The 57,129-nt window shown below is 37.6% G+C and overlaps 3 protein-coding genes and 1 pseudogene across 4 annotated transcripts; 2 read left to right on the forward strand and 2 right to left on the reverse strand.

The window, feature by feature from the left end:
* Window positions 1-13,084: 13,084 nt before the first annotated feature.
* Window positions 13,085-19,286, forward strand: LOC143551035 (protein transport protein SEC23 E-like). Its single transcript, XM_077041566.1, has 12 exons — window positions 13,085-13,855; window positions 13,936-14,109; window positions 14,718-14,879; window positions 15,883-16,025; window positions 16,102-16,177; window positions 16,258-16,427; window positions 16,518-16,599; window positions 17,436-17,513; window positions 17,583-17,744; window positions 17,826-18,089; window positions 18,180-18,284; window positions 18,893-19,286. Exons 1-12 carry the CDS (start codon window positions 13,103-13,105, stop codon window positions 19,034-19,036), a joined length of 2,313 nt encoding a protein of 770 aa, XP_076897681.1. The 5' UTR covers window positions 13,085-13,102; the 3' UTR covers window positions 19,037-19,286.
* Window positions 19,287-20,438: 1,152 nt separating this feature from the next.
* On the reverse strand, window positions 20,439-21,621 carry LOC143551009 (ubiquitin C-terminal hydrolase 12-like). The gene is made up of 3 exons (XM_077041549.1): window positions 21,340-21,621; window positions 21,078-21,247; window positions 20,439-20,908 (listed from the first exon to the last, which is right to left on the reverse strand). The coding sequence occupies exons 1-3, from the start codon at window positions 21,492-21,494 to the stop codon at window positions 20,634-20,636; spliced, it is 600 nt and encodes a 199-aa protein (XP_076897664.1). The 5' UTR covers window positions 21,495-21,621; the 3' UTR covers window positions 20,439-20,633.
* Window positions 21,622-24,403: 2,782 nt separating this feature from the next.
* On the reverse strand, window positions 24,404-26,496 carry LOC143551010 (pentatricopeptide repeat-containing protein At4g14190, chloroplastic-like). The gene is made up of 2 exons (XM_077041551.1): window positions 26,129-26,496; window positions 24,404-25,826 (listed from the first exon to the last, which is right to left on the reverse strand). The coding sequence occupies exons 1-2, from the start codon at window positions 26,474-26,476 to the stop codon at window positions 24,705-24,707; spliced, it is 1,470 nt and encodes a 489-aa protein (XP_076897666.1). The 5' UTR covers window positions 26,477-26,496; the 3' UTR covers window positions 24,404-24,704.
* Window positions 26,497-28,217: 1,721 nt separating this feature from the next.
* LOC143551036 (receptor-like kinase TMK4) lies at window positions 28,218-30,476 on the forward strand (annotated as a pseudogene). Its single transcript, XR_013138431.1, has 2 exons — window positions 28,218-29,703; window positions 29,777-30,476. The product of XR_013138431.1 is annotated as a receptor-like kinase TMK4 (transcript).
* The last annotated feature ends 26,653 nt before the right edge of the window (window positions 30,477-57,129 follow it).

The raw sequence follows: 57,129 nt of genomic DNA on the forward strand, positions 1-57,129 counted from the left end.
GTGTTGGTCGATGTTGTTCGGTCAATATCAGTTAAGTATGTCACACCCCGTCCTTCGGTGGTGGGACGTCTGGAGATGCGAAATCTGTTGATATCAATTTCTTATGGTTGCGAAAAAAGATTGACAACTTTAATACAAATGAGTGAATGACTAATATCATAACTTAGTCAACCACGTACGGATTTTAGATTGACAACTTTAATACAAATGAGTGAATGACTAATATCATAACTTAGTCAACCACGTACGGATTTTATGTTTAAAATCAACACAACCAGAAGATACATGTCTTAATATCATCAAAATCTAAATATGGATTCAAAACAATAAGGCTTTTGTGTCTTGAAATTTCATGCTTGAACATCTTGACTTATATTTACCTTAAGCTTTGAGTTCACAACAAATCTAACGGTCACGTGAGAGACATGCTTAAAAGAATATGTCAGCGAAAGGTTGGTGAATACAATTAACAAACACAGTTTAATGAAACAACGAGACAAACATATATCTTGAACATAAGCATTCAACTGGCTAGTAAGTTTTTCGCCCATGTTTTCACTAAGTGTACACACCAGTTCCCTAAACCTTTTTTCATATGCCTACAACCAAAAGTTTCTCGACTATTTAAATCGAATATATACATCAAGAGTATTGGGTTCATAAAGCGTTTAAACATGTATGTATCTTAGTATTTAAAATAGTTAACGCGTATTCACCTAATCAAGTCTGGAGAGTTTCAACCAAGTTTCCTGTCTTGTTTTTAAGGGTTGCCCAAGGATTCTTGGACCTATAATCAAGTTTTGGGTGGTTAAGGTTTCTAGATCCTAACAGAGATAAAATTCAAGCTTGAACTTTAGACTCTATAAACTCATTTATCAAATCATACATGTTCAAACTTTAAGGACGATACGAGCCACTTGCGGGCAACACACCCGTAGGGAATAAATCAATTTTGTTGATTTGAGCTTAAAATATGAAGTCTAAGCTTATTTGTAACTTATCAAAACAAGTTTATTTCTAACTTATCAGAGCGTTTTGTAAGGCCATTCGACTCTAAAAGCCTTTGTAATTCGGTGTCAAATTTGACATACACGGTTTCGTGTGACTATTTTTGGTAAAGTGTCGTGTTTGAGTTTTAACATCGAATTTGGACAAGAAAAGTTACCTACACTTGTTTATATACCACTTATTGACAACTGAAAATTTTCCTAGTCTACACTACCTAACACACATGAATAAGTTGATCTTATGGTATAAAACTTTAATCAAAGCAAAACTAAAGCATAAAGAAGTCTAAATTAAGGTATTACCAAAAAAGATGCTCTAGTCTTGAACAAATACAATGATGAAAGCTTCGAATCAGCATGAGACTTCAAATACAAAGTTTCCGTACTTTTTTGTCATATAAACAAAGCTTCACCATTCGTGGATTTGACCGAGTTTGACTACTTGCAACAAGACTCGTATACACACTCGTATGCACATATGTACTTTTGTGTAGGGTGTTACATGGTACGGTAACGATACCAAAAATACTGAAATAAAAAATTAGGAAAAACACAAATCATATACAATATCGATTGTGGCTGTAGGGTACATGTTTAAAAATGGTAGTCAGAAACCACCAAAAAGTATCGAAACCGACATGTACTGAAGTCGAAAACCATACAATTAAATACTAATACCGGTAGCGATGATATTCAATCGGTATGTATTTGGTATGGTACGACTAATTAGTACCAAATGCTTTTCCTTACATGGAAATACTAATCACTGGCCACCACTTTCACTCAACCATCTTTTAATTTTTCAGATACAAATTATAAACAATTTTACGTCAATCACCTATCGTCATTGAGGTTTCTAATTGTGTGATTATCTTTCACCTAAGTTACCAATCAAAACACGTGCGGTGCAACAAATGTTAGTGATAAATGTTATTAAAATTGTTAATGAACAAAAGTTTTTTTTTTTAACTACAAACGCTTGAGATCCCTTGAAGGTTATTTTTGGCAAACTTTTTCCTCTAGATAAATTTGAACCTCCGCCAACAGAGCCGTCCTCGAGAATTCTTAAAAATTCGAGGGCTATAGACAAATGAAAAATTGGACCCTGAAAATTAAAAAAAAAACAATAACTTGTATATAAAAATTCAATATTACAACGATAATTATGATAACAATTAACAAAATTATTGTAACAATGGTTAAATTTGTAAACTTAAAACAATTCGTGAGTCTCTTTTAAGTAAACTAGCAAGCAAGAAGAATATCGACCCCAATTTTAGTGGCATGTTCTTCATGTTGATTGTTGAACAACAAATAAAATTAAAAAGGAAAAAAACTTTTAGATGAAACGCTTCCTGTTAAGCAACAAATAAAATAAAATAAAAACTATCAGATGCAATAATTGAACCCGAACAACCTATTTGAAGGAAATGCGTCTTACCAGTTGCATCAATTTACATTGTTTAACATGGATTGGTTTGTTTATATATTATTTAATAAATGCGTAATAATAATTATGGGCCCAAAAGATGTTGGACCTTGGACCGTTCCCTCTCTGCCCACCCCATGGGCCGACCTTGCCCACCACCAAATGAAGGAAACTCTTAGGGAAAACCTCATTGACCGACCACCCCACCTGCAGGGTTGCTCAAAAAGCCCGTGGCTCGTAGCCCGCTCGATAAAAACTCGAATAAAACTAGCTAAAAAATTTTGATTTGAAGCAACCTGACAAGAGGTTGACTCAAGTCATAGCTTGTTGGCTCGATCTTAGGCTCGTTTAACTTCAAGCTTGAGCTCAAGTCCAACCGAGCTGTCTTGTATAGAAATCTTCCCCAGAGCACAAACCTCTACACTCAGAGAACAAGAGAAAATAACGTCCGTACCGCCCGACACAACAAAAAGAGGAAGCTTGGTATTTGGCAGTCAAGGGTAAACTTTGAAACCTCATCCAGCTCTCGCCCACTCCTAGGCGGAAGGGACAACACGCAGTCGTCGACCCGGAATCCCAGATGGACGCCACTCACCAAAAGCGTCACCGAGATATTTGCCACCGAGAGCCAATAATCCGACAGCGTCAAAACGCTGATCAGAGCAAATCCTGTGACTTTCACGGGACAAAAGGCCACACCACGGAGGAATGCACATCCTTGAAGGATGTCGTCGAAACATTCGTCAAAGATGGGAAACTCACACACCTCGTGGCGTCAATCAAGAACGGAGGGAGGAAAGACAATCGGTACAAGGGCAATGGACGGAAGCCCGTCGACATCAGCATTCACATGGTTCACGGCAACGTCAGAGAAAGGAAACGACGAACAACAGAGCCAAGTGCATGGAAGGAAGCAGAAGTGCGCTTCCCGCGTATGCCAGGGGGACCCAACAAAGAAGGCCCCATAGTCATCAAAAGCCAGCTGGGGCACTACATTACCTCCCGCACCCTCGCTGATAATGGCGCTTCATCAACGGTCATGTATAGGCAGTTCTTCGACAAGCTAGACGATGAAGACAAAGAACGCTTAGAAACAGTTTACGCCTCGATGGAAGGGTTTGACGGCAGCACAAACACCCCCTTGGGAATCCTATCTTTCCCCGTCACTCTCACGGACGGGAAGTACTCCCGCACAGAAGACGTGGACTTCGTTGTAATGAGGAAGCCACACCACACATACGACATTCTCTTCGGGAGAGATGGGATGGCAAGATTTAATGCCGTGGTGTCTTCGGTCCATGGTATGATGGGATGGCCAACAGTTGGGGGTGTTGCTATGATCACGGGCATTCCCCAGGTATGCATCGCATCTGTCTCATCTAAACCCAAACCAAAAATGGCTAAACCAACCACCTCTGAGCCAGAAGAATGGGCCTTCAATGGCAAATACCCTGACCAGGCTGTTACCTTTGGCCCAACGATCACTAATCCCACACGCACCTTACTCAAACGCTTGTTGCAAAAAAACGCCGACATCTTTGCGTGGACACCAGCTGACATGACTGGTGTACCTCGAAGTAAGGCTGAGCATAAGCTCAAGTGTGACCCCGCATTTGCGCCGGTCATACAAAAGCGTCGCGTAATGGGTGCTGAGCAGGCTAACGCGTGTAGAACCCAAGTCAAGGAACTCCTTGACGCAGGCATCGTACGCGTTAGTAAATATCAAACATGGGTTGCAAATCCCGTTATGGTACCAAAATCCAACAAACAATGGCGCATGTGCATAGATTTTAAAGACCTAAACAAAGCATGTCCCAAGGATTGTTACCCGTTACCCGAAATTGACCTTAAAGTAGATTCATTAGCACCGTTTCGCCTTAAATGCTTCCTTGATGCGTATAAAGGGTACCATCAAATCCACATGGCTGTTGACGATCAGGATAAAACCGCATTTCGGACGCCCGATGGCACATTTTGTTACCAAATGATGCCATTCGGACTAAAGAATGCCGGATCCACATACCAACGCCTGATAGACAAAGAGTTTCATGCCCAAATCAGGAGGAACTTGGAGGTTTACATGGATGACTTGGTCATCAAAAGCCTCGAGCCAGAGGCGATGTTGAAAGATATCGAAGAAACTTTCAACACGCTCAGAAAGATAAACATGAAGCTCAACCCGAGCAAGTGTTCCTTTGGGATGGAAGATGGGAAGTTCTTAGGAGTCATCGTTACCAAGGATGGCTTCAGAGCGAAACCAGAAAAGGTTGAAGCCATTATGAAAATGGAATCACCTACTACCATCAAACAGGCTCAGACACTGAATGGACGACTAGTCGCACTTAACCGCTTTTTGGCAAACCATGCGGATCGGTCGTTCCCATTCGTGTCAACATTGAGAAATTATTTGAAGAAAACGCACTTCCGCTGGACACCAGAAGTGGAAGCAGCCTTTCAAGAGATTCGGTCACGCTTGGTCGAACTCCCAACACTCACAGCACCAGAAGTGGGGGAGGAATTAATTCTCTACCTTTCCGCCACAGACAGAGCAACTAGGGCAGTCTTACTAGTAGAACGAAAGGGCATCCAGATGCCCATCTACTATGTAAGCCGCGTCTTAACAGACGTTGAAACCCGGTACTCCACCCTGGAAAAATTAGTCTTAGCGCCTGTACAGGCTTCACGCAGGCTAAGACGGTATTTCCAAGGCTACCCAATCACCATTCTCACCAACTTCAAACTTGCAAACGTTCTAGGCAAACCCGAGTTGTCAGGGCGCCTAGCCAAATGGGCAATTGAGTTGGGAGAATACGCGATAAAGTACAAGCCAAGACCAGCCATAAAAGGCCAGGTCTTGGCCGACTTTATTGCAGAAGTCCCCGCTTCGTGGGAAAAAGAGTGCCAGGAAGAGGCTCAACCCTCTCCAGCACAAGACATTAACGATGTCTGGCGACTCTACACTGATGGAGCAGCCAACAACGAAGGTTCAGGCGCAGGGTTGAAACTAACTAACCCAGCAGGCCAAGAATACACTTACGCTATTCGGCTGGATTTCCCAAGTACGAATAACGAAGCGGAGTACGAAGCATTCTTAGCCGGATTAAGAATTGCGCGTAAGATGGGGGTGAAAAACTTGGAAGCCCACGTGGATTCCATGCTAGTAGCCAACCAGATTAACGGGACGTACACGGCCGTGAACGACACAATGGCCCTGTACCTCGCACAAGCAAAAACCCTTATGCGCGATTTCAACGATTGTAAAGTTGTGCACATCAAGTGAAGCGAAAACAAATTTGTGGATACGTTAAGCAAGCTTGCATCGTTAGCCTTCACCCACTTGGGAAAGGACATCCGCGTTGAACTTCTTGGAGCACCATCTGTCCCGCACAAGGAAATCTGTGTCATCCAAACCGGCACGGAACATGGATGACACCAATCATAAATTACCTTGCAACGGGTGTACTACCATAGTCAAAGACACAGGCAAGAAAGATACGTTGTAAATCACTGAACTATCAACTTGTTGATGACATACTTTACAGGCGTAATTTTCTCGGCCCACTCCTCAGATGCGTCGACGACCAAGATGCCGACTACCTCTTAAAGGAAGTACACGAAGGCATCTGTGGAGTACACGCAGGTCCACGCGCAGTTGTAGCTAAGCTAAACAACGCGGGATACTTTTGGCCGGGGATGCACACAGATGCGCTGGCCTACATCAAAAAATGTAGGTCCTGCCAGCTCTACGCACCCAACACGCATCGCCCGAAGAACGAACTCGTTCCAGTCACTTCTTCATGGCCATTCCAGAAGTGGGCCATCGATGTGACAGGCCCATTTCCCACAGCAGCAGGGAACGTTCAGTTCCTAGTGGTAGCCATCGACTACTTCACCAAGTGGATAGAAGCAAAACCCCTAGCCAAACAACCGCAAAACATATCAAAAAATTTATTTGGGAATTTATTATTTGTCGTTTTGGACTTCTACAGAATTTGGTGAGCGATAACGGCACCAACTTTGCTGACCAGAAGCTACAAAAGTGGCTGAAAGAGCTTCAAATCACCCACACCTTTACCTCAGTGGCACACCCGCAGGGTAATGGTGAGGTGGAAGAGCAAACAAGAGCATCGTCGACGGCATAAAGAAAAGACTCTTGGAGCATAGATCCGGCTGGGTGGACGAAGTTCCACATGTCCTTTGGGCAAACAGAACGATGAAAAAAGCAAGCACAGGCGAAACCCCGTTCAGCCTCACCTATGGCACTGAAGCCATGGTTCTAATCGAGATTGGTCTACCCTCACCAAGAGTCATAACTCAACCAGAAGACAATGATGCGGAAAGACGGTTAGACCTTATGCTAACCGACGAGCGCAGAGACTTAGCCGCAGCGCGTGAAGAGAACTACAAGCGACAAATGCAAAAGTACTACAACACGTGGGTGAAACTCTGCAACTTCAATGTCGGAGACACATACTGCGTAACAACGAGGCTTCGAACCAGGAGCGCCCAGGAAAGCTGACCCCGGTCTGGGAAGGGCCATACATTATTAAAGAAGTTCTGGGAAAGGGCGCATACCGGCTCGAAAGGCTCGAAGGCACCCCCATCCCAAGAACATGGAATGGAGCTCAATTATGCAGATGCTACATGTAGATCAATTCCAAACTTGTAACGAACAGGCCGAGAGCCACTTCTAATGGAAATGATTCTCCTTATCACATTGATGTTGATAGCCTTACCTTTATACTTATGAACTGACCACACTGATATGCCGGTATTCACCGCATAAATAAGTGAGGGAGGAAGTAAGTCGTTGCGTGTGGAAAGCGGCACAACCCGCATAAACACAAAAACAGTAAAAATTTCTAAGGGGAAGATGAGGAAAACCTTCATGCAGATCAGATATAGATGAAGTTTGGTCATCCTACTAAGTGAAAGTGACGGTCCTAGCCGCACAATCATGATAGAGGAAACAAAACATTAACCTATTATCTGACACGCGTCGAAAGGTTAACTTATTCAAAACACTTAGAAAATTGCTAAGTTAAACTAAAATATGCATGAGCAAATCATATAATGTTTACAAGGCAAGGCATTAACAAAACATTTATATTCACGATGAAAGCTGTTCAAACATTACAAAATGGCTAGGTATCTACCCGCCTACAAAAAGTACAAATCTATCCTAACGGCTTGGAGGAATCAAGATTCAGGCTTCGGGACCACTCCCTCCAAACCCACTTGAACCCGTACCATCAGTTGGCTGCGATTGTTCAAGGAAAGCTTTGAGAACAGCTAGACCGTCATCAGCAGCAGCAACTTCATTAACCTTCTCCACAACCGGATGAGAGAAAGCAGCATACTGGTTCACAGCTTGGTCATAGGCAGCCTCAGTATCAACATCGTGTAAAGGAAATTTGGAAGGCGAGATGCCTTTCTCTGCAAATTCTAGGCCAAGTAAGAAACCGGCTTTCTCTCCATCCTCATGAGAAGCGTTGAGGGCTGCGCTCATGGCATCATCATAGGATGTGTTCGCGAAAATCCGATGCACAACCTACATAAAAAAAAACCTTTTCTAAGTATAAAAAGCAAAAATAGCAAAAAGCAAAGAATAATGGAGCTATGCATACCTGCGACAACGCTTCTCGTAGAAGTCAATCCTTATTGGACAGAGCCTCTTGAAGGGTAGCGTGAGCTTGATCGCGTGCGCGTTCGGCCTCATTCTTGTTTAAGTTGGCAAGCAACACTTCCTTGGCAGCAGCCTCCTCAACGCTTTTAAGCTTGCGCTCAGTACGATCAAGCACACCCTTCTGATCCAAGAGCTCCTGTAGCTTCTTGGCGTCCTCCAAAGCCAAAGCCTCATGAGCCTGCTGAAGCTTCTCTAGTTTGGCTTTCAGCTCTTCATTCTCAGCGCGTAGAGGCTCAGCAACAGCTTCAGCTTTTGTAGCCCTTTCAGTAGCATTACGCGCAGTTTCCTTAGCCAACCTAAGCTGTTCATTAACAACTTGGGCAGCCTTGGAACGGGCCTCATGCCTAGCTTGGATTTCGGCCTCAAGATCCTTGAAGGCCTTCTCTTTCTCAGCAGCGGTGGCGGCAAGCTTCTTGTTCTCTTCCTTCATCGATCGCACCTGAGCCCCCTCCAAGCTACATGCAATCCTTAACTTATCGTTTTCACGACAAAGTAATTCGACACGCGGCTGCATCCGGGCGAGTAGAATTCGGAGCTCGGTGGACAACCGGCCTTCCTGGTAACTAACCATGGCTTCCCCCAATGCACCACTTAGAGCGGCATGGCGCGCCCAGTCGACGCAGTCTGCAGCCGTCCTGAGAGTGGTTCCTCGGCGGATATTCCACCTTGGAGCATAAACCTCATTGGAATCCGAAACTGCGAAAACAGAAAACAGTTAGGAAAAAATGACAAGAATGGATAACAGGCCAAAGTAACCCCACGCACCTGTAGGGTCGATAACAGGCCGATAGCCGCTAAACCCATCACCCGAACCTAAAGGATATCCATCCAAGAGGTCAAGGAGATGGGAAGGAGGCAAAGATCGGACCCCCTCATCAACAGAGGTAAGTCTAGAGGTCCCAACTCTAAACATACCTGAAGAACCGGCCAAGGACGAAGTAGTCGTTGAAGCCGAACGTGACACTGTAGAAGCCACTGAGGTAGAGACCATCGGAGATGAACTCATTTGAGATGAACTCATAACCATGGTAGCCGCTGCAGATGAGCTCACAGAAAAAGTCACCGCCGGTCCGGTGAATGATGTAGTAAATATGGCACTGACGGCCGGCGAAGAAGTTGAACTGCTCAACGCAGCAATGAAAGTGGACGCCATCGTCGGCACAGTAGCCATGACAGACGACGTCATTACCGGAACAGTTGCTTCAACAGTAGAAGCAACTGAAACCAGTACCAGAAACAGGCGCAGCCGCCTGGGTCATCGCCTCGGATAGGTTGACCAAACCTATCGTCGTGGATCCCGAACCACTTCCTCCCGCACCACTCTCTTCAAAAACAGATAAGTCCACTTCTGGATAAAAGAAAAACCTTAAGATGTCAAAAACAAAGGCGGAAGGAAATGCGGAAAAGGTACAAAAAAAAATACACTTACTGATTTTCTTGATCTTGAAAGCCCTGATAAGCGGAGATGGACCCGATGAAGATGACCTCTTCACGCCAGTTACCTTCGCAATGCTTGGCGACTTGGAAGTGACAGTTGTCTCAACCTCTGAGACAATAGTCTCGTCACCACCACCAAGGTTCCTCGCCGCCTCCTCACTCTCAGTCTCGGAATCAGACTGATCCCCCAAGTCAACGAAGGGAGCAACCTTCGTTTTGCCCTTCATGCCAGCCGCCTTCTTTTTCCTTACAATAAAAGGCCCATCTGCGGATCCCTCATCAAAGGTTGACAAGATCAGAGGAATTCCAGCAGAAGTTTGAGCATGAAGAGGACGAGGATTTAAGAACTCATTACCTGGCCGAGTGGCGCTTAAAATCTCATGGCCTGGCGGGTAGACTTCTACGAATCTATCCGCAGTTTTCTCCAAAACGGGCAACTCGTTCTCATCAAGATCACGAGTACCCAACCGCGCGGGACCACCAGTCTCCCGCGGGTGCAACAACGACTGTAAGTCGTTCCCCTCTGAAATAAAAATAATAACAATGTTAGAAGGACAACCCTAAACAAACACAAAAGACGGGGCATACCTTAAGGAATATAGTTCAAACCGTATTCAAGAACGATGGGTATTTGCGGCGTCCCAGACCCGACATCCTTCCACACGCGGCTCATCCCAAGCATGACCATCCCAGACTCCGCGAAGCGATAAACAGGAGTCCGAATCTGGGAAATCTTGATGAACCACTCCGTCTCCTGGTAACTGGAAGCCGGAAGATTAGGGAGTGCCCTCTCATTCTTGAACGTCATCGCAATGGGAACGACGCGAGCGAAAATGTAGAAAAACTCACGCTTCCAAGAGCGGAGACTACGCTCGGTAGTGCAGATCTTCAAACCCTTGATCCGAGTGACAAGGGTATACCAACCCTGGACACACCTCCAGGTATAGAAGGTCATCAGGCGGTCGACTCGAGGCTCGATATCCAAAATACGGCACACCCATTCGAAATGGCGAACTTTAGCAATTGCCATTAGGTGCACCTCTGTCAAATGAACACAGTGTTTCTCTAAAACACGGTATACGAACTTCGTTAATGGGAATCTTAGATTCCCATATATGAAGAACGAAGCGTAAACCCTTATCTTGCCCTTAGGGGCGTCGTATACCGTCTGGTCGGCCTCCGGGAACTCTGGCTCATAGGGCTCCAGCATGAACTTTTTGACGATGTAATGGTATACATCGACAGAAAGAGTACACTGACACTCGCCAGCTGTACTCTTATCGTCCTTATCGGACGTGGACATCGGGTTCTCGGGGTAAACGTCGGACTCCTCGACGTTAACCTCTGGGTCATGAGAAGAAGACATTTTTTAATGTTGAGCAAAGAAAGCGGTTTCAGGAGAATGCCCGCTGGAAAAGATGAGTATTCGCCGGAAATCGCTTAAAAGGAAAAGGAGAGTGAAGTGAAGATAATGGACGAAATACACCCTCTCCCCCTTATATACTCATCGCAATGAATGCGATGAATTTAATGCGGATGAGAGAGAAAGCGTAGGCGCAATGACACGGCGACACGTGTGGATAAAGCAAGCTGGCAACAGGTGTCGGAATGGCGCGTGTCATGAAACTCGCGACCACGCGCCTGAAAAAGTGTCCTGATTGACCACATGCTGTCACGTCGTCATAACTTCCTGCACATCATGAAACCGTCAGAAGACGCCAACGTCCCTTCAACCGTTTGGACTATCCTTATCCTTTCACCAACTCTCCGAATTTCAAAAAGATTCAAAAAGATTCAAAAATAAGAGGGAATATACCCCCTTACCTTGGAAAGCAAGAAAACATAAGACAAGTGCGGGTACAGTGTCAAGGCGAAACCCTTCACATACTTAGCACTTGCAGGGAATTGAAACCAAGAAGATCGATCTTATGGGTCATGCTTGTGGAAAGAGAAATAACACCACCGCATGGCGGGAACGTTGAGAACTAGATAGTTTGAAGCTTCAAGGTGGAATTGGTTGTTTAACATAACTGATCACTATGTCTAAAACTACCAAAACCTCATGGAGAATCTACACAAGTGAAACTCAACGCTCCCGACTTGCGAAGAGGTTACACACTTACCCACATCATACCCAAAGATCAGGCAGAAAAGTCGGGAATTTTCTGCAAGTGACATTAGAAAAACTGCGGGAAGAATCCCCACGGAGAACCTTAAAAAACGAAAACCCCCTTTTCAAAACCCCTTGCTTAAAGTCCAAAAGTTCCCCTCATTAACAATTCATGAGAAGAACAATGGACTGGGGGGACTTGAAGAGGTAGGTTCCCGCAAAGCCCAGTTGGACCCGCAAGACTCACCTTGAAGAGGTACGTCTGCGCAAAGACCAACTGGATCCGCAGGAACCACCATGCTCAGAGAGATGAAGACCTTACACGCAGTAAGCCAGCTGTCCCCGCAGGAAAGCCTCCCTTGGTACAGTACCCTGCCTGTTCCCGTAGCTGTGGGTACAAGCCAAGAAGGAAGGTTACCCGCACTAACAGTAAGGCTACACGCACAAGGCACTAACTCTTATACTTCAGCAATGTCACCTGAAGAAGGAATGAGCAGGGCGGGAATATTCCCTCCCAAAAGAGCCAGTCCGTACGCTTCTAGAAGATCTTTTGTACTATACCTACCAAGGTATGGACAAATGGACAAGATCTGACAAAAGCAATCCATGAACCAATCACAGGGTGACAGCTCACTGACAATAGTACGAGGAGGAGCACGCTCCAGTACAAAATGTCACTATCAGCCGCTGCCTACCCACCAACTCCCATCATGGCACGAACGTAGCCCATAGTTGGTGAAAAAGGAATATTATATACAGCTGGCCGTACTTGCTTGGAAACCTACCTTCGGCTATAAATACTCCAACACCTTGGAACGGTATCATCATCTTCTCTCTAGCTATTTCTCTCTATATACACTTATATTCAGAGCCACCTAGTCTGATTCTCACGCCGGAGGGTGGTCACAAGGAGGAACCCCCATTCTCAGTGACGAGCTTACGGTGTCTGTTTTGCAGGTTGAGAAGAATAACCATCTTTGCCGGACCTAACCCTCGTGGGAAACATCTACTTAACCCTAAGATTATCCTTAATCTGTCGGGGTCACTTAGTGTTTCTTCACCTACCCACCAGAGTAGATATGGCTTTAATGAACAAAGATTATTAAGTAGAAATTAAATCAAATCAAATTAAATAGTAAATAAAATACTATCAATTAAACAGAAAAACTAATAATCAACACCCAAATCCCTCACTTGTGTCTAGCTATAAAAATCAGGAAGACTTGGGTTATTCAGTGGAGACCCAATTTTAATTGCCACTTTTATCGCTTATCACTTTGTGTTATACTGACAATGAAAGATTTAAGTTAGTAGTCGGAGGATCGTCGGTTCGGACTCATTCGCCTATACAAAGAAAAGAAACATTTACAACAGTCTTCCCTGCTGCATCATCCCCCAATTTTGACTCCCAAAACCCTAACTCCGATCTGACCATGTCAACCACCATCGATCCCGAAGGCATCGACGGCATCCGCATGCCATGGAACGCTTGGCCCCGTACCAAAGTGGAAGCCAGCAAGTGTGTCATCCCACTCGCCACTTCAATCTCTCCGATCCGACCACACCCACTCATCCCGACCAACCCTTACTCCCCCTTACGTTGTAAAACATGTTCTTCAGTCCTCAACTCCTTCTGCCGTGTCGACTTCCAAGCCTTAATCTGGATCTGCCCGTTCTGCTTCCAACGTAACCACTTCCCACCACATTATCACGGCATCTCCGAAACCAACTTGCCCGCCGAACTCTACCCGAATTACACCACAATTGAATATGCTATTAATAATATTAATAATGGTAATAGTAATGGTAATTATGGTATGGGTTTGGGTAATTCGGTGTATGTGTTTGTGATTGATACGTGTATGATCGAAGAGGAATTGGGGTATGCGAAGTCGGCGTTGCAGCAGGCGCTTGAGTTTTTACCGGAGAGCGCGTTGGTGGGGTTTGTGTCGTTTGGAACGCAGGTGCAGGTGCATGAGTTAGGGTACGCGGATATGTCGAAGGTTTACGTGTTTCGTGGGTTGAAGGAGGTGAGTAAAGACCAGGTTTTGGATCAGTTGGGGTTAGCGGGTGGAAGGAGAGCTGGTTTGCCGGGACAGGGGTTTCAGAACGGTGTGGGGGTGACGAATTCAGGGGTTTCGAGGTTTTTGTTGCCGGCTTCGGAAGGGGCGTATGTTATTCATTCGGTAAGTTTAGTTATGAGATTGGTTTGGTTTTAGAATATGAAGTTTAAATAATTTGATGATTGTTTGAAGTGATGTTTTAGCTTTTGGAGGAGTTGGGGACGGATCAGTGGCCCGTTGCGCCTGGGAATCGGTCGTTAAGGTGTACAGGTGTGGCGTTGAGTGTTGCAGCGGGTTTGATTGGGGCGTGCTTGCCTGGAACGGGTGCTCGGATAGTGGCATTGGTGGGTGGTCCCTGCACTGAAGGCCTGGGTTCGGTAAGTGCATTATGCAGCTTTTTACGTATGTATGTAACTAGATTGATAGTATATAGTTAGTATATTTTCCCTATATGTTATATGAGCAACGGTTCATTTACAGATGAAAAACAATAAAATTGGTAGTTTACAATCTTGATTGGATGAAACGCCTTAAAATTTTGATTCTTTATAAGCTCTTGTTTAAATTAGTTGATTAATTAGTGAACTTTGTAGCTATAAACATATGTAATCCATTATAGTTTTGGTGTTTGACGGTCTTGTATTATCATTATTATTTTTCCTTGTTAATGAGCATATGAATATATAGACATATAGTTAACATATCTTATAATGTGGCATTTTGTTGCCACTAATTCTTGTGATATGGTTAGTTGCTAAACATCTTTGAAAGGATAATTAGGGCACTTGACGGGATGAAATGCCTTTAAATTTTGTTTTCTTGTATGCCCTTGTGTGATTTGGTTGATCAAACTAGTAAACTTCGTAACTATAAACACATGTAATTGGTGATGGTTTTGGTGTTTGATGGTTATGATGATCATATCTTATCATTATTTATATTTCCACTTTTGAGAAAATTTGCAAATTTTGTTACTTTTTGGCAGATTGTATCCAAAGATTTATCGGACCCGGTTCGTTCACATAAAGATTTAGACAAGGATGCAGCACCATTTTTTAGGAAGGCGGTTCAGTTTTACGAGGAACTTGCAAAGCAGTTGGTCAACCAAGGTCATGTGTTGGACCTTTTTGCTTCTGCCCTTGACCAGGTACAAACAATACATAATATGTTGACTCTTTTTTTGTAGATCGGCATGTATTAGTGGTTTTATTTCTTCCAAGTCAACCATATATCATGATTTCTGAAACTGTCAGTTTTTTGTTTAGGTCAATATCTCTTTAAGTAAGATGCATTTATTCTATTGTTGTTCTTTCTCATTTTGGAACTCATTATGAGCTATAGATAAATTATAATAAAAATCAGCTGTAATAAAGCTGGTAATTGGATGTGCTTATGCTGTTTGTAGTTGTAATAAACATATAATTATTTTTGAGTGTTTTGACATATTTTGATGATTTGAGGAATACATAAAATGACCAAAATGGACAATCTTTTGAACAAAAGGGTAGACTAAATGTTACATGATAATCATCTCCTGGAAATTAGGTTGCAGAATTGGTAAACATTAGGGTGTAAACGAGCTGATCCCAACCCAAGCTCGTCTAGGTTTGAGCTTGGCTTCTTTAACTTAGTCGAGCTCGAGCTCAAGCTCTATTTCTGAAGCTCTAGCTCAATTTGTGAGAAGGTTTTTGAGCTCAAGCTTGGCTCGTTTATTATTTATTAGTTTTTTATATACATTTATAATTATTTTTTTTATCTGTATGTAGTTGATCTATGTTATTTAGCTATATTTGTCATAATTTTATATATAATAATAGTTAATATAAAATTATATTTTAATATATTAAATAAAAGTTATAATAAATGATAGACTGGTTTAGGCTCGTGAGCCAGCTCGGGCTTGTTTATTAAACGGGCTTATTTTTTGTTTATTAAACGGGCTTATATTTAGGCTCGGGCTCGAGCTCATTTATGCTTGGCTAGATCTGAGCTAAAATCAAGCCAACCTCAAGTAGCTAATGAGTGGATTGGCTCATTTATAGTTTACAATCTTAGTAAATATAGTCTTTTAGCTGGTATGCAGCTGATTTTCAAAAATGTTTATTCGCCTCCTAAATATCAGTTTACTAATTTAGTTTTTGTATTATTAGGTTGGGGTTGCAGAGATGAAGGTGGCCATTGAACGAACCGGTGGTCTTGTTGTTTTAGCCGAAAGTTTTGGTCACTCCGTTTTTAAAGATTCGTTCAGACGTGTTTTTGAAAAAGGCGAAGAATCTCTTGGCCTTGCTCATAAGTATAATAATGCTCAATGAATAACAGTTACATTCTTTTTATTGTTTAGAAACTGATTACTAATTTCGTATCATCAGTGGCACTCTCGAAATCAACTGTTCAAAGGATATTAAAATTCAGGGGATAATTGGACCTTGTACATCCTTGGAAAAGGTCGCTTACTAAATCTTAACTGGAATTGAAGTTTTATATTGATCAAAATAATTAATTTATTATCTAAAATGCTATTTCAGAAAGGACCTGCTGTTGCCAGCACAGTAATTGGTCAGGGGAATACAACCGCTTGGAAATTATGTGGACTGGATAAAGATACTTGCTTGACTGTTTTCTTCGATGTTTCTTCAAGCGACAAAGATCCTTCTGGCAATGTAAATCCACAGTTGTATATACAATTTGTTACAAGGTAAATAAGAGACTAAATGTGTGTTTTTCTTTTTAAGTTACATAACCAATTTATGTAACTGAACTTTGCGGGTTATGTATTTTGGTGCAGTTACCAGACCGCTGTTGGGCAATCTAAATTAAGAGTTACTACTGTTACTAGAAGATGGGTAGATACTGCTGTTGTTTCAGAGGTAAACTAGTAAAATCATTTTTCTATGTCTTGCTTTGAATTTTTTTTACTGTAAACCTGTTATAATTAGGGGTGTAAACGAGTCGAGCCTGAGCTTGTTTAAGCTTGAGCTCGGCTTGTTTAACTTACGAGAGTTTGACTCAGCTCACTTCAAGCTCTATCTCTAAAGCTCCAGCTTGGCTTGTGGGTAGTATGTTCAAGCTCGAGCTCCGCTCCTGAGTAGTTTATCTAGCTCGAGCATGGCTTGTTTCGAGCTCTATTTCTCAAGTTTGAGCTCGGCTTGTTAGTAGTCGTTTAAGCTTGAGTTTGTTTCAATTTCGAGAGCTTGAGCTCAGCTTGTTTCGAGCCTATTTCTAAAACTCCAGCTCGCCTCATGAGTATTCTATCAGGCTCGAGCTCAGATTGTTTATTATTTATTTATTACTTTTTGTACCCAAACAGTTATTTATATAGATATTTATGATTATAGTTTTTATGCATAACAAATTATATTAAGTAGTTAATTTTATCATAATTTTATATGATAATATTTTTTTTTGTAAACATATATATTTAGTATATTAAATAAAAGTTATATATATATAATAGGATTGTCTAGGCCCGTGAGCCATCTCGAGCTCACTTAGTGAAGTTCGGTCGTTTATTAAACAAGCTTATTTTTGAGCCTGAGCTTGATTAAGCTCGGCTCGATTCGAGCTATTTGCAAGAGTAGCTCATGAGTGGCTTGGCTCGTTTACACTCCTAGTTAAGATGTAACTTATTATACAAGTCTGCTACTTTGCTTAATAATGTATTGTTTTTGAGAACGACATAAATTTTGGACGTTGTATCTCGCAGGATTTAATACAAGGTTTTGATCAAGAAACTGCCACTGTAGTAATGGCTAGATTAGCCTCTTATAAGATGGAGATGGAGGTACAAATTCACCAATTAATTGCTTCATTTCTTATATTTGTGACTGATGGAAATTATTAATATTTCCAGGACACATTTGATGCTACAAGATGGTTAGACAGGAACCTCATTCGTCTATGTTCTAAATTTGGTGACTACCGAAAAGACGACCCATCCTCATTTTCGTTAAATCCTTGTTTCTCATTGTTCCCTCAGTTTATGTTCAATCTTCGGAGATCACAATTTGTGCAGGTAAACTTAAACTTTTTTATGAGTCTTTAATCTTGATTAAAGTTTTTACCCTTCCCATTATTATGTTTGTTTTTGTGGCAGGTGTTTAATAACAGTCCAGATGAAACTGCTTATTTTCGCATGATGCTAAACCGAGAGAGTATAACAAATGCTACAGTTATGATACAACCGTCATTAATATCATATTCGTTTAACGATCTTGCATCACCGGCATTGCTTGATGTGGCATCCATTTCACCTGATAAAATCCTTTTATTGGATTCATATTTTAGTATAGTTATTTTTCATGGTATGACTATAGCTCAATGGAGGAACTTAGGGTACCAGAATCAGCCTGAACATCAAGTATGTTATTTTTTTTTACTTAATTGCTAATTCGTTAATCATTCTTGAGATAACCCTTTAATATGTTGACCTTTTTATTTCTGTTAATAGGCGTTTGCACAGTTATTGCAAGCTCCACATGATGATGCTGAACTCATAATACGCGATCGGTTTCCTGTCCCAAGATTAGTGGTGTGCGATCAACATGGTTCTCAGGTTATAATTCTGTTTTTTTTTTATTTTTTATATTAATTTAAAATGTGCATCTTATGATGCGAACATCTTTTTTTTTACTCCAAGTAACCTATTTGTTGGTCGATTTGGGTCCTTTTTTTAATAATAATAACTTAAATGGGCCACAGAGAAAAGTATAGCTAATAGAAAAATAAAGAACCAAAAACTTGTTTGCGGGTGATGGGTCAACCCCTTTTGAGTGGCCGTTTTTGGAGGCCTCTTTTTGTAACTAATAACTTTGTTTATAAATTACTTTAAAAGAAATATTTGAAACTTACATTTAAGTTCTCTAGTAACGTTATAAATTTTAAATGTTTAACAGCTATATTTTTAATAAATATGGGATAACTATTCTTATATGCTGTACTAGTTTACTTTATGTAGTTTTTTTGTTAATGTTTTTGAATCATATAACTTTCAAATATTACGCAATCTTTGAATCTCAAATTTTATGTTGTCATGTAATTTTTACAGTATTCATTATAATTTAAAACATATTTAAAAAATAAAGAATTTGATGTTTTTAGGTCTGTTTATTCGAGATTCTCTATAAGTGACATGTGACTTATTGGTTGTTTTATATAAAACAGGCTAGATTCTTGTTGGCTAAATTGAACCCATCAGCAACATACAATAATGACGTGGGCGCCGGAACGGATGTTATCTTCACTGATGATGTCAATCTTCAAGTGTTCTTTGAGCATCTACAGAAGCTTGCAGTACAATCATCTTGACCCGAAGTCAAACTTAAATCACTTACAAAGTTTCAAAACTCATGGTACATCAATCCTGCAGCATGAACATGTTCCATTCACTTTGGTTGAAACAAATTGTTCTATTTAAGGGTTTTTGGCAATATGAATGGGGTCATGACTGTTGCACGAGTGATAACTTTGAGGCTGCAAGTTAGTGAGACGAGTGTGTGATTACTATATGACATTTTACATTTTGACATTTTTGTAATTTATTAACGGGATTATAGTATGTTGATTGTGTATTTAAGTTTATGGTTAAATTTCCGAGTCGATTATGCTTCCAGTTATGGAAATAAAAGAGCGAAAAAAATAATGGTTTGGGTATAACGCCTTAAGCGTTGGTTCAATAAATCGTCTTTTATTACAAAGATGAATGCTCAATTTTTCTTAACCAAAGAAAAGGAACTAAATAAATTAGAAGTCTTAACTAACTCCTATTAAGTAGTTGCCAACTGTTTCAAGTTTGGTAAGCAAGCATATGTGGTAGTGAGTTGACTAACTGATGAATAGGAAAGAGTGCTGCTAATTAAGTAGACTATCAGTGAACAACTCATCAAGCTAATCGGCAGTTCGAACATGTGTTAAATGAATGATTGTAACTTTTCATGAACAAAACGACAATCCAATTCGACGCGTTTTGTTCGTTCATGGTAAATCGGAACTTTTTGTAGTGTAAATAGTAGCTTGGCTATCGCATTCTAGTGGAATAGGGAACAATAGCCCATTCAGAATCACAAAACCAATTAGTCTAATCCATGAGAAGATGTGCCTTTGACATAACGAAGAGCGTGTAATGCAGGCTCCCCATGACATACAATGATCTTGCATAAACTGACTTAAAAACTGGCCAGCAAAAGCCAAGTTTTTTATTGGAGTTTTTGTACATTTGTGGAAACATACACATACGAATATGCATGCATGTTTTTTATTTATATATACACATGCATGTGATTTCCTTATTTTTTGAACTAATTATGAAGGAACTAGCTTATAACTTATGCAAAGACAGTTTTCTCTCCATGGATGGCAACATCTGCCTCTAAAAAGAAAACACCTTTTACCAAAATCCCTCTACTTCTCTGGACGAACGTGTCATATGAAATGAATCTTTGGCAACTCCATTCCGGTTTCGAAGCACTGAACCAGTTACTAGCTGCAGTTTATATATGATTGATTCAGTTTGATCTAGATGGTTATATGAACTAATAAACAATAATAGTGAAAATCAGAGTTGGAGGTGATTATACACATATCATTGTGAGTGATGGAATACATTTACCTTTAGCTTCTTGGTGTCTTGAATTCAACTGATCCCTCATACGAAGAGTAAATTCCGCAAGTATCTTCGTACCAGATAAAAGATTTTCAAGATCAGCAAGAGCCAGTTTAAGATGCACGTAACCGCTATCATAGTCGATATCTACCTTCCTGCACAAATGCATGCAAAGATACCAAGTATTTTGTAAATACAATTATATGACCAATGATATTGTTTACAAACTTTTTTTTCTGTATATTTACTTATTTAAATAGTTTACTACCAGTAAACCACCTAAACATACAAAGAATTTAGTGTTTACCATTTGCGAGACCCAACGTTGAATATGAATAAAGTTTCACTCGTATCTAGTTTTGATAAGTCGATCTTCAATGCGTGTTTGTAAGAAACTGCATCCTTTACCATTGACAAAGACTCGGTTTTGCCTTTACTTGTCTCTTTTGACACAAAAACCTCGGCTCCAAACACACAGTTGTCTCCAACAAGATACCCGTTTTTAGAATCACCAAATTCTTTTAGACTGATGAATTTATCAAAGCCCCACTCAGTTCTCAACCGATGAAATCGTATTCCTTCACTCATTTCATCTGCAAGGGGACCGAAGATTATAACAAGGTTTTTTATTGTAACATACATGTAATTATCACAAATCATTCAAAAGTGCTTGGTGGTTTCCAAAACCGCCTAGTAATACAAGATTCTTAGTAATAATTATAAGTTGTAACCATTCATGTATGATACCTTCAAGTATGATGTAATTATCATTGTTCTGATCAAGTAAAAATATCCTGCAAGTTGCATAGACCTCCCAACCAGGAGGGAGAGAGTTTGAGTCCGCCATGGCTACGTACGCAGACAAGAATTCTCCAACGTTTTTACTCTTGTCTCCATTCGGGTGAATCACCAACTTCCTACAAGTTACAAATCTTATCGTTGCTCAACTTATAAATCGATCTTAAACCTTTACTAACTAGAAATATATAAGTGAGTAAAAATAACGTACCATTTGTAGCCGGCAGCTTCAAATTCGTTTGATTCGTATCTTTCGACATTTTGCTTTGTTAATAAAGAGAAGTGTTGAATGTTGAGAATGTAGTGAGCAGGTGGTGCCATAGATGTTAGTCTCAAAGGCTCTAAACATGATTCTTCAATGGCCATGAATGAAAACTCAAATGAGATGTGAGTACTTGTGTGCCAAATTAAGATACTAATGGCTTGTTAGTTTAAATCCTAAGGGATTTTGGAGGACTATATATACTTGAGATTAGTAGTGTTTCCTCCTAATCACTTATTCTCTCCTTCTCATAAACACAAACATTTAGTCATTTTTAATGCCTAAGGTTGATGCTAAAGAAGGAAGTTCACATTTGAAGGCTCAAGCAAGGAATAGAACATGGGCATTATCAACTCTGAATATTATATTATTATATATTTATATGTAATGTGTATTCTTAAGTTTTGGATTTCCATCAACATGCACAAGAATCTTATTAGCAAACATTGTAGTATTTGTTATTTAAGTTGTTGAATTTTCATGGTTATTTCCTTATATCGATCCTTGATATCGCTAACTGGTCATGTGGACTGAATTGACAAAAAACAGAACCACAAAACCGAGAACTTGGCCAAACCAAAAGGAAGAAAACCGTAATTTACTCTACTTCGTTTGACAAAATTGGTTAGAGTATTTATATTTCTTGTGTCTTCAAGAGACATCCTGGTGGTAAAGTGGTGTACTTCCCAACTAAGTGTCCAAGTGGTTGTAACACTTGGAAAAGTCGTCTCTTCGATTTTGGGACCATTTAGGATCCCATTATGCCATGACTGGCGATACCGGTGGTTGCAACACTGAGAGATCTTGCATATTCGCCCCTTCGTCGAAGGTATGCTTCTTATATAAGGTTATTAATATTTAACTAGTGTTATACCGGCGCGCTGCGTTAGGCAAACTTGGACGGTGGTAAAACACAAGTGTTGTCAGTCTTGGGTGTTGAGTCGGTAAATATACGTGAATTCGGTCAATTTTGGTTACGTGCATTATGGGGGTAGCGTCGGTCGGTAAAACTTGGGCTTTGTAAAACCCGAGCGCTGTAGGTCCTGGGCGTTGAGGCGGTGAGTCTAAACAAATTTGGTCGGTTTCCGTTATGTTCGCTACGTTGCCATAACTAAAACAAAAAAATAAAAAAAGTTTTACACGACACACATGGCCCACCAAATTGAACTTAGCGAAAAAAGCTATTTAAACATAGAACAAAGAATAACTACCTTTTCCATTGCAAGAAGAGTCAAACCCGGATATCAAACCACATTATGTATAAGAACATCCCCACACAACCAACGGATCAGAAGTCAAGTTGTTTTCTAAGTGAAACCGTCTAATATACCAAACCAAAGTTCATAAAAATAGCAACTTTGTGGCACCAACATCCTCTTTTATACTATACTATGTAACAACCCATCACGTCGCGGTGGTGCAATGACGCGAATTCGGTTTGTGTTGGTTAAGTTCGTAACAGTAACAATAATACACCCAAAAAAGTAAACACAGAATAATATTGACAGTTGCATAACTTATGGTAAAACTCGCACAATGCGGCTGCAAGTTGACAAATATTTAAGCTCTATCGAGTTACGACACCTATTTAAAAAAAACAGAAACAAACACATTTAAAACACACAAAAAAAAGTATAAACAAAAACTAATTAACCCAAAAGAAACAAAATAAACCAAAAAAATCCAGGCTGTGGAGGGGACTCAACATGCACAAACAACATGCACACCAAAGTATTAGGCAAATCACCTTTAACCATCCCACCACATGAGTACATTGGTTTTCATATGAGATCTTTTACCTAAAACCTCAAAAAAAGGTTTCTAAAAAAACCTTTGTGGCACCAATATTTGCTTTTTATCTATATATATAATATATATAATACTAGTTTGATCCTCCCGTGTTACGGGAGTTTATTTAAAGTTTTATTTTTAATCATTTTGCTATCTTATGATGATTTATTTTATTTTTTAACGTAGTTATGTTTTAATTTAATACATATATCTTAGTTTGTTATTATATTTTTTAACGTGTGGGTTTATCAGTTGAGATGTTTAGGTTTTTTAGATTTTTAACGAACACGAGCATGTTGATTTTTTAAAATGTACAAACATGAACACAAATATTTGTCTAATGAAAGAATTGTGTTGATGTAGTTGACAATGGTGGGCAGTATCGGAAGTTAACCGAAGATGAAGATGATAGATCAACAACGGAGAACATGTATAAAGCATATTAAATTAGGGTTTGATGATAAAAGTGTTTATCAATAAATTATATCTTATAACCCATTTGAGGGCTATTAAAATTTGGTAAGACCCATAACCCGTGAAAATTATTCTTTGATGATTAAGGGGCTATTTTACAAATAAATGAGATGTTATAACTCGTTTAAGGGTTATTCGGGTTTGGTGAGACCCATAACCCGTGAAAATTATTGTTTGATTATGAAATAGTTTTATAAATAAATGAGATGCTATAACCCATTTAAAGACTATCCGGGTTTGGTGAGACCCATACCCGCGAATTCGGGTCAAATGCATGAGAAGCCTCCATTTATAAATCAAGCAATCTGGTGGCTCTATAGAATAGGGAGAACAACTTGAGAGCGACACCTAGTATTTTATGGTAGACAATTATATAGATAGTTAGATTGCTTACTAACAAATTGTTGGTCATGTGTAATTGTGTATAATGGTTGATGTTTATAGGTTGATGGTTATTAATAATGATGGCCTTAGAAGAAGATGTGAGGGTTATGTAGAAGGATCAACAACACAAGAGGAGCTGAGGTGAAGCATGTGTCAGGCGCTTACAGCCGAGTTAGTTGCGAAGATGGCTGATTCTGGTAACACATGTTACTAACTAACTATACCAAAAATATGAAGCTAACCAGCCCATTTGGAAGCCACATCAAGCGAAATGAATATTATATTAATGAAGGTTGAATCATAAGTCATAACTTTAGCATTTGTAAGCAGTTTCATGACTTCATCTGCACTTACTTCTAATGAAAACATAAAAATGACAAGGCTAAAATTATACATATATAAAACATAACTATATATACAAATAAAAACAATTATACAATAAACAAACTAAGTCCGAGCTATAGACACAGTCACAAACTTGAAACAAGCTGACCTGGAACATTAGGCTCAACAAACTTGAAACAAGCTGAGCTCGAGAGTCGAGCCACTCTCTTAGTTGAATGAACTGAACTCGAGCTTAGTCAGACTCGAACCCGGCTTGTCTCGTCAACATCCGTAGTCAAGCCGACAGAGGAAAATATTCACTTAACCTACCCAAGGAGACATCATATGCATTGTCGATGCAGCTTAACCAAATCAATAAGACGCTCATAACTCCAAATTTGACTCTTTGTATGGTCAACTTCTTCTACAATCTTTAAAAAATCACCCTTTCCAAAAGCAACAAGAACCAAAGGGTCAGTTTTTAACTCCACAACCTCCCTAAAAAATCCCCTCTTTCTCCAATAATCCAACTCATCAAACCCACGCGCATCATACAAAATCCCACAAGTAACAATGTCGGGTTTCACATCTCGAGCTGCCATTTCCAAGATCACACCTTTGAAGTGTCTAAAATCATTCATTTTTGCATATGCAAATAACATTGTGTTTGCAATCGTAACGCTCCATTTAACTTTCTTGTAGTCCATTTCACGCACGATAGACTCCATTCCCATTCGGCTCAAAAGGCAAGCGTGAGAAAGCATTCTTAAACACCAAACAATGTTACTGTTCCCGGTTCTTGAATAAAGATTGATACCCATATCATCTAACTTAGAAAACATGTAGTTTTCTATATAAACACAAGCCACTTTATGAACCAAGTCATCTTTCAAGCAAACCCTCGGTTTCAACCTCAAAACCGTTCTATAAACCTTCTCCATCTTCTCCAAATCCCCAAAATTTGCATACGCCTCGAGCATTGCCACCACGGTAGAACCTTCAAGATCCATCTTTTTCGAGACCACAATCCTGTACGTTCTTTCCATCATCTTAATCAATCCGGCTAGCGAAAACTCTTTGATTAGCAAATTATAAGTCGACTGATCAGGAAAACATCCGTTCGATTCCATTCTCTTCACACATTTTGCCATCTCATCATACAAATCATTCTTCGCATAAGATTTGATTAACCCATTATAGATCGACACATGCGGCTTCATTTCGTTATCTTCCATCACCTTAAGATGAAACAACGCATCTTCAAATCTACCCTTTTCAATAAACCCGCGGATAACCGAACAGTAAATCTCGGAAGACGGTTGCATACCATGAATGTTCTTCATATCTTTCAAAGCCAGTACCGCAACATCAACTAGTCCTTCATCAACCAATAACCTTACAATTCTCTCGTAATTAAACACACTAACCCGCGATTCGTCTATGCTCGACCATTTATTGAACACCTGGCGTGCAACATTTACAACATTACAAAACATGAAAAATTCACAATTCACACCTCAATTTTCCTAAACTGATTCCCTTTTTAATTCATTTAATATATAACACTCAAAAACCACCAATCAAAGATATCGAAATCCACCTAACGCGATATTCGTCTCTACTAGACAATTTATCAAACACCTGGTGTGCAACATTTGCAACATCACAAAACATGAAAAGCTCACAATTTACACCTCAATTTTCCCATATGAGTTCAATTTATGACTATTTTAACAACTTAACAATCAAACAAAACAAGATTCACCTTGAGGACTTGGTTTGATCTGGAGGTTTGATTGAGGAATCCAACAACAGCCCAGAAGAGTTCTTTGGTCCAATTGCCATCGGCTTCGAGAACCCGAACTGGGTCTGAGTCTTTATGGTTAAGCTTCTCGAACAGAGTCCTTTTGAGGTTCCAATTTCGATTGAGATCATCAAATTGGAGTGTTTGTTGTCTCTCGGAGGTGGTTTTTAATGGTTTGTATGAACGAGAGAATTGGGGTTTTGTGGGTGATTGGTTTCTGGTAATGGGTTTGGACCGTTTGGTGATAATTGGGGTTTTACAGAGGAAAAGTTTATTGTTGATGGTTATGGAAGGAAGGAGTATCTCCATAGCAATTTTGTAACTGTTTTTGAAAGGAAGAGATGGTTAAAATAACCAACTTTTTATAAAATAAAAAATAAAAAAATTTGATATGGTACTTAAGTCAAACTCTAAAGTCAGCGTTAGATCGGTCAAGACAATATAGTCTGGTTAGAAAGGAGCGACATGACTCTCTAAATTGAAGAGTGTTGTAGCCTAACATACAAGAAAGTCGTCGATTTAAATTGCTTAAAGCTCTTAACTTTCTTTAAACAAAAAAAAGACAGACGCAAGGTCATTGATATGGGATGAGCGGAACTGATTAATTGTAATATGGTTAGCTAGGAGTAGCATTGTGTTATATGGGTGGTGGTGCTGGATTAAGTTTGGGTTGCGGGCCGCCAATAACGAAGTTTGAACAAAAATTTAGGTGAAAATTTTTGGATGAAACGGATAAATTTATACTATTGAGGGGGGGGGGGGGGGGGTTGTGTGTGTGATGCATAAGCTATACTTTGCCTCCACGGGTCACATCTTTGTATGCCCAATCTCGTGGGTATATGCTTTTATAATTTAATATAATATTTTGGTGATCGTTCAAAAGAAAATAGATAACACATGATGAATTCTTTAATTTATTTAAACTATCCCACGTCCTATAAATATATTATAAAAAGGTCAACCAATGGTGCTACAGTTCGGCCACATGATTTAAGTGAATATTTATTCTTTTAGTTTTTTTTCAACCAACTCTCACTTTTGGTAAGCGACAAGGACAATCTTAAGATACAAAATAGAATGCGTAAATATAATTTTTAGAGACATGAATAGTGAAGCTATACAAAAATTTTAAAATCTTTTACTTTATAAATAGAGACGGAGATTTAATGGAGAAAAAAATATATGAAATTTCTACAAAATTAAGAGGTAAAAAGGTAAATCGTTAGTTAATACATCTCTCATCTTCCGTGTCTTCTCTGTTAACATTCTTTTTAACAAAAATAGGAAAGAAAAGAAAAACACATAAGTTTCTTTCCTTTTTATTGTTAGAAACATATGGTGAAGACTTCCACATATATTTATTTATCTATGAAAACTAATAGATACCAATAAAAAAACGCACATCCTTATATCAAACAATCTAACCGGTCCAATCCAGTCAAAACCCTACAACTTCAAGGACTTTCCCAAAGGTACACCACGCTATTAAATGCTAAAATCTAACCACCAAACGCGCTATTTCTATTTCCTTACAAACCGCCGCTTCCAACCATAACCACCGCCACCGTATTTCTTCTAACCACCATCTCTCAACCAACTACAACGTAACTCCATCACCGGCAACATCCCATCACTCAGTCTCCTCCAACAACTTCACGTCGATCCCGACCGACTTCTTTACAGGTCTTAATAATTTACAGTCCTTCAGCCTTTCTCAAAACCAACATCTTTCCGCATGGGCGTTGCAAGACTCGTTATCCCTTAACACCAACTTACAAAACTTTGAAGCTAGCAATGCTAACCTTATCGGTTCAATTCCGGATATCTTTCACACCTTACGTTTTTTACAAAACCTTAGGCTGTCGTATAATAACTTAACCGGGCCGTTACCTTTAAGTTTAGCAGAGTCACAGACACAAAATTTATGGCTGAATAACCAGTTACAAGGGCTTTCGGGTTTCCTTGAGGTTATTGGTTCAATGAGTCAACTTAGTCAGGTTTGGTTACAAGCGAATTCGTTCACGGGTGTTATTCCCGACCTTTTGTTCGATTTGCAACTTAGGGATAATCAGTTAACAGGTTTGGTACCCGACTCATTGATGGGGCTTCCTAGCTTGGTTAATGTTACTTTGCAGAATAATAAGTTACAGGGTCCGTTGCCTGTGTTTAAGACTGGGGTGCATAGTGAATTGGGGTTGGATACGAATAGTTTTTGTTTGTCGGTTCCTGGGCCGTGTGACCTGCAAGTGACGGCGTTGCTTGAGGTTGCTGGGGCGGTTGGGTACCCGATGTCGTTGGCGCAGTCTTGGAAAGGGAATGATGCGTGTAAGGAGTGGGTTTTTGTTAGTTGTGATTCTTCTGGGAAGAATGTGACTAGTGTGAGTTTGGGGAAACAGGGGTTTTCGGGTGTTATTTCGCCGGCTTTCGCGAATTTGACTTCGTTGAGGAGTTTGTCGTTGGATGATAATAATTTGGTTGGGTCGATTCCGGAGAGTTTGACTTCGTTACCGGATTTGCAGTTTCTTGATGTGTCAAATAATGATCTTTCTGGCCCGATACCTATGTTCCCACCACGGGTTAAGTTTACGCATACTGGTAATGTTTTGTTGGGTCAAAACGTGTCGGGTGGGACACCAGGGTCCGGGTCGGGTTCTGGTAACACTGGTGGGGGTAGTTCGAGTGGGACGGGAAAAGGGGGTTCGGTTTCAACGGGGACGATTGTTGGGATTGTCGTCGGTGTTGTCGTTTTTGTTGTGATTATATTGTTTGTGATTTATAAATGTTATATTAAAAAGAAAAATCAAAAGCCTGGGAAAGTGGAAGATCCAGAACATGGTAGAGAAATGGTTAAAGCGAGTGTAATGGGCGGTGGTTCGAGTGCTCAAAACGTTGTTAGCGAGTTACAGAGTCAAAGCAGCGGTGATCATACCGAAATGTCGGTTTTTGAAGGGGGTAATGTGGTCATTTCCATTCAACTTCTTCGACAAGTGACCGACAATTTCAGTGATGAAAACGTTTTAGGAAGAGGCGGATTTGGGGTTGTTTACAAGGGGGAATTACACGACGGGACCAAAATAGCAGTCAAAAGAATGGAATCGGGTATAATGGGAACAAAAGGGTTAAAAGAATTTCAAGCCGAAATTGCGGTTTTAACCAAAGTTAGACATAGACATCTTGTGGCTCTGCTCGGATATTGTATTAACGGTAACGAGCGACTTTTAGTATACGAGTACATGCCTCAAGGAACTTTAAGTCAACATTTGTTTGACTGGCGGGAACATAAAACTGACCCGCTTAACTGGAAACACCATTGGTGTCGATAGCTTTGGATGTCGGGAGGGGGGTTGAGTATTTGCATAGTTTGGCACAGTCAAGTTTTATTCATAGAGATTTAAAACCGTCTAATATTCTTCTTGGTGATGATATGCGGGCCAAAGTTGCAGATTTTGGTTTGGTCAAAAACGCCCCTGATGGGAAGCACTCTCTTGAGACTCGGATAGCTGGAACTTTTGGTTATCTCGCACCCGAATATGCTGGTAAGATTTCTTTATTACTATTAATTATTTGATTATGATTATTCGCTAAATGTTAACCTCGGGTTTTATGCAGCTACCGGAAGAGTGACTACAAAAGTGGATGTGTTTGCGTTTGGAGTCGTATTAATGGAACTGGTAACAGGCCGAAAAGCCCTAGACGACACTATACCAGATGACAAAAGTCATTTGGTGACATGGTTTCGACGGGTTCTTGTATCCAAAGAAAACATAATAAAAGCTATTGACCAAACACTCGACACTGAGGACGAAGAAACACTAGAAAGCATATACAAAGTTGCAGAGTTAGCGGGCCATTGTACTGCACGCGAGCCATATCAGAGGCCCGACATGGATCATGCAGTTAATGTGTTGGGCCCGTTAGTACAACAATGGAAACCATCACAATCTTCTGAAGAGGAAGATAGTTATGGTATTGATCTTCATATGAGTCTGCCTCAAGTTCTTCAACGATGGCAGGCGGATGAAGGTACTTCAAGAATGTTTGATGATTCGTTCGGTGAAACGCAGTCGAGTATTCCATCTAAACCGTTGGGACTTGCTGATACGTTCGGGTCAACGGATTGCAGGTAGCTAAAAAAGGTCAAGTTTTGATGAGAATATGTAAAGTTACTCATTTCAGTTATTTAATTTGTTCATTCTTTTTGACTTTAGAAGCTGCATTATTCGTAGTAATGATCTTTATATTGTTTGTTGGCTGGATTCTTTAAATCTTTTTGATTGCAAGGTATATATATGTTTGGAAAGATAGTTAAGTTTTAATCTTCACATGGTTTCTTGGATTTTCTTTATCATATACATGCTAGAAATATAGTTAAATTTGTAATCCTTACATGGTTTCTTGGAATTTTCTTCATTATACTTGAAAAGAGAGTTAAATTTGTAATCTTTACATGGTTTCTTAATTTTTTTTCATTTTTTTTTGTTTTAATATTTGCACATTTCTTGTTTGGGATTACTTTTGAAGGGTGTTTGGGATTGCGTTTTTTTTAAATATTAATGGGATCATGTACTTATACCGGACATGCGACTTTTAAATGGTTAAAACAAGACACAAGTAACGACTGGATACAATCTTTACTTGGTATCTTGAATTTTCTTCACTTTTTTGTTCTTAATATGCACATTTCTTGTTTTATGCATTCTTCATTCAAGATTACTTTTGAAGGGTGTTTAAGATCGTGTTTTTAAAGTATTAGCAAGATCAAGTTAAATAAACATGATGACTTTTAAAGGATTAAGTCAAGAATCTAAAGACTAGATCTAAACATGAGACTTTTGTTACATGATATTATCATCATTTTACTAAAAAAAATGATTGATTTTTAGGATAATAATTAAAGCTTTCAAACATGAAAATATATTATTATCTTGTTATCATAAAAATGGAAATAAGGCACTGGGGTCAAATGTAAGCTGGCAATGGAGTGGAAAGATAATAAAGGAAGTATTTGGTGGAATAAAAACATGTTGGGTAGATGACATCTCAGTTGTCAATTTTATTAAAATGTTGTCTTTTTTTAATTCAGGAAAAAGAAAGCTTTGCACATGGGTTTGGTTGGTGTTGATGGGTACGACTTTACATACATGAACTGGTGTCTGCTGTGACAACGACCCATCCTAGTTATAACTTATGGTTTGATTAGTTTCTTTAATAACTGAAATCTCAACGATAATGACATAAATATAAGCATTAATTGTTAATAAAATATTAAACACATTTTCTTCTTTGTATAAAAAAAGAATCAAAGTGATCAAGTCAGTTTTGGTATACTTTTCATACCAACTATAACAACAGTAAGAGTAAACTATCCACATGACTAGTTTTTTCACACTTTCAATAAAATTTTATTAAATTTTTCTAGTTAAAGTTTTCCTACAACTATGTAGTTTATTTTCTTAAACATAACACTTAGGTTATCAAAAATTGAAGTTGTAAAAAGTTTTGTGCGGTTAAATAAATTTTCTAGTTTCGTGTATTGACTTGACTGGTTTATATTATCTAAAACATCAATTTCGCACTCTTGAAATGCTTGTTTAATAATTTTATTAGTTTAAGATAAAGTTGAGCATAGGTTGGTTCAATTTGGTTATTATTAGGCACGTAATAAATCAAATATTCAGTGAATCGCTCTTGAATTATGTGATGAGAAGTTTGTTTATTTAATAGTAAAATTTTTCTTTTTTGTTGTTTTAGTTAAACAAATAAGCCTAAACACATGTAAGATGGTTAATTTATTTTTGTTAATGGTTTTTTAAGTTCGTTAACAAACGAATTTGGCTGAAGAACTTGTTTCCCTCGCTGTTCCGTTTAGAGTCTAATAAATGGTGCACGGTAGCGGATAAATTTATTATGGATAATCAAAATTGTGTTGTTCAATGGAGGTGGAATAAAATGGAGGTGGAATAAATATCTGGTCACTGCTGTTGAAGTTGAAGAATTAATAGAATGTCATCGTTTGATCTCGAGTGTGCGCCTAAATGGAAATGAAGACATGTGGGTTTGGAACCAAGGGTCGGATGGTAGATACTTGGTTAAGGAAGACAAAAAATGGTTGAAAGATAATGAACCGAGATAAGATAGTTATGTTTATAGTTGGTGTAGTTGGATACCAAATAAATATAATATTTTTATGTGGAGGGCGAGTTTAGATAGGCTCCCTACCCAAAGCGCTCTTCAAAGACGGAATGCTCAAGTGGGGGACGGTTTATGCAGTTTTTGTGGGGAAACAGAAGAATCAATAGATCACTTGTTCTCCGGTTGTCAGGTGGCTTGTGGGGTTTGGATCGTGTTAGCAAAATGGTGTAAAATTCCACAATTTTTTGTTTTTTGCTTTTGGATGTGATTAAGATGGTCTCATATTTGATCAAGTCCAATGCTAAAAAGGAGAGGATTTATGTAGTTATCATTGGGGCATGTTGGACTATGTAGAAGTCTAGAAATGATAAAGTATTTAATGGGAAACTTACGAATGTGGCCCAAATTGTTGCAGACGTCAAATCCTTGGGATTTCTTTGGTATATGAGTAGATATAAAGAGGGATCGGTTGATTGGCGAAATTGGTGTAGTTTTAATTTATCTGTGATGTAATTTTTTCTCTTGTTTTCGGGCGGTTCTTCTCTCTTTTGGAGAAGTTCGTCTTGACTGGTTTTTAATGAAGTTCACCTTTCAATTTTTTTTTATTTTTTTTTTAATTTTGTTCGGGTTTATATATTCATTTAATTTCCTATTACCTACTTGGTCTAATATTATAATAATATAAGGCCATTCCCTTTAGGCCCATCGACATATTAATGTTGACGTGAGCCCATTCCTTTAACCCTTAAATCGATGAATCGGAAGTATTCGTTTATACTTGTCATTACTTAGATATTATTAGGTACTTTTAAAATATTTGATGCGATGTTGATGGTATCTATATTTTTATTGAGATATTTGTGTTTATTTTTAATCGGTATTTTTATTTATGTTCGTTCATTTATGTTTGGTTGTTTACATGTGCTGTTATTGTCTTAAACTGAATACTTTGGTTATGATAATACCATAAACTATCTGTTTAGATCAAGTCGATTATACGTTTTTGTTATATTATATCTACCGAAATTTCCAAAGTATGGCACTTTTCTGATTGATTAAATCACATTTTCGGTTAAATTGGTTTGTTCCATGTGGCAGTGGTATCAACTGACATTGATGGTGGTATCTTAGCGGTACATATGATGGTGATTTGGTGGGCGTGGTGTCAAAATCGGTTGTTCGGAGGTGGGTATAGAATAGGTCGATTTGACGGTGTGGCAAACCAAAGCGCAATGTTACACACGTTACCATTATGCTACATCTAGTCATTGGCCCATATGATATATGTATGTGATACTTGTACATGTTTCGGCCTTAATGAGCCATTCCCTACATTATGATATAGCAACTCATTTTGGATACTACGAATTTATGATAAATTGTTTTTGGTCATTATGATACATGTATATGTTAACAAGTTCTTCTCGGGTTTTATTATGTTAGTTCACATTAAACATAAAGGATTTTGATTAAAAGCTTTGCATATTCTGAATACATGTTTACAAGAAAATAAGCCTAAATAGGCAAAACACACACTAAGGAAAGGAAAGTAATAAAAGAGGATCAAAAAGATCAGCTGGAAATATGCATGGATCATGGATTGAGAGTGAATCAAGCACAAAATAATGCATTCTCAATACTCCCCCTCAAGGTGGAGCGTGCAGATTTCGCATGCCCATCTTGACCAGCAGAAACTTGAGTTGTTTGGACCCCAAAGCCTTCGTGAGAAGGTCGGCTATTTGTGCCTTCGTGTCAACATAGCGGGGTTTGATTTCATGCGATTCGACTCGTTCCTTGACAAAATAACAATCCATTTCCACGTGCTTTGTTCTTTCATGGAAGACGGGGTTATTTGCGATATGTCGAGCTGCATTGTTGTCACAGTAGAGTGGTGTGGAGTCATGTTGTTTTGTTTCCAGTCCCTCTAACAACCAACGCATCCACAGAATTTCACTAGTAGCGTTGGCCATTGCGCGGTATTCGGCTTCAGCTGAGGAGCGAGAAATGACTGACTGTTTCTTTGATTTCCATGAAATGGGAGCTCCCCCTAACAGTAAAACGTATCCCGTCCTTGACCTTCGTGTAAGCGAGCATCCCATCCAATCCGCATCACAATATGCTACCAAATCTGTACCACCTTCTTTCGAAAAAAAATACCTTGCCCCGGTGTTGCCTTTAGGTAGCGAAGTACTCTCAAGGCAGCATCCATGTGTCTCTGTCGAGGGTCCGACATGAACTAGCTTAGAACATTTACTGAGTAGGCAAGATTTGGTCTAGTGGCTTGGAGATAGAGTAATCGTCCAACCAGTCTTCGGTACTTGCTAGCATCGACACGAACATCCTCATCTCGTTTATCGAGCTTAATGTTTCGTTCCATAGGGAAGGTACACGGTCTACATCCTAGCATTCCACTGTCCTCTAGAATGTCAAGGGTATATTTACGTTGACTTAGCACTATCCCGTCTTTGGTTCGAGCAACTTCTATTCCGAGAAAGTATTTTAACGGCCCGAGATCTTTGATGTTAAACTTGTCGTTTAAAAAATTCTTTGTTTCTTTGATTTTGTCTTCATTGTTTCCTGCCACGATGACGTCGTCTACATATATGAGGGCGGTGACAAAAACTTTCCCTTCTTTATAGATGAAAAGCGAGTGATCTGCAGCGGATTGTTTATAATTAAGTTGTAAGAGGGCCGATGTAAATTTTTTATACCAATTTCTCGAGGCCTGTTTCAACCCATATAGTGACTTCCTTAACCTGCATACCTTTGTTCCTCCCCCTTTGTCGTAGCCCTGTGGTATTCGCATGTATACCTCTTCATGCAAGTCACCGTGCAAGAATGCGTTATTCACGTCAAGTTGATGAATACTCCAATCCTTTTTTACGACGACGGCAATGAGACTTCTTACGGTTACTAACTTCGCCACTGGTGCAAACGTGTCGTGGTAATCAATGCCTTCCATTTGTGTATATCCTTTGGCAACGAGTCTTGCCTTGTACCTCTCGACTTCACCATTTGGTTTAAATTTCGTTTTGTATACCCACTTGGAGTCTATAACTCGTTTCCCGTTGGGAAGATCTTCTATGGTCCAAGTTCCATTTTCTTCAAGAGCATTATCTCACTTTGCATGGCATCCCTCCAATGTTGGTGATGTACGGCTTGTTTGAAATTTCTTGGCTCATCATTCGTGGTGATGGCCGCAAGGAAAGCTTTATGAGATTTTGAGAAATTTTCATAAGAAACAAAGTTAGCTATGGGACATACCGTTGAGGATTCTTGATTGGAGACGGGGGGCGCTTGGTCTATGGATGGGGGAAGCTCCACTTCATAATCTTTGAGGCGTGCGGGTCTAGCTCTATTTCGTTTCTCCCTGCCTTGTGCGATATTTTCATAATTTTGATTTTGACTTTCACAACTAGAAGGTTCACTTGGTATTTCTGCTTGAGGAAAAATATCCAACCCATCATGATTTGTTTCATTTGTACTTTGAACTTGGGTGACATCATCCACGTCCAATGAAGCTTCATTTGTTTCATATGCCCCACCTATATTTGTATTTTGGTCAAACGCTTCTTTATTGACTTCATCCATTTCTTTGTAATACCAAGGAGGAAAATCAAAAAGCTTCTTATTTTCTTCTTTATCAATATGGTCCATGCTCTTGAACGGAAGGACCTTTTCGACAAATTTCACATCTCTTGACACCACTATTTTGTCATTGGTAATGTCATATATTTTGTATCCTTTTGTACCCGGTGGATAACCCAAAAATACTCCGGGCTTCCCTCTCCATTCGAATTTGTCTCCCCCCGTGTCGGTATTCCGAAAATAAGCGAGGCAACCAAAATCTTCATATGTTCATAATCAGGTTTTTCTTCATATAAAATTTCAAATGGTGTTTTGTTGTCAATGGTTTTCGATGGGAGACGATTAATTATGTAGGCGGCTGTCATGACACACTCGCCCCAAAACTTCTTTAGCAGATTCGCCTCAAATCTAAGGGCTCGTGCAGTCTCGAGCAAATGTGTATGCTTGCGTTCCACAACGCCATTCTGTTGTGGTGTGTGTGGGCATGTGGTCTCAAGAATTATGCCCTCTTGGGCATAAAAGTTATGCATTCGGTGCGAAACAAACTCTCCCCCGTTGTCACAACGGATTCTTTTAATCAATTTTCCGAAGTGTGTTTTGACCATTTTGTGAAAAAATATTAGATGGTCACCCGCATCAAATTTGTGTTTTAGTAGAAAAACCCAAACAGATCGACTATAGTCATCCACGATCGTTAAAAAATAGCTTGCCTTTGAAAGTGAGGGGGTTCTATACCTTCCCCAAATATCACAATGCAACAATTCAAAACATTCTTTGCTTTTGATAGAACTTGTAAGAAAAGGCAACCGGGTGTGCTTAGCTTTAGCAGACGAATCACAATCAATAATTTTAAAAGAAGCATTCTTGACAAAGTCAAAGCGAGAAAGTTTACCACTAGAAGCATGACCGAGTCTTTTATGCCATATTTCCACCGAAGCCGACATAGCCTTTCTTTCTCGTCTCATCATCTTCATTCAGTATAGACCGTGTTGGCATTTACCCGTTCCGATCAATTTTCTCGAATTCAAGTCTTGCATTATGAAGAAATCGGGAAAGAAAGTTACTGCACAGCGGAGATCTCGAGTTAGTCGACTGACCGATAATAAGTTGCACGTAAATTCAGGAACGTATAGGATATCTCGGACTTCATTTCCATTTGGTAAGGTGCATGACCCCTTCCCTTTAACGGGTATCGAGTGACCGTTAGGAATTGTAATGGGTAGTTCATGTGTTGCTTTGATACTGCCATGGAACAGATTGAGAATGTGAGTTATATGCTTGGTACATCCCGAGTCAACAATCCAGTTGCCATCATCGTCCAATCTAGCTCCCATATTCGCCATTAGTTGGGTTGTCTCGTCCATGGTGAACATGTTAATAAACTGCTTGTATTGTTCGCTGCTTAATCCCGGAATCGGGTTGATTGATTTTGGTTTTGGTTTTGGTTGACTTGGGATCTGTTTTGGTTGTCGGTAGCACAGCAGCTGTGTTTGTTTTGATTCTGATCGTCGACTGCCATGGTGATGTATATGGTTGCTTGATGAATCTCGATAACTAGACAGAGATTTTTTTTTTTTTTGGTTTGATCAAGAGCAGAATGTTCCAAGGATCAGTAACATTGCTCTGATACCATAAAGGATTTTGATTAAAAGCTTTGCATATTCTGAATACATGTTTACAAGAAAATAAGCCTAAATAGACAAAACACACACTAAGGAAAGGAAAGTAATAAAAGAGAATAAAAAAGATCAGCTGGAAATATGCATGGATCATTGATTGAGAGTGAATCAAGGAGAGTGAAATATGCACAAAATAATGCATTCTCAATAAAACAAAGCATCACTTGGGTATATCAAGGATCTTCTGATACATGCGTATGATAAGATTTAGTGGGCCTATAAATATATTATACAAAGCAATATTTTGTAGCAATTTATTTTATGATATACGTGTACGATTACTTATTATTATTATTATTATCTAATTAATATAAAAGAAAACTTTGATGTAATAAAGTAGGTTATTTTTGTTTTTGTATATGTGGTAATGGTTTTGATAGTTGGCATATAAATTGATGTTGGTGGATGATTTTGTTTGTTAGGAAAAGTGTTTGTACCTGTTATCAATTAAGGTTTAAATGTCTAATGGCATGAAATGATGGTTTCTTTTTTGGGTTCGAATCCCTCATGGCATTAAATGTTGTTTTCTTTTATTGTTTTATATATGTTTTGTGTATATGATAAATGGTTTGTCATGCCATGAATGATGGTTTCCTTTTTGGTTTCGAATCCCTCATGGCATGAAATGTTGGTTTCTTTTTATTCTTTTTATAATGTTATTTATGTTTTTGTGTATATGGTAGAATAGTTTGTCATGTCGCGGATGAGGGTTTTTTTTTTTTTTTTTTTTGTATGGTAGAATGGTTTGTCTTTCAACATCAACTTTAGTGTAGACCAGATAGTAGCGTTGTTTAGTAAAGCCGACCGAATTGTACAATCAAGGCATTTTGTTTTAGTATCGGTACAGTAATGAAAACTGTCTGGATACCAATATTGTTTTTATATTCGTTTTTGTTTTTTAGTTCCAGTTTCGTAACGAAAGTGACAAAGACCGACTAAATTTGTGTAGACTCATCGCCTCAATGCCCGGGATCCACAACAACGCTTAGGTTTTACCAAGGCCAGAGCTTTACTGACCGACGCCACCCCATTGGTCCACCTCAGTTTTTAAATTGTTTTTGTTTACCTTTTGTTTTAGTTCCGATTCCATAACGCACATAACTAAAACTGACCGAATTCGTGTCGACTTACCGCCTCAAAGCTGGTACCTACAATGCTTGGGTTTTACCGAGTGAAACACTAGTTATTGTATTTATATATAATAAAAGAGATCTTTGGCGACACAACCACGTGGCCTCACGTGGCTGGTCGCCTTTTTTATTTGTTTTTCGTTTTTAAATATGTGTCGGTTCGCAGCCGTAAAATAAGATTTCTTTTACCGTTGATACCATCAAGTGATTTTGACCAAATTCATGTCAGCTCGCGGCCGCAACCTAAAATTTTTTTCCCCATGAGTTTTTTTGTCCATCGATTCTGGATGAATTCGCGCCATGTCACGGCCACACTACGCGTATATTTTTGGTTTCGCCACGGTCTATCTTATATAAATGATCTGTGTCAGCTCGCGGTTGCAACCTATGGTTTTAGTCCTCGCGGGTTTTTTTTGTCCGTCGATTCTGGACGAATTCGCGTCCGGTCACGACCACAATGCGCGTATATTTTTGGTTTTCGCCATATTTTTGGTTTTCGCCACGGTATATTTTAGGTAAATATGTATATTTGTTGTATTTTGAGTGTGGAAGGATTAACTTATTGCTTTAATATCGATGTCGTAACTGAACTCCATTGTTCACCGCCACAACATATGGTTTTCCGTGTACGATTTAGTGTCGACAACGTCGATGTAACACCCCGACTTTAGCGAAATACGCCCGGGTGCGACGTACAGATTGCCCAAAACACATGTGACACTATTAAGTGGCAATAATATCATTAATTCATTGATGATTCAAATAACAAGTATTTTTGCAAATAAGAAAAATTACAAGAAAATAAACAAGCCAAACACTTTATTATTGATCATCTTATTTCTAGTGTCTTCTCTTGTTTCACCCTCTAATAAGCGTACCTGTAACATATGTATAAAATAATGTCAACTAACTTAATAGTTGGTGAGTTCCCATAGTTTTTATATAATACATAAAACCATACAATTCCATTAAACTCGTGAAAGCAAATAAGGTCCTTTCCAATTGGGATTGTGCACCAATGTACTCGGTTAATGAGGCCTTTTCCACTCTTAACAACAAGGTCTTGAGTGCAAAGGGGGCGTATGATCATACTATATTGAAGTAATCCATGAGCAAGTAATATTGAGCAAGTAACAAGTAAGCACACAAGTCCATGCATGAATTGTAGTTTGTAAGCAAAATCATAAACAATTAGATTTTTTGTAGGATACATATGCTACCCCAAAACAATAAAAGAGTAAAAAGGGGGTTGTGAAAAACTCACATTTGAGATTGGATGACAACTTGGAAAATAAACAGAAAGCGCGTTATATGAAACCGAAGGATCGAATCTCGCGAGCTAAAATAATAAACACGATAATTACTAACTAAATAATGGAAAAATAAAGGTTGGTTTTAAGGTTCATGTATTATTGATTATTTATATACCTTTACCTATTTTATTGTATTGAAATATTAAAGTTTAATGGATTTGACGATTTATTATTATAATATTATTTATGAGTTTTATATTAAATTTGTATATAATAATGTTACGGGATTCTAGTATTACCGGTATATTTTAGTTTAACGATTGACGGTTTAGATTTTACAAAGTTACAACAATATTATATATATACATATTTATGTATATATTTTACGAGTTTTAATAAGGGTTCGGGTTTGTAAAAGTTGGATTCTTGGATCAAAATGTTAAAGAAATTAAAACAACTTTTATTTAACCATAAAATAATTTTATTGATTTTGAAATGATTTATAAATACATATATGATTTATTACAATTAATAAAAATGGTTTTAAAAATAAATAACATCGGTTTGCTGTGACACGGGTTCGAAACCGGGTATCCACGCCCCCAACAAGCAGACACAACCACTGAACCAAACCATTTTTGTTTTAAACAGATGGAAATAATAATTTATAAAGATCAGTTCAACTTCATCTTCTTCACAGAAAACCCTAGGTGTTCAATTCTCCATATCCAGACCATGTTTGATGGATTTAGGTTAGGGGTTTTGTTATACACTCGAAACTAATACGGATCCATATAAAATTTACCTTGGATGGTGTCGGAAAATGGGTGGACGACGTGCTGGCCGGAATCGGATGTGGGTGAACGAGCCGGTGGTTATAACAGTTTGTTTGTATATTTCAAGGCTTGCGGAACCTTGGGACGAGGATTAAGGTCCTTTTTATAGTGTCAATTGGTTTAATTCGTGTTTAATTCGAGTTATTGCGACTTAATAATAATTCCGACGAGTGGGTGATTAATGGGTGTTAATTAGGTGATAAATGGTAAAATAAATTAGTTAATAATGTTTAGGAGATGTGGAGACGTCGTTTGGTATGTTCAACAGATCAAAACGAGTTATAGACGGGTATTTTAGGGTTCGCCGGCGCCGGAATCCGGCGGCCGGAAAACCCACCGGAAAACCGAGGACAGGAGAAGGGGACGGGGGCTGGGCTGGGCTGGGCTGGGCTGCTTTGATATTATTATTATTATTTTAATTAATTTACACTATGGCCCCTCTACTTTATAAGCATATATAAAACAAATTTTAAACTTAATTTATTTTTAACCCTTGATCTTTATAAATTTACTAAACTTGATAAAACTTTATATTCTTTAATATAAATTTAGATTGTTTACATTTTATGCTCGAATCGTTTGAAGCTTGATTATTTTATTAATGTTTAAGGCTCGGAGTTTCGTAGATTGAACGATACGAATAGATAATGAACGAATACAAACTTTAAATCATTGAAATTTATATAACTTGACAAATCTCATAAAAACAAATACATTGAAATGACTAACGGGGTCGGTTCAACAAAAACAAATACGAATACGTAAAATTGACAAATGTCACAGTCGATTCCGACGAAATTCACATTAGTTCACAAACGCAATGCATGAGTTTTGTATCACTTTTTTGTCCCTCGATTCCAGAATCAACGAATTCGTATCAGTTCACAACTGCAACGGGCGTGTTTTTTTTGTTTGCCACATTTTGTTTTATATTTTAAAAATGTTAAATTGTTGTATTTGGGTGTGGATGAATTTATGGTTTACTTTATTTTTGGCGCCGTAACCAGATACCAACCGAAGTGTAAATGGTTCGTAACCGCAGTGCATGTTTTGTTATGTTAATATGTTGTATTTTTTCTTTAACAAAGTTTTTTTGGGGTTTAATATTGGTTTTGTGTAACATCCTAAATATTATAATATTAAATAAAGAAAGTTAGGTTTAGATATCGTGTGATTATATATAATCGGTAATAAATAAAGAAAGAGAGATGGACCTAGATTAAATAAAATGGATTAAAATGGTGGATGGGCTTAGAGTCAATGGGCTTTAAGGGATATAAATATCCTCTTAAACCAACCTAAAACCCTAATCCTCATTCCATCTTCCATAATCTCTACACACACTCAAGAACACACACCTCCATTACTACATATAAACGTCCGATAGAGAGAATCGAGATCCGAGACCAAAACCAAGCCAAATATAGCTAGATATTCAATATATAAGATAGATCCAAGCTTCAAAGATCATAACCAAGCCAAACAAGACCAAACGAACACATAAATGTATGTTCTTGATCTTAAAGTTTATATTTTAATCAACGTTTAGCCTTGAAACTTGAACCGGGAATAGATCGGGTATAAACGAACCTTAACGTAACAGCTTGATCTTAAGAATGAAAGAAACGAACCAGAAGATGGAAACGACTCGTTAAAGAAACCCTAAATCTATTTTAAACATTTAAAGCTTAAAGATTTAAACTTTATGATCATTCGATCTAGATTTAAGCCGTGATTGGTCATGGAAATGAATACGTGTTGATAACGAACTACTCATAAGATGTTAGGGCTAAAACGGATTAATAATGTGGTTCTAGAGACCCCAAACCCGTAACTCACGGCTGTCCAAGGACCATCAGCCCGTCGAATACACTGAATACACTAGAGTCGCATACTCCCACTCGAATACAATGATGGGCATACACAAGGACTCGATTATAAGTTGATTCGCATATATGTGTACAACTAGGACTCGCATACAACATGTGAATATATATAGGTTCGCACACATTGTACTTAGGCTCAATTCTAAGTTCAATTATATGGGCTTCTCGATTACTTAAGATGTGTCTGAGTACAAGGTGAAACTCGCATACAATACTTAGCCACATACACATACTCGCATATAATATACACCTAGATATATATACTCGCATACACTAATCCACATCACATGCACCATGCAGTCGCATACGATGTTTAATCGATCACATTAAGGTCGTTTACAAACTCCAAAATCGATTACAATGTTGATCGCTTACAAACAATAAACTCGATTACAATACTGTTCGCTTACAATATGTATGAATACATATATACAAACTCGCATACAATCCCATCTTTACAATTAAGGAGCCCCGATCACAATATGTATACACATACTCGCTTACAACTAAAATCGATCACATTGGGTTTCGATTACTAGTGACTTGCTTACTTCTAGACTCGATTACAATATACAAAGTCGCTTACACTACGGGTACTCGCTTACAATATACACATATAATCGCTTATGGTCGTATACATTGAGATCGCTTACTATGGAACTCGCTTACATCTCCTATGTTCAATTACACTGAAAGCCGTTCATATATATGATCGCATACATCTAAGATACTCGCATACAATCAAAACCCGATTACATTATTGGTATTCGCTTACATGCCTAGCTTGTTTACATCTATGATAACCCGAATACACCTAGAGGGTTCACTTACATATCAAACCCGATTACTTTACATGCACATATCGTTTACAAAACCCTAAGACACATACATGGAGATCACTCACAAAGAACATGCAGATTCATATAACTCGAATACAACTTATGCTCGCTTGCACCCTGGACTCGATCATAATTATGGCTTAGGACATAATGAGGATTCGGTTTCACCCTATATTCGGTTACCATAATTAAGCCCGGGTATACACATACACGTAAAGATATACTCGCTTATATATATATATATATAGGATTACACTTGGGATCCACATGTATGGGATAACTCGTGTGTCATATACCTACACGTATACGTCTAAATATGTAAATACTTAAAAACACATGACAATATACAAACAGGGGCGTGAAGTTAATAAAGGAAAGAATATTTAAATAATCAAAGTCTTAAGATAATGATAACATATTTTAGGAAAAAAGGAAAATAATAATAAAATAATTAAAAAACCTTACATTAGGGTTTGTAAGAAAATATAATAAGTAAATGTAGTCTAAATAAGGCCAACAGTTTACACCAGACTTAGCTAATTGGCATAATTGTAAATAGGACGAGTCTTAATATGTGTGACTTATATACAATTAGCAGAGCTCAACTAAAGAAAGGAATCACAATTAACGGAGAAAGAAACAAGATCCACGTGAGTTTCTAGCCTCACTTCCTTGTTATGTTTTCGGGGCTGTGTGCATACTCGATGTGTTTGTTAATACATTTATCCTAAGTGGTAAATGTATGCCTTACGTGATTATATGAAAAGTATGAATGATTGCTTGACAGTACGAGAACGATCTTCGGATATTGCATGTATCGTCAAGTTGTAATGTTATGTTAAATGATGATATGATATGTGAATGAATGTAAATGATGTATGGTTGTATGGTAACGAAGAGGGAATCGAACCCTACTAATATTTGAGGAAAGAGGGACCGAGACCTAATAATACTCGAGGAAGGAGGGACCGAGCCTTAATAATACTCGAGGAAGGAGGGACCAAGCCCTAATAATACTCGAGGAAGGAGGAACCGAGCCCTAATAATACTCGAAGAAAGTAGAGTGTAATGCTCTTGATAACGTAAAATATGAAGGTAAGTAAGTATAATATAAAGTATGAAAGTATGAATGAAAGCTTGTAAGTATGTATGTATTGTATGTTATGTGATTAACTAAAACTCACTCAGCGTAGCTGACTTTTAGTATGCACGCAAGTGAGTAGGATGAGGCAGCTCGCTTGAGGGGAACACGTGACATTGAATAAGAGGCTGGCATCGGAAGAGAAGATGTTGTTTCAAGACAAGTTATGGATTGTTATGAAATGTTTTACGAAAGTTTTTATATTCCGCGAATGTTTCTACTAACTCTGAAGATTTGAATGATGTTAATGAGTAAATCCAACGTCCAAATGTGAGGCACCGGTAACGGGGCCTTACATTTCGTAACCCGGCACCGATCGAATTCATCTCGACTCGCAGACGCACTGCACGATTTGATAATTTATACGAGTACGACTACCAATAACATCAACCCGGCACAACGCGCCGAGAATCTTCCTAGTTTACTTATATTAGAGGCGGGGAAAAAATCGCTTCGAACCCAGCTCAGAAACGGACCCGGACCCGCGAGTACGGACAATGTTTCGGTTCCTCACAAAAATCGTACAATGCCCAGCTGGAACCAGTTCCATCTCTACTCGGTCAAAACCTGGAACTGGCCTAGAGGCGCACAGTCTAACCGGTTAGAAACCGGTCACTAACTGTTTCTCTAACCGGTTACTAACCGGAAAAAACTGTCAGTTTATAACCGGTTTTAGTTTTCAACCCAAGAACTAGTTAATAACTGGTTATTTACGTTACAAAGTTTTTTGCAACATATCAAACTGTTGGGAATGGTCATGAGACCGTTTATTTTACTCCTTGGTGAAAGACAAGATGTTTATGTTTAATGTTTTGTTATTTTGAAAGACAAAATGTTGTTTTAAGACAAGTTATGGATTGTTATGAAATATTTTATGAAAGTTTTTATACTCCGCGAATGTTTTTACTAACTCTGATGATTTGAATGATGTTAATGAGTAAATCCAACGTCCAAATGTGAGGCACCGGCGGGGCCTTACATTTCGTAACCGGCACTGATCGAATTTATCTCGACTCGCTGACGCACTGCACGATTTGATAATTTATACGAGTACGACTGTCAATAACATCAACCCGGCTCAACGCGCCGAGAACCTTCCTAGTTTACTTATATTAGAGGCGGGGAAAAAATCGCTTCGAACCCAGCTCAGAACCGGACCCGCGAATACATACAAGGTTTCGGTTCCTCACAAAAATCGTACAATGCCCAGCTGGAACCAGTTCCATCTCTACTCGGTCAAAACCCAGAACTTGCCTAGAGGTGCACAGTCTAACCGGTCACTAACTGTTTCTCTAACCGGTTACTAACCGGAAAAAACTGTCTGTTTATAATCGGTTTTAGTTTTCAACCCAAGAACTAGTTAATAACTGGTTATTTACGTTACAAAGTTTTTTGCAACATATCAAACTGTTGGGAATGGTCATGAGACCGTTTATTTTACTGTTTTGACCAATTTTAACCCTCCTTACTAGTATAAATAGGAATCGGGGTGTGTTGGGTTGATTACATCACTTCCCGAGCTCTCAAAAACGAAAAAACCCCGCAAAGACCGAACACAAAAACCACTTCCAAAACGCCAAAAAATGCTACACTTGAACAACTCATTTGTTTAATCGTCAAGAATATTGTCTCAACAAACCGAGACAAAAACCCTTGGTCAAATTTCGACCAAGTGCAAAATGTCGAACGAGATGTTTAAGGCTCGGTGCAAAAAAATGTGGAGTCGTCACTGGTGGAGATGGAATTAGAGATTGCAGAGACGGTGGCTGATGTTGTAGTAGTCTTTAAGTTTAATAACACGTTTTGATTAAATATCAAGGGTTAAAACTTTTTATGCAGTAACTCGATTAAGAAACGAAATAATTAACTGATGACGAAATCGAGCCTAATAACTTAAAGATTTCAATTGTAATAACAGGGAAATGTACCTGGACAAGTTACAACACTAGATGACTTAACTTGGGCCTTAATTTTCGTGATTTGGGCCGAATTAGGAAGGATTTAGCATTCAAACGAAATCAAAACGAGTTTTGCTGATTTGCGCGTCGGTAGGGCTACGCGACCAACCTAGGGACGATCCCGTCGCTCTACGCGATGGGCGTGTTTCATCAGGATTTTCAAATTTGACTTTTTTAGTCCTTGAACTCCCATAAATGCGTTTTATCTTTTTAAGCGATTTTAAGGGTTTTAAGAGTTGTTTGACGATGAAAGTTGTGAGGATATAAATTAAGTTAAACAAGGTTAAATACTTATAAATAAAAGATTTTATTAATACGAAAGGTCCGAATTACACTACCAAATCGGGTAAACGAATATGAATACAAATACGAAAGATCCGAGATGTTACAAATATGAATGATGAAATAAATGGAGCTTTATTATAGGTTATATCATGTTTCAAACACTAGCATAGAATATAAAACATGTTAACGCCAATTGTTTCTAACGTGCTAGCTATTTGGAAAAGTAAAATTATCAGAAGATACCCAAAATCCATCTGGCCTTACCAACCAATAACATCGTTGATTTTTAACACGAGTACCGTCATAACATGCGTGTCGAAGTTCTTTATTAAACAAATCCAAAGATTGGAATTTCGAACCCCACCAAAAGTAGCTATAGAAAAGGGTGCGGCCAAAAACGTTGTCACAAAATGACCAACTATAGTACCCATTGAATGGAATTGTATGATTACCAAGATCATCATCTCCTGATTTAACATAAACAACAATATTATCTGTAATAGCACTCATAACAAAAATATCCCATTTTGCAACAATGCAGAAAGGAGTTACAGAGACAGTCAGAGACAATAAAATGAGAAGGGCTAAGAGACTATGCATTGCCTGAGATGAAGAAACCAAATTAGTTTCACATAAACTTATTTGCATTTATAACATATTGTAATGTAAAGGCATACAACACAATTTAATTATAATTATTATACATATCAATGGGTAAATGATATAATTTATAACACAATTTAATGATTTGACATAATAGGATATAATTTTATGACATATTGTTATTGGTTGGAACTGCCGTTATGATGATTTGATATAATAGGATATAATTTTATGAATTGTAAATTTGAATTAATTATTAGTAATAAATACAAATTAAATACAATGGGTAAAGAATTTGTGTTGGTTGAATATATTTTTCGAAATAACCTAACCCTTTTTTGGTAAGATCCACATAGAAATTTGTTAATTACAATACAATATATTATGAAATGATTTGATACAACAAGATACAGTACATATAAATTGTAACTTTGAATTAATCTAATTCTTTTAATAAAAGAGGATTATGATGCTAATCATGCGGCAATTCCCGATTCATTCATTGGCACATTTTCTCGCTCATTTTTTTAATCTATGTTGAGAGCAATTACAGGGAAGTAATATTTTGATAATTAATTTGTTGCCAAATAAACCAAACATTTTAGTTAACATTCTAAAGTTATACTAATATTAAACATATTTATAATATAAAAAAATTGTAAAATTATACTAATATTTTGGTAATGTGGAAATTAATCTGTTAAAAAAAACATTAAAAACACATCAATTCTGAATTTGATAATTATATACTCTCTTTTTATTATATTTGGAAAACTTTTTCCTACATGTAGTTTATATATAATATGAGTATCTTTTCATTATATATATATATATATATAAAAGGGTTCAAATAAAAAGAAATAGTTTCCTAAGAATGATAAGAACCAATAGATTTTTGACAAGTGGCATTACAACATATGGTGAAAGAACAATTCTAAGAAACTATGTCGGTTTTTGGTAATTTTAAATCTCAACCATTGATTAACATGATCCAATGGCTATGATTTATTCCTATTCTTCCTAGGAAACTACTTCTTTTTAGTATAACCCTCCCCTATATATATATATATATATATAGGTGGAATCTAGAGAGAACTAGAGAACTAGTAAAGAATTATTTTTAACTATTTTAAAAAACAAAATTGTGATTTCTTTTTTTTCCTCCTTCTAATAAGATGATATTGTTCCTATAAAAAAAACTTGTCGGTGTAGTACTGTAGTACATATGTGCACTAATGCCTATTGCAGATATACAATAGTGTTTTATTGCATAATCCAATACACACTATTGAATATATGCAATACGGCACTAATAATTGTATGCAAAACTTATTATCGCATATATGTAATACAACACTAATGCACATATGCACTATATCGATTTTTTTTAATTTTTGTATATAATATAATACTATTGCAAATATACAATACAAACAACTATACATATGCTATTCAACACTATTTAAAATATCAAAATGCACACTATTGCACATATGCATTATAAAAAAAGCCGGTGTATTACATATATGCATTACTCGTTATTTTTTTTATTTTTATATATTTTTTGGTGAAAAATAACAACATATAAGAAGGATGAAAGAAAAAAATTAAAAAAATATTTTTGTTAATTAAATTAAAAATATTTCATTATTAGTTCTCTAGTTCTCTCCATAAAATGGAGTTCTCTCATGATCCTCTCCCTATATATATATAATATAAACGAAGACATCAAAATCCTACATGTCGCGATGTGGTCGCTCCCCCTTTTTTTGGAGTCACCATATTTGCTTGATTTTTAAATTGAGGCTTCTCATGCATTTGACCCGAATTCATGAGTATGGGTCTTACCAAACCTAGATATTCCCTAAACGGGTTATAACATCTCATTAAATTAAAAATTATTTTCACCAAAGTATTAATGTAAAAATCCTATAAAATAGGATATAATAAAAATTAATATCTTATTTATTTAAAAAAAAAATTATGTTATTTAAATTAAAAAACCAATTTGATAGTAAAAAAAATAAACGGGTATTGGGTCTCATCAAACCATAAGTATATTATTAACTTTCATAAATATTATTAATAATTACAAAACCAATTTTATAGTAAAAAAATAAACTTGGGTTTCATCAAAACCATATAGCTTTTAAACCGGGTTATAATATCTCGTTTATTTGTGAAACAATTTATCATCAAACCATAAGTATATTATTAACTTTCATACAATAAAAAAAATATAAATTCAAAAAAATAATAAATATTAGAACAAACAATATAAAACAACCCCCGTAATACGGGGGATAAAAACCAATATATATATGCATATATAATAAAAGAGTGGAGTTTCCACAAAATTCTCCATTTAGTTTTCACCAAAATTCTTCAAATTGAAACATGGCATTTTCTAACTTTTTTTTTTTCATTATTATTTTTTAAAATCATATTTTCACAAAAAAAAAACATCCATTCTTTTCAACAAGCATTCTTAGAAAAACCTTAAATGCATTTTGGGTAAGTTTTGTTTACAAAACAAAAGATTGTTTTGGGAACTTAAAGATGATTATTAATATTTGTTTATTATATCTCATGGCATTATAATTACTTAACACTAACATAACATAACATAACATACATAATTCCCCGGTTTATGTAACATATCGAGATTTATGATGTCTTAGATATTCAAACGTAACTAATATCATGTGTATTGATTATACCCATATTACCGGTTTTTCAAAATTAAGCCGCTCTAATATTTATTTACTATAACATTACTATCACATATATAGTTACAACAGTTAAGGATTTAAAATTCGGTTCCCATTTTTAAAATCCTTTCCATTATATTTGAATATAAATTTATAGCAACATAAATTAAAGATTTAAGCTTTCTTGCATACGTATTGTATTTTCCGTTGTCATTATTTTTTTGCTGTTTATTGTGTGTAGACATGCTTCTTGGATTGTTGCAAGGGCAACAGAAAATGTAAAAAACTTATACATTTTCTGCCATCTTTATGATGGACGATGAGTTATAATTTGGCATGTGCATTGTATTTTGGTTGTATCTTATTAATTTTGGTTGCATCATGAGTGGTGATATGGGCTATAGCCTTTATTTTCCTTAATCATGTCGAGGTGTAAAGTAATAGTATGCTTACTTCTCATTTCATAATTCTTTGTTCATGTTTATTTTAGATTTGGAGATGTTTGAATGCTGAATATGAGCTGATAAACATGTATTTCATTAACAAAGTGTAGCATTTAGGAGTTTTATGCAATTTTGATCACTATAGCAATTGTATTATAGTTGTTAAATATATTTTTTTTCTAACTATTTCAATTGGCAACTAGCATTTACACAAGTTTTTAGAATGTGTACACTTTGGCAATTAACTTAAAATATGACGTTTTTTATATGATCTTTTATTGATTTTGGTTTTTTATTATATGATTTTGTTGAACTAGGTCTTTTTTACATGATTTTTGTTGGTATTTTCAAATTAAAAAAAAGTTTTGTAAAAACGTTTGTTAACTACTACAAAATACTAATGTTTAATTTTATAAAAAATATTAAAATTAATACTAATGTTGAAGTTTATTAAGACACAAGGTTGTTTGGTTAAAAGTCAAAATTTAGAATTATGCAAGTTGTTAACAAATAACTTTCCAAATTTGGATGATAAAAGAGTCTTTGCCTCAATTTAGAATGGTTAAATCAAAGGTTAAAATGCATTTAAAATTTCAATTGCAATAAAAAAAAGAAAAAAGAAAAGAAAAACAAGAAGAGTTCTTTCAAAATTTTAATGAAGAAAGACTTTACCTTAGTTTATAATGGTTAAATTAAGGGTTAAAATGTATTCAAAATTTCAATTGCAACAAATAAGAAGAAAAAAGAAGTTAACTGAGTTGTGAATAGTATTTTTTTCATGTTTCACATTTTGTAATTATTATACTATTCTTTTTTGCTATTTTATTTTATTACAAACCCATTTATTATACGGGTTCTAACCTAGTATATATATACATATATATATATATATATATACATATATATATATACATATATATATATATATATATTAATTGAGAAACTCATGCCACTCACATTTTTCTACTGCTCTAACTTTTAATACATGGGTTACAACCGTTTGAAGCATGCTTCCATTGCCAGCTCATTGTATTTCTTTTGCAAGCTAGGTGTCTTTCTCTCATTTGCTTTCTGACATAGCCACTACCTTATACTTCCACTTTACTTTTCATACTTTCTTAAATCTCTCTCTCCACTACGTGAAAATTGACCTTCGGTCACTTGAAAAAAGTGTGGTCGTAGGCCTTTAGCCACACACATTTGGTTTAGGTCATATGTGGCCAAAGGTCGCGACACCTTGGGTATGATATGGCCACACACCGTTTTTAGTGGCCATATGTGGTAATAAGTGTGGCTAAAGGGTACAAACATTAGTTGCTGGCCATCAAAATGCCTCTCCAATAAGTGTGGCTAAACGGTAGAAAATAGCCACATGATTATTTACTATGAGTAACTGTTGCACGTATAGAGCCACATGAATTTTATAATAATGTGGCCAATAAGGTTGTGTTAAGCGTGCATTATGACCTACACCGTGTGGATATAGCAAAGCAATGGCCACTTAAATTTAATAATAGTGTGACTAATTATATTATATAGACACTGGATATTAAATTAAAAGTGGCTAAAAATATTTACTTGCCACTCAAACACTCCTTTGTAGATTATAGTGTGGCTATTGTCTTACCGTTTGTCACACATAATGCTTTTCGTAATTTAAAGTTTGGCTATTGTCAAACTTTTCGTCACACATAATGAGGTATTGTGTGGCTAATAATATCATATAGACACGGAGGTTATTGTCAATGTGGCTAAAAATGTGAACTTGCAAGTCAAACACTCTTTTGTAGTTTGTGGTGTGGCCACTGTCTTACCGTTTGTCACACATAATGCTATTCGTAATTTAAAGTGTGGCTATTGTCAAACTTTTCGTCACACATAGTGAGGTACGGTGTGGCTAATCATATCATATAGACACTGGAGGTTATTGTTAATGTGGCTAAAAATGTGAAGTTGCCACTCAAAAACTCTTTTGTAATTTGTGGTGTGGCCATTGTCTTACTGTTTGTCATACATAATGCTATTCGTAATTTAAAGTATGGCTATTGTCAAACTTTTCGTCACACATAGTGATGTACTGTGTGGCTAATCATATCATATAGACACGGGAGGTTATTGTCAATGTGGCTAAAAATGTGAACTTGCTAGTCAAAAACCCATATTATTTCTCTCAGTCTTCTGTTCATGGCTGTCGTGTCTTCTCTCCGACGACTCCATGGCTGCCGTCAATATTATTAAAGGCGACGGCTATGTGGTTGTCAACCTATAGAGAGAAACAGGGATGAATGGTGGGTTTTAGAGAGAGAAACAAAGAGACATAAGTTGCCCCATCGTTACCTGCGACTCCTATGCTAGCAGTGGAATGTGCGACACCTGTTGTTTTCCGGAGTCCGGTGACTCCATTGCCGCCGTGGATGATTATTGTTGATGACAAAATATGCGACCACCTCTGTTCAGCGTTTCTTTCTTTAGACCGTTCGCTATGACCCGATGATGATGAGAATCTTACTGTGCGTTGCTCAGCCATGGTCGGCGGCTCTGGCTACCATCTGTGCACTGTGTGTATGTTGATGATAAGTTTTATTTTTTGGCTATACTTTAGGATATTGAGATATATGAGCTTCCTTAACCACGATAACTCGGTGATGATGAGCTAAGGCTTGTCAGAGAGGTGATGGATTTTGTAAACAATAACCTATTCTTACTGGTTTTATATAATTTATATGAGCATTGAGCTCCTATATTAATTGAGAAGTTCTACTGCTCACACTTTTTATGTGTGGTCACAACCATTTGAAGTGTGTTGCCGGAGGCTCCGACTATTTATGGAGGGGGCAAAATGTGCGGTGCCTCTGTTTGGTGCTTTGAACCATTGCGTTAACCCCATAATGATGAGAATATGTAGTTACATACGACTCCGATCGTCTATGGCCGTGGCTGCCATCTCTCTATGTGGATGTTAAGTTTTGTGTATTGGCTATGATGATAGTTTTAGAGATATTTGAGCCTCCTTGGCCACAATAACTCAGTGATGAATAACTGATTTCTTGCTTTAGATTGGTTCATTTTTTATTCTGAAATTTATTTCAATTTCCAATACCTATATTGTTAGCTTGGTTGTAATTTGTAAATGTGTTTTTGTCATTTATATTTTATTCTTAACACCTAACCATTTGGAAACATATCGACAACAAGAGCATCGAGCTGTAAGCCTTGACCTAGTTGTGGTTGCAGTCATTCCCACAATGAAATTTGACCGCAAAGCCTTTGGTTCCATAAAGGATGCCCAGTAATACATTTTACATGTTTTGGGAAACAGATAAATATATTTATTTATTTGACAAAATTAGAGTTTTGAAAGAGATATGAAGTTGTCTTTCCTACGGTTACATGCACTTCATACACCCAACACATGCTTGACGCGTGTGTTGTTAATGAAATGAGATCCATACATACTCTCCTTGCAGCGCGCGTGAATATCTAGGTAGATTAATTTAAAGATTCATTAATCTTGTGTAATACTCCCTCCATCCCTCTACAAGTGTCATAGTTTGAAAAACACAAAGTTTAAGAAAATTTGAATGATTGTTCTTTTTGATTAACAAATAACTATAACGCCCTTAAAATATATAAAAAGACAAAATTTAAGAAAGTTTGAAAGATTGATTTGTGTAAGGGTAAACTTGGAAATTAGTTAATAAATTTTAAATATGGACATTTGTAATGGGAAAAACTAAAAAGGAAATGTGGATACTTTCAAAGGGACGGAGAGAGTATGTAAGGCCCCGTTGCCGGTAGCTCTACTTTAGCGTCGGATTTACTCATAAATGCAGTTCTACAAATCGGAGTTTATTAAAACTTTGGGCGGAATATAAAACATCAATCATTTATTACAAAACATTCAATCTTTCCTTTAAATCCGTAACATAAAACCTCATATTTAAAACGTCATTTCTTCTATCTTCAGATGCCAGCCGTTCAATCCATGCTATGTGTCATCCTCATGCCATCTCGATAAACATATATACCTGTGTGCATACTAAAAGTCAGTTACGCTGAGTGAGTTCTAGTTAATCAGGTAACATACATTACATACACATATCATACATACTTACGTATCCGAAGATACATACTCATACTTGATCACTTACCCTACTACCACACATATTTACAATCACAATCCTCAGTCTACCGAGAGTACCTTCATAGTCCACCGTCTATACCTATACTCAAGGTCGTGAACACGTAAAAGGTCTGCAGTTCTTACCTATGTTCACAACTTTTGGTACGTGCAAGGTCCGCAGTCCTTCCCTATACCATCCTATAATAACAACACGTACAAGGTCCTCAGTCCTTCCCTATGTTGCAAGCTAAACCATAGCATGTACGAAGTCCGCAGTCCTCCCCTATGCTACCACAACACAAATACAACACGTATAAGGTCCACAGTCCTTTCCTATGCTGCAACCTAAACCATCGCACGTACGAAGTCCGCAGTCCTCCCCTATGCTACCACAACACAAATATAGCACGTATAAGGTCCACAGTCCTTTCCTGTGCTGACGCCTATCTACAATACGTATAAGGTCCGAAGTCCTTATCTACGTTGACGTCTATACCTATAACACGTATAAGGCCACTGTCCCTATCTACGTTTACATCTATCATCTATATCACGTATAAGACCCACAGTCCTTAACTACTTCATCACCTGCCAAGTCTATGTCCAACAGAAGTTAGAGGGAATTGTCATCCTAACTTACTACGTCAGACATAGAACTCACGTACCATTTCCGTACCTGCATACACTTACTTCGCATATACAATAAACACATCATAGCATATGAACACTCTAGGCGTTCTTCACATCATTCAATTAACAATCATGCTCCTTGTCGGTACGTGCAATATCCGAAGATCGTTCACGCTCCGACAAGCATTCATTCATAACGATCATACATCATCCATATATACATTCATATCTTTATTTACAACCTGACAGTACGCGTAATATCTGAAGATCGTTCGCATACCGACAATCAATAATTCATATCTATCACATATATCATATATGGCATACACTTACCACTTAAGGTATGTGTATTAACTAAACACATTGAGTATGCACACAGCCCCGAAAAACATAACAAGGAGTGGGGCTAGAAACTCACCTGATTGCGGTCACGTCTTCCTTTAGTGGTTATTCCTTCTCTTTAGCTGAGCTTGGCTAACTGTTCAATATATGTTTGTTACTTAACTGAATAATTATTAAGTTGGTGTTCTAATTAGCCAACACACTTTCTAAGTTGGGCCTGCTTGTCTAAGTCCTACATATGGGCCAATTAGTTGGATAAAGTCCACTGTTCGTTAAAATCTCTAGGCCCAGCTAACCAGGCCCAAGGTCAACAGAGCACCAGGTGGCCGAGAACTCCAAGCGGGGATTTTATACTAGCCGAGAACTCATGTATGACCGAGAACACGTACTGGACCGAAAAACGAGCTGACCGAGAACATGGGTTGGCCGAGAACTCTGACCGAGAACTCCATAGATTTACCGATAACCTTCCGTCTTGGCCGAGAACTCTTAATTTGAACCGAAAACCCTCAGCTCAACCGAGAACTCTCAGGTCAGGAGTGTTCAGCTCATTTTTCTATCTTTTTCATTTCTTTCATAGCTTAGTTAACTGTTTTATGGTTCATATCACTGGTTTTAGCCACCTTTGTTACTTATCCTAACCGTTTTACATCCGTTAGCATTTCCTTATCAAGATCCAACCGTTTTTAGGTATAAAGTTTAAACCTTTATCCCGTTTTTGGTCTAAAGCTTAAAGCTTTATCGGTTTTAAACCCATTTTAGCTAGATCCTTAGCTAATTAATAGATTAAGTCCATTTTTATCATCAAGTTTGCAACTTTATGAAACATCTAGACCCGATCTACTCTAGGGTTAAGTTTCATAACATACCGTTCATAAAAACGTAATCTTTAAACGTAAGGAACATACCTTTGGACGTTTCTAGGCTACAGGTTAACTTGGTTATGAACTTTCGGGTTGTATCTTGCTCTTGTAGTCAAGATCTATCAATAATGAATGCTCGATCTTGGTCTTGGATCACCTTCTTAAACACGGCCGTAAGTGGGAGAGAGTATGTGTGTGTATTAAGGTGTGGAGAGAATAAGATGGAAAATATGGATGGAAATGGAAAGGATTAGGGTTTAAGGGGGTATTTATACGCCTTTAAGCCCATGGACCTTAGGCCCATCTTTCCTTTTTGGTCCATAACTAATCCCATCTAATTATCCTACTTATCCTTTCCGTCTTTAATTATTTATCTACTAATCCAAGTAAACTTTCCTACCGTAAATAATTAATATATTACTATTTTTTTTTTGAAATTTTGGGATGTTACAGAGTACATGTGTTTTATAGTTAGTTAGTAATAAATACAAATTAAATGTTACTAATACGTCATTTTAAC

Source organism: Bidens hawaiensis, unplaced genomic scaffold, assembly GCF_021521415.1.
Source record: "Bidens hawaiensis isolate Kalapana, Puna unplaced genomic scaffold, B.hawaiensis_p1.1 tig00016232_1, whole genome shotgun sequence".
Classification (NCBI taxonomy): domain Eukaryota; kingdom Viridiplantae; phylum Streptophyta; class Magnoliopsida; order Asterales; family Asteraceae; genus Bidens; species Bidens hawaiensis.

Bases quoted from the DNA above. Each gene is read 5' to 3' on its own strand.
- LOC143551035 (XM_077041566.1), top strand. From the start codon at position 13,103: ATGTCAACCACCATCGATCCCGAAGGCATCGACGGCATCCGCATGCCA. The intron at 16,600-17,435 runs GTAAACTAGTAA...TGTATCTCGCAG, and splicing joins ATACTGCTGTTGTTTCAGAG to GATTTAATACAAGGTTTTGA. The intron at 18,285-18,892 runs GTTATAATTCTG...TATATAAAACAG, and splicing joins GCGATCAACATGGTTCTCAG to GCTAGATTCTTGTTGGCTAA.
- LOC143551009 (XM_077041549.1), bottom strand. From the start codon at position 21,494: ATGGCCATTGAAGAATCATGTTTAGAGCCTTTGAGACTAACATCTATG. The intron at 21,248-21,339 runs GTACGTTATTTT...TGTAACTTGTAG, and splicing joins GAAGCTGCCGGCTACAAATG to GAAGTTGGTGATTCACCCGA. The intron at 20,909-21,077 runs GTATCATACATG...AAATGAGTGAAG, and splicing joins TAATTACATCATACTTGAAG to GAATACGATTTCATCGGTTG.
- LOC143551010 (XM_077041551.1), bottom strand. From the start codon at position 26,476: ATGGAGATACTCCTTCCTTCCATAACCATCAACAATAAACTTTTCCTC. The intron at 25,827-26,128 runs GTGAATCTTGTT...GTTGCACGCCAG, and splicing joins GATCAAACCAAGTCCTCAAG to GTGTTCAATAAATGGTCGAG.